A 60,948-nucleotide genomic window follows, 5' to 3' on the forward strand; every position below is an offset into this window, starting at 1 on the left:
TTAATCGGGATTTTGGGGGTTTTTATCGGGATTTTGGGGTTTTGAATTGCGATTTTGGGGGGTTTTAATCGGGATTTTGGGGGGTTTTAATGGGGATTTTGGGGGTTTTAATCGGGATTTTGGGGGTTTTAATCGGGATTTTGGGGGTTTTAATCGGGATTTTGGGGTTTTTAATTGCGATTTTGGGGGTTTTTAATCGGGATTTTGGGGGTTTTAATCGGGATTTTGGGGGTTTTAATCGGGATTTTGGGGCTTGAAATCGCGAATTTGGGGTTTTAATCGGGATTTTAGGGTTTGAAATCGCGATTTTGGGGGGTTTTAATCGGAATTTTGGGGTTTGGAATCGCGATTTTGGGGGGTTTAAAATCGGGATTTTGGGGTTTAAGATCGGGAATTAGGGGTTTTTAATCGGGATTTTGGGGGGTTTTAATCGGGATTTTGGGGGGTTTTAATCGGGATTTTGGGTTTTTTATCGGGATTTTGGGGTTTTTAATTGCGATTTTGGGGGGTTTTTAATCGGGATTTTGGGGGTTTTAACCGGGATTTTGGGGTTGGAGATCGCGATTTTGGGGTTTAAAATCGGGATTTTGGGGTTTGAAATGGGGATTTTGGGCTTTTTAATCTGGATTTTGGGGTTTAAAATCGGGATTTTGGGGTTTGAGATCGGGATTTTGGGGTTTGAATCGGGATTTTGGGGGTTTTAATCGGGATTTTGGGATTTGGAATGGGGATTTTGGGGCTTTAATTGGGATTTGGGGTTTTAATTGGGATTTTGGCGTTTGAAATCGCGATTTTGGGGTTTAAAATGGGGATTTGGGGTTTTTTTAATCGGGATTTTGGGGGTTTAAATGGGGATTTTGGGGGGTTTTAATTGGAATTTTGGGGTTTTTTAATCGAGATTTTGGGATTTAAAATCGTGATTTTGGGGGTTGAAATCGGGATTTTGGGGTTTAAAATCGGGAGTTTGGGGTTTTTAATCGGGATTTTGGGGTTTAAAATCGGGATTTTGGGGATTGAAATGGGGATTTTGGGGTTTGAAATCGGGAGTTTGGGGTTTAAATTGGGATTTTGGGGTTTGAAATCGGCATTTTGAGGTTTAAATCGGGATTTTTTTTTTTTTAATCAGGATTTTGGTTTTTTTTTAATCGGGATTTTGGGGTTTTTGTCCGGGATTTTGGGGTTTGTGCTCGCGGGGTCGCTCTGCTGCTCCCGGGGGTTTCTTTGGGTTTTTTTTGGGTTTAATTTGGGGTTTTTGTATTTTTTTTGTGCCTTGGGTTTTCTTCTTTCCCTCTCCTTTTTCTTTATTTATTTAATGTAAATTTTCCCCCCCCAGTTTTTCGTGCCTTGGGTTTTCTTCTTCTTTTTCTTCTCCCTTCCTTATTTATTTATTTTTGATTTTTTTAATGCTTTTATTTTGCCCATTGGGTTTTCTTCTCCTTCTTCCTTTCCTCCTTATATATTTTTTTTAATTTTGATTTTTCCACTTTTTTCTTCTTTTGGCTTTTCTCCTCTCTCGCTCCTTTCCTTCCTTACTTATTTTTTTTAATTATTATTATTATTTTCCTGCTTTTATTTTGTCCATTGGGGTTTCCTCTCCTTCCTCTTCTCCTTTCTTTCCTTATTATTTTATTTTATTATTTTATTTTATTTTATTTTATTTTATTTTATTTTATTTTATTTTATTTTATTTTATTTTATTTTATTTTATTTTATTTTATTTTATTTTATTTTATTTTTTATTTTTTTTAATTTTATTTTTCCGGGGTTTTGTCCACTACGTTTTCTTCTCCTTCTCCTTTCCTTCCTTATTTATTTATGTTTTAAATTGAATTTTTCCGCTTTTTTCCTCTGTTCGGTTTCCTTGTCCTTTCCGTCTTTTATTTATTTATTTTATTTTCATTTATTTTCCCACTTTTTATTTTGTCCGTTGGGTTTTCTTCTCCCTCTTCTTTCCTTCCTTATTTATTTATTAAATAATTTAATTTTAATTTAATTTTGACGCTTTTTCCTCTGTTGGGTTTTCCTCTCCTCCTTCCCTCCCTTATTTATTTATTTTTTAAATTCAAATTTTTCCGGATTTTTTGTCCTTTGCGTTTTCTTCTCCTTCTCCTTTCCTGCCTTTCTATATTTAATTTCTGCGTGTGTGATTTTTTTTTTTGGTTGCCTTCCTTTATTTCTTTTCCGGACTTTTTTGGCCTCGTTTTAATTTATTTTTATTTCTTTATTTTCTGTTTATTTAATTTTTTTCTGTTTCCTTTCCTCGTCGTGTTTTTCTCCGTTCATTTGATTATTTTCGTAGGGGCCTTTTTTGCCTTTATTTGATTTATTTGGCGTGGGTTTTTTCCATATTTGTCTTTATTTTGGTCCTTGTTTCCCTTAATCTGAATATTTGCTGTGGTTTTCTATTGTTTGATTTTTTTTCTCATTAATTTCATTTTTTGGCCTTTTTTCCCTGCTTACCTACTTTGTTTATTTTACTTTTTCACCGCGGTTTTTCCCATTATTCTGATTATTTATTAATATTTTTCCCTTTACTTTTTTTTTTGCCTATTTATTTTTCTGTTAACCTTAATTTTTTGCCTGTTTTTTTTTTCCCTGTTAACCTTAATTTTTTCCCTAAGTTTTTTTCCCTTTTAACCTCATTTTTACTGCATTTTTTCCCTGTTACTTTTTTTTTTTTGCCTGTTATTTTCACCTTATCCTCGTTCCCCCCCGTTTCTATTGTTCTGTTAACCCGAATTTTCCCGCATTTTTCTTTCCCATTATTCCGATTTTTTTCACTGTATTTGTTCTTCTATTAACCTGATTTTTGGTGGTTTTTTTTTTTTTCCCCGTATTAATTTGATTTTTGCTTTTCTACTTTTCACCCTTTTTCCTCCTTTCCCTCTCCATATTTCCCTTTATTCCCCCATATATTTTCCCTTTTTCCCCCCTTTTTTCCCCCATACACCCCACTATAATTTTTTCCCTTTTTCTCCCCTTTTTTCCCCCTTTTTTCCCCCTTTTTCCCCCTTTTCTCCCTCTTTTTTCCCCCTATAATTTCCCCCCATTTTTCCCCTTTTCCCCCTATAATTTTTCCCCTTTTCCCCCTCTTTTCTCCTATATACTCCCCTATAATTTCCCTTTTTTTCCCCATACGCCCCCCTATAATTTATTCCCTTTTGCCCCCTATTCCCCCTGTCCCAGTGAACCCCAATTTCTCCAGAGAAGGAATTTCCTCCATTTTTCCCCATTTTCCCCATTATTCCCCCTCTCTTAGTGAACCCCAATTTTTCCACAGAAGGAATTTCACTAATTTTTCCCCATTTTCCCCCATTTTTTCCCCATTTATTTTTCCCAGTGAACCCCAATTTCTCCAGTGAAGCAATTTCCCCCATTTTTTCCCCCATCCCTATGAACCCCAATTTCTCCAGACAAGCAATTTCACCCATTTCCCCCCATTTCCCCCCATTTCCCCCATTTATTTTGAACCCAAATTTCTCCGGACAAGCGATTTCCCCCAATTTCCCCCATTTATCCCCCAGTGAACCCCAATTTGTCGGGCTCGGAGCCCAAGCGCTCCCGCACGGCCTACACGCGGCAGCAGGAGAGGGAATTTCACTCATTTCCCCCCATTTTCCCCCATTTTCCCCCTAATTCCCTTATCCCATTGAACCCCAATTTCTCCAGACAAGCAACGTCACCAATTTCCCCCCATTTCCCCCATTTATTTCCCCAGTGAAGCCCAATTTCTCCAGAGAAGGAATGTCAGCAATTTTCCCCCATTTCCCCCATTTATCCCCCAGTGAACCCCAATTTCTCGGGCGCGGAGCCCAAGCGCTCCCGCACGGCCTACACGCGGCAGCAGGAGAGGGAATTTCCCCCATTTCCCCCCATTTTTCCCCCATTTGCCCCCATCTTCTCCATTTATTTCCCCCATTGAACCCCAATTTCTCCAGACAAGAATTTTCACCAATTTCCCCCATTTCCCCCCATTTATTTCCCCCAGTGAACCCCAATTTCTCTAGAGAAGGAATTTCCCTAATTTCCCCCATTTTCACCCCGTTTATTCCCCCATTGAACCCCAATTTCTCGGGCGCGGAGCCCAAGCGCTCCCGCACGGCCTACACGCGGCAGCAGGGGAGGGAATTTCCCTAATTTCCCCCATTTCCCCCATTTATTTTCCCCTCTGAACCCCAGTTTCTCCAGACAAGAATTTTCACCAATTTCCCCCATTTTCCCCCGTTTATCCCCCAGTGAACCCCAATTTCTCGGGCGCGGAGCCCAAGCGCTCGCGCACGGCCTACACGCGGCAGCAGAGGAAGGAACTTCTCCCATTTCCCCCCATTTATTTCCACAGTGAACCCCAATTTCTCCAGAGAAACAATTCCACTAATTTTCCCCGGTGTTTCCCCCCATTTTTCCCAGTGAAGCCCAATTTCTCCAGACAAGAATTTTCACCAATTTCCCCCATTTTCACCCCATTTATTCCCCCAGTGAACCCCAATTTCTCGGGCGCGGAGCCCAAGCGCTCCCGCACGGCCTACACGCGGCAGCAGGAGAGGGAATTTCCCCCATTTCCCCCATTTCCCCCATTTATTTCCCCATTGAACCCCAATTTCTCCAGAGAAGGAATTTCCCTAATTTCCCCCATTTTCCCCCGTTTATTCCCCCAGTGAACCCCAATTTCTCTAGAGAAGGAATTTCCCTAATTTCCCCCATTTTCCCCCGTTTATTCCCCCAGTGAACCCCAATTTCTCGGGCCTGGAGCCCCAGTGCTCGCGCACGGCCTACACGCGGCAGCAGGGGAGGGAATTTCCCCCATTTTCCCCCATTTATTTCCCCCATTGAACCCCAATTTCTCCAGACAAGAATTTTCACTAATTTCCCCCGTGTTTCCCCCCATATATTTCCCCCAGTGAACCCCAATTTCTCCAGAGAAGCAATGTCACTAATTTTCCCCCATTTTCCCCCATTTTCCCCCGTTTATTCCCCCAGTGAACCCCAATTTCTCTAGATAAGGAATTTCCCTAATTTCCCCCATTTCCCCCCGTTTATTCCCCCAGTGAACCCCAATTTCTCCAGACAACCAATGTCACTAATTTTCCCCCATTTTCCCCCATTTTCCCCCGTTTATTCCCCCAGTGAACCCCAATTTCTCTAGATAAGGAATTTCCCTAATTTCCCCCATTTCCCCCGTTTATCCCCCAGTGAACCCCAATTTCTCGGCGCGGAGCCCAAGCGCTCCCGCACGGCCTACACGCGGCAGCAGGAGAGGGAATTTCCCCCATTTCCCCCATTTTCCCCCGTTTATTCCCCCAGTGAACCCCAATTTCTCTAGATAAGGAATTTCCCTAATTTCCCCCATTTTCACCCCATTTATTTCCCCAGTGAACCCCAATTTCTCTAGATAAGGAATTTCCCTAATTTCCCCCATTTCCCCCCGTTTATTCCCCCAGTGAACCCCAATTTCTCCAGACAACCAATGTCACTAATTTTCCCCCATTTTCCCCCATTTTCCCCCGTTTATTCCCCCAGTGAACCCCAATTTCTCTAGATAAGGAATTTCCCTAATTTCCCCCATTTTCCCCCGTTTATTCCCCCAGTGAACCCCAATTTCTCCAGAGAAGCAATTTCACTAATTTTCCCCCATTTTCCCCCCTATCCCAGTGAACCCCAATTTCTCTAGAGAAGGATTTTCCCCCATTTTCCCCATTGAACCTCAGTTTCTCCAGACAAGAATTTTCACCAATTTCCCCCATTTTCACCCCATTTATTCCCCCAGTGAACCCCAATTTCTCGGGCGCGGAGCCCAAGCGCTCCCGCACGGCCTACACGCGGCAGCAGGAGAGGGAATTTCCCCCATTTCCCCCATTTCCCCCATTTATTTCCCCTCTGAACCCCAATATCTCTAGATAAGGAATTTCCCTAATTTCCCCCATTTTCCCCGTTTATTCCCCCAGTGAACCCCAATTTCTCCAGACAAGAATTTTCACCAATTTCCCCCATTTCCCCCCGTTTATTTCCCCAGTGAACCCCAATTTCTCTAGATAAGGAATTTCCCTAATTTCCCCCATTTCCCCCCGTTTATTCCCCCAGTGAACCCCAATTTCTCGGGCGCGGAGCCCAAGCGCTCCCGCACGGCCTACACGCGGCAGCAGGTGCTGGAGCTGGAGAAGGAGTTCCACTACAACCGCTACCTGACCCGGCGGCGCCGCATCGAGATCGCGCACGCCCTGAGCCTCAGCGAGCGCCAGATCAAGATCTGGTTCCAGAACCGGCGCATGAAGTGGAAGAAGGATCACCGGCTGCCCAACACCAAAACCCGAACGGCGGCGCCCGCCCCGGAGCCGCCGCCGCCGCCGCCGCCGCCGGAGCCGCCGGCCGACATCACCCGCCTGTAACGGGACGGGGCGGCTCCGGCTCTGCCGCGCCGCTTGCGGCGGAAAATTCCTCACGGTCGGGGTTTTCTGCGCGGGTTAGAGCAAAAAAAATCGTAAAGTTCGGGTTTTCCTGCCCCCGGTTGCAGCAGGAAATCGAAAAATTCGGATTTTTCTGCACGGGTTAGAGCAAAAAAATCGTAAAGTTCGGGTTTTCCTGCCCCCGGTTGCAGCAGGAATTCGAAAAATTCGGATTTTTGTGCCCCCGGTTGCAGCAGGAATTCGAAAAATTCGGATTTTTGTGCCCCCGGTTGCAGCAGAAATTTGGATTTTTTTCTGCCTGGGTTGTACAGAAAAGGTCGGAAAATTCGGATTTTTCTGCGCGAGTTAGAGCAAAAAAAAATCGTAAAGTTCGGGTTTTTCTGCCTTGGTTGCAGCAGAAAATCGAAAAATTCGGATTTTTCTGCCCCCCGGTTGCAGCAGAAATTTGGATTTTTTTTCTGCCCGGGTTGTAGGGAAAAGGTCGGGAAATTCGGATTTTTCTGCCCCCGGTTGCAGCAGGAATTCGTAAAGTTCGGATTTTTCTGCACGGGTTAGAGCAAAACATTCGTAAAGTTCGGGTTTTCCTGCCCCCGGTTGCAGCAGGAAATCGAAAAATTCGGATTTTTCTGCACGGGTTAGAGCAAAACATTCGTAAAGTTCGGGTTTCTCTGCCCCCGGTTGCAGCAGAAAATCGAAAAATTCGGATTTTTCTGCCCCCGGTTGCAACAGAAATTTGGATTTTTTTCTGCCCGGGTTGTAGGGAAAAGTTCGGGAAATTCGGATTTTTCTGCCCCCGGTTGCAGCAGGAATTCGTAAAGTTCGGATTTTTCTGCACAGGTTAGAGCAAAAAAATCGTAAAGTTCGGGTTTTCCTGCCCCCGGTTGCAGCAGAAAATCGAAAAATTCGGATTTTTGTGCCCCCGGTTGCAGCAGAAAATCGAAAAATTCGGATTTTTTTCTGCCCGGGTTGTACAGAAAAGGTCGGAAAATTCGGATTTTTCTGCGCGAGTTAGAGCAAAAAATTTGTAAAGTTCGGGTTTTTCTGCTCCCGGTTGCAGCAGAAAATCGAAAAATTCGGATTTTTTTCTGCCCAGTTTGTAGCGAAAAAGTCGGAAAATTCGGATTTTTCTGCCCGGGTTGTAGGGAAAAAGTCGGGAAATTCGGATTTTTCTGCCCCCGGTTGCAGTAGAAATTTGGATTTTTTTCTGCACGGGTTAGAGCAAAAAATTCGTAAAGTTCGGGTTTTTCTGCCCCCGGTTGCAGCAGAAAATCGAAAAATTGGGATTTTTTTCTGCCCGGGTTGTAGAGGAAATTCGAAAAATTCGGATTTTTCTGCCCGGGTTGTAGTGGAAATTCGGATTTTTTCTACCCAGCTTGTAAGGGAAAAGTCGGAAAATTCGGATTTTTCTGCCCTGGTTATAGCAGAAATTCAGATTTTTCTGTCCGGATTATAGGGAAAAAGTCGGAACTTTCAGATTTTTTTCTTCCCGGTTTGTAGGGTAAAAGTCAGAAAATTCGGATTTTTCTGCACGGGTTGTAAGGAAAAAGTCGGAAAATTCGGATTTTCCCGCCTGGGTTGTAGCGGAAATTCGGATTTTTGGGAAAAATTCGGATTTTCCCGCCCACATTAGAACGGAAATTCCAATTTCCCACCCAGCTTAGGGCAGGAATTCCAATTTTCCGACCAGGTTATGACGAAAATTCCGAATTTCCAGCCCAGCTTTTGAGGAAAAATCCGAATTTCCCACCCCAAAAATCCGCGCCGTGCGGGGACAGGGGCAGTGACTTGGACAGATTCTAATATAGAAATATCTATATTTGGGGTTTTCACCTTGTTTTGGGGTGCGGGGAGTTCTCCCTTTGTTGTTGGTATTTTTAAATTTATTATTATTATTATTATTATTATTATTATTATTATTATTATTATTATTATTATTATTATTATTATTATTATTATTATTATTCCCCCCTACCTGTCATAACTCAACCCCTTTTTAAGATTCTCCTTATTCTTTTTAAATTGTTAAAAATTATTATTTATTATTAATAATATTATTTTATTACTCCCCTGTGCGTGTCAAAGTTTGACCCCTCTTTAAATTCTCCCGATTATTATTATTATTAATCATTTTTAATTATCATTTTATTAATCCCCCTGCGCGTGTCAAAGTTTGACCCCTCTTTAAATCATCCCAATTATTATTGTTCATATTTAATTATTTTAATGATTATTTTATTAATCCCCTGTGTGTGCCAAAACTCGACCCCGCTTTAAATTCCCCCAATTATTTTCGTTATTAATAATTAATTATTTTTATTATTATTTAATTAAACCCTCCCCATTTTTAGCTGCATGTCGGAGGTCGCATGAGCCCAGGTGGCAGCACCTGGAGAAACTTTCCAAAAATGGGTTTTTCACCCCTTTTTCGGGGCTTTATTTATTTTTAATTTATTTTCAATATTTATTTTCTATTTATTTTGGGGTGTGGGAAACCCGGGGGGGGTTTAGGGAAAACCTTGGGGGGGTTTGGAGGGCGAAAAACACACCAAAAAAATCAAAATAAATCAAAATATTGTGATTTTTCTCCCCCCCCCCAAAGCCACAGGAACCGCCAAATTCTGGCGAGGGCGGCAAAAAAAAGCTGAAAAATCTCAATTTTGGGGGCGGGGAGGGGAGAGAAATTAAAGAAAAAACAGCCCCGAGGGAGCAAAAAAGGCGAAAACTCAAAATTCAATTTATTTGCCCCAAAAAGCCGCTCCGAGGGGGTTTTGTGGTGGTTTTTTTGTGTGTGTTTTTCAGGCGGAAAAAATGGAAAAATGGAATTATTGAATTTCCCCCCTCCTGCTCGTTGTAAAGCTGCAATAAAAAGGGAATTTTGGTGCGTTCTGTGACGGTCTCGGTGTCAATAAAAGCGCTCGGTGTGAATTTGTTTTATCCCCGTGTCCGGTGGTTTTTTTCTCTTAAAGCCCCAAATCTCCTCCAAAGCCGCCCAAAAAAAAAAGCGATGGAATCAATGAAATTCGTCATAAAATTAATGAATTATGGCAGCGGTCGGGGCGAAGGAATCAGGGCTAAAATAAATAAAGTTTGAGCCGAGTTAAAATGGGAATTTTCAGGGTTTTTTTAAAATCCGGGAATGGATCCCGGAATGGGGTCTGGGAATGGATCCCGGAATGGATCCGGGAATGGGGAACGGATCCGGGAATGGATTCGGGAATGGATCCGGAAACAGATCCCGGAATGGATCCTGGAATGGATCTGGGAATGGATCCGGGAATGGATTCGGGAATGGATCCGGGAATGGGGTCTGGGAATGGATCCGGGAACGGGAACGGATCCGGGAATGGATCCGGGAATGGATCCGGGAATGGGGAACGGGTCCGGGAATGGATCCGGGAATGGATCCGGGAAAGGGATCGGGGAATGGATCCGGGAATGGATTCGGGAATGGATTCGGGAATGGATCCAGGAATGGATCTGGGAAAGGATCCCGGAATGGATCCGGGAATGGATCCGGGAATGGATCCGGGATTGGGGTCTGGGAATGGATCCGGGAACAGATCCCGGAATGGATCCGGGATTGGGGTCTGGGAATGGATCCGGGAACAGATCCCGGAATGGATCCGGGATTGGGGTCTGGGAACGGGAATGGGGAAGGGATCCGGGATGGACTCGGGGATCCAGGCATGGATTTGGGGATCCAGGGATGGATTTGGGGTGGAATTCTGCTCCAGGGCCCCAGAGGTGGCTCAGCCCTGGCCCAGCCAGGCCCTGTCCCCATTCCCCGTCCCCATTCCCAGTATCCCCACCCCATTCCCATTCCCAGTATCCCATTCCCAGTATCCCAATCCCATTCCCATCCCCATTCCCGTCCCCGTTCCCAATGCCAATATCCCCACCCCATTCCCAGTATCCCATTCCCAGTATCCCATTCCCAGTATCCCATTCCCAGTATCCCAATCCCATTCCCATCCCCATTCCCATCCCCGTTCCCACCCCACAGCAGAGCACGTGGAGGTGACACCTCTGCACACCTGAGTGACACAGACACACCTGTGACCTTGGCACACCTGTGGGTGACACACTGTGACACCTGTGAGCCCGTCACACACCTGTGCTGGCACACCTGAGTGACACAGAGACACCTGTGACACCTGTGACACCTGAGTGACACAGAGACACCTGTGACACCTGTGACACCTCTGCACACCTGAGTGACACAGAGCTGTGACACCGTCACACCCAGGTGAGTGTGACACCTGTGACACCTGTGACACCTCTGCACACCTGTGAGTGACACAGAGACACCTGTGACCCCATCACACACAGGTGAGTGTGACACAGAGAACCGTGACACCGTCACACCCAGGTGAGTGTGACACACACACCTGTGACACCTTTGCACACCTGAGTGACACAGAGACACCTGTGACCCTGTCACACACAGGTGAGTGTGACACAGTGACACCTGTGACATCTTTGCACACCTGAGTGACACAGAGACACCTGTGACACCGTCACACACAGGTGAGTGTGACACAGTGTGACACCTGTGACACCTTTGCACACCTGAGTGACACCTCTGCACACCTGTGAGTGTGACACTGAGACACCTGGGCCACCTCTGCACACCTGGGCTGTCACTCACACCCGCCCTGCCAAAGCCAAATAACAATTAATTACGTGTGATAAAGCAATGTTTAATTAAACAAATGAATTATGCGTATTGGATAATATTTAATTAAATAATATATTAAATAAATTCTTAATTAATGTTTAATGAAGATATATCAAATTATATATATATGAAATAATATTTAATAAATAATATTTAATAAATAATGCATTCAATGATATTTTAAATAATATTTAATCAATTGTTATCATATAATATCCATTGAACACTATTTAATTAAATAATATATTAGATAATATTTATTGAGCAATATTTAATAACATATGGTGCAATAAACAATGTTTTACGAATTAATAGGCAATAAATTAATATGAAATCACTTATGGACAATGAATTATAGATAATAAATAATGTTTAATAAAAGGGTATACGAAAAAATAATAGAGAATTATATAATTAAATAATAGATCAGTAAATACTATTAATTAAAGAATATTTATTAAAATTAGGATATTTATTAAAATAAACCGATCTATTGTCAAAGAATCGATAATAAATTAATAGATAATAAAATAATAAAACCGCAATAGAACCTTCCCGACAAAACAAAACAACACCAATTAATTACTGGATAATTAGAAAATACAATTAATTAATGAAATAATGGCAACAAAAGAATAAAAATAATTAAAATTGGGAGCCTGTGCCCCATTCCCGGGATCCTGCGGGATCTCACGCTGCTCATTAGCGCCTCCTTAATTAAGGAATTCATCAATTAATGAATTAATTAACATGGAGCTTCCCGGGGCTGGTTTGGAATTTTGGGGATTTTAAAAAAATTATTATTTGAGGATTTTTTGGGGAGCTTTTATTTTTTATTTTAATTTTTGGGGTTGGGATTTGTGCACGAGAAAATTCTGGATTTGGGATATTTACATTTGTACCTATATTTATATTTAGATTTAGATCTACATTCATATTCATATTCATATTTTATAATTAATATAATTTTATTTTTAATTTTAAACATTTATTTGTTTTGTTTTCACCCATCCATTTATTTCTTGCAGTAACAATGCTGGGAAAGGTGGAAATGTCGAGCTATAAACCACAATACAAGAGACATAAAATATAATATCAAATAAATATTTAATAAAATCTAATAGAAAATATATAATTTACGATATTTAATATAAAATACCCAATTTATAACACATCATATATTATGTATAATATAAAATATATAATTTACAACATACAAGATATATAATTTTTAACATAACGTATATAATAGACTTAAATATATAATCCATAACACAAAATAAATAGAATATAAATATTTAAGATTAAAAATTTAAGGGTTTTTATATAAAACGCAGTAAAACCCACAATGAATCCTAAATAACAAAAATTTCAGCCTAATACATTGAATAATAAACTCAAGAATAAACAGGATATACAGAAATAAATTCATATTAATTGCATTTTATTTTAATTACATTAAATCAAAATACTCCCAGGGCCGGCTGCGAGTCCCACTCCCAAAATTCCCAAGAACACCCGAAAATTCAAAATTATTCTGAAAAAAAACCCCAAAAATTCAATAGTATTTTAAAATAAACCCAAAAATTCAATATTATTCCCCCCTCAAAAAAAAAACCACATTGAGAAATTTAATAAACCAAATAAAAAATCTTCGCCGAGCTTTCAATTCCATGCAAAGACCACAAACAAGCAAACACACACACACAAAAAAGCAAAATAAAACCCAAAAACCCCAAAAAAAGCAAAATACCCCCCCCCCAAAAAAGACCAAAAAAAGGGAACGGCCAAAAACCGGATCCGGCCCTGCTTTGGGGCATTTTGGGGCTTTCTGGGGGTTTTGGGGGTTTGGGGGTTTGGGGGTTTCTTGGGGTTTTGAGTGGGAGTTGAGGCTTTGGGGTTTTTGGGGGTTTTTGGGGTTTTTGGGTTTTTGGGATATTGGGGTTTTTGCGGTTTTTGGGGTTTTTGGGGTTTTTGGGGTTTTTGGGGTTTTTTGGGGTTTTTGGGGTTTTTTCCGGCCGGGGGCTGAGGGGATCGGGGCCCTGCAGGGGGCGGGGCCTGGGGCGATGGGGGCGGTTCCCTGTTCGGGGGGGGCGTGTCCCGCTCGGTGGGCGTGTCCTGTCCATGGGGGGCGTGTCCCTGCGATGGGGGCGTGTCCCTGTCCCGGTCCCTGTCCCTGCCCGTCCGGCCCTGTCCGTCCTTCGGGCCGTGTCCCTCTGTCCGTGTGTCCGTGTGTCCGTGTGTCCTTGTCCCTCCTCCTGTCACCCCCGTCCCCTGTCCCTCTGTCCCTCTGTCCGTCTGTCCCCGTGTCCGTGTCCCCCTGTCCGTGTCCCCCTGTCCGTCTGTCCGTGTCACTCTGTCCGTCTGTCCCTCTGTCCGTGTCCCTTCCCCTGTCCATGTCCCCGTGTCCGTGTCCCCCTGTCCGTCTGTCCGTGTCCCTCCCCCTGTCCCCGTGTCCCTCGGTCCCTCTGTCCGTGTCCGTCTGTCCGCGTTCCGCCCCCCGTATCCCTCTGTCCGTCCGTCTGCCCGTGTCCCTCTGTCCCTCTGTCCGTGTCCCTTCCCCCTGTCCCCGTGTCCGTCTGTCCGTGTCCCCCGGTCCGTCCGTCTGTCCGTGTCCGTCTGTCCGCGTTCCGCCCCCCGTGTCCCTCTGTCCGTATCCCCCTGTCCGTGTCCGTCTGTCCGTGTCCCCCGGTCCGTCCGTCTGTCCGTGTCCGTCTGTCCGTGTCCCTCCCCCTGTTTCTCCCCCCCCCCATTTTCCCGATCCATTCCCGGCCCTGATCAATTCCTCCCTTCCTCCCCTGCCGCATCCTCCTCCTCCTCCTCCCCCTGCTCCTCATCCTCCACCTCGCCCCCCCCTTCCCTTCCCTTCCCCTTTCCACCCCAAAAAACCCCAAACCCCCCCAAAAAAAACCCCAAACCCCCAAAAAAACCCCACCCCCCCAAAATACCCCAAACCCCCCCAAAATACCCCAAACCACCCCCAAAAAAAAACCCAAACCCCCCCAAAATACCCCAAACCCCCCCAAAAAAACCCAAACCCCCCCAAAATACCCCAAAGCGATTCATGGGGAGAAACCCCTTCATCCCACCCTAAAAATGCACCGGGATCGGCTCCCTCCTCATCCTCCCTTTTCCACCCCCCTTTTCCACCTCTAAAAAACCCCAAACCCCGCAAAAATACCCCAAACCCGTTCCTGGGGGTGAAACCTCCTCATCCCACCCTAACAATGCACCGGGATCCGCTCCTTCCTCATCCTCCTCCTCCTCTCACCCCCTTCCTTCCCTTCCCGCCCCCATAAAAAAACCCCAAACCCATCCCTGGGGCTGAACCCCCCCTAAAAATGAACCTGGACCCGCTCCCTCCTCATCCTCACACCCCCGCCCTTTTCCGCCCCCTAAAAAAAACCCCAAACCCCCCCAAAAACCCCAAACCCCCCTAAAAATGCCCCGTGAGCTGCTCCTTCCTCATCCTCTCTCCCCTTACCTGACCCCCCGCCCTTTTCCACCCCAAAAAACCCCAAACCCATCCCTGGGGCTGAGCCCCCCCTTTTTCCCCGCACCCCACAAATCCCGGGGTTTTCTCCCACCCCGGAGGGGGAGCGCGGACCAAGCGCGAATTTTCCCGATTTTTCCTGATTTTTTTTGTTGTTTTTTTTTCCCCCCGGCGCCGCTCTCCGGGCGGGCCCGAAGGGGTTAAGGCAGGAGCGCGCTGTGATTTATGGCCGCGCTTTGGGTTCACGCGGAGTTCAGGGGGATCCGCGGCTGAAGGATGGGATCGGCTCCGGGAGGGGAGGGGGCGAGGCCGCCCCCGCCCCAAAACCCCCGCGGGTCCCCCCAGGGGGGCTCGGGGATTTACGGACACGGGGGGGGGAAAAAAGGGGGAGCTGGGGGGGTCCGCACCCCAAAAATCCGCGGGGTTTGGGGCGGGGTTTGGGATTTGTAGCCCAAAAATCCGCGGGGTTTGGGATTTGTACCCTAAAAATCCGCGGGGTTGGGATATTTACCGCAAAAATCCGCGGGGTTGGGATTTGTGCCCCAAAAATCCGCGGGGTTTGGGATTTGTGCCCCAAAAATCCGAGGAGTTGGGGCGGGGTTTGGGATTTGTGCCCTAAAAATCCGCGGGGCTGGGGCGGGGTTTGGGATTTGTACCCCAAAAATCCCCGGGGTTGGGATTTGTGCCCCAAAAATCCCCGGGGTTTGGGATTTGTACCCCAAAAATTCCGAGGAGTTGGGGCGGGGTTTGGGATTTGTGCCCTAAAAATCCGCGGGATTGGTGGGGTTTTTTTGGGGGGGATTTGTACCCCAAAAATCCGCGGGGTTTGGGGGTGATTTTGGGGATTTGTTCCCCAAAAATCCGCGGGATTGGTGTTTTGTTTTTTTTTTTGGATTTGTACCCCAAAAATCCGCGTGGATTTTTTTGGGGATTTTCATCCCCAGGGAGCAGAAAAAGAGCGGAAAACGGGACAGGCTGCGAACCCCCAAAAATCCGTCGGGTTTGAAGGGAGGATTTTTGGGATTCGCACCCCGAAAATCCGCGGGGATTTTCAGCCCTGGGGAACGGAAAAGGGGGGGGGAGAAAAAGGAGCTGGGGGGGGGGGGTTCCGCACCCCAAATTCCCCTTTTGGGGTCGCACCCGGCCCCGATTTGGGGGCAAAGAGCCCCCGACCCCCCCAAATTCCCGAGGCAAACGCCTCGAACCCCCCAGATTCGCGGCGCGGCTCGGAACGGCTGGAAATGGTTCATGGAAGGCGGCGAGGGCCTCACCTCCCGCAGCAGCGGCCCCATAAATTTCCCAAACGTGACTCGGATCCCAAACGCGGCTCCCTCGCCTGCTGCTCCCGCGCCCAGAGCCACCGCGGCTCTTCATTTTATTTTATTTTTATTTTATTTTATTTTTTAAAGTGTTATTTTCATTATATATTTAATTTTATTCTATTCTATTTTAATGTTTTGTTGTATACTTATTTTACTTTTGTACTTTTTTTTTTGTATTTATTTTATATAAATATAAAATATTTCTATTTTACGCTCCTTTTTGCACTCTTATTTTCTAATTTATTTTATAATTTTAAAAAAACTTATTCCATTATATTTTATATTTTATTATGTTTTATCATATTTTACGATGTTTTATTATATTTTATACGCTTTGTTCCGTATATTTCATTTTATTATTTTATTATTTTATTTTCTTTCCGCCTCTCCCGGCTGCGGGACCCGCCCGCCCTCGAGGAGCCCTTGCGGGAATGTTAATGAGATGGGAATGTTAATGAGGTGGGAATGTTAATGAGATGCAAATTCCACCAGCCCTTAATCGCTCTCTGGGCCGGCGCGCGTGTTTGTGTGTGTGAACGTGCCTAATTAACGCTCCTAATTAACGCTCCTAATTAGCGCAGCGGTGCAGGGCGCGGCTCCGGGCACCCGGCCCCGCGTTCCCATCGGTTCCTACGGGATCCCATAAATTCCCATAAATTCTTAGGGGTTCCTATAGGTTCCCACAGATCCCTGTAAGTTCCCGTTTCCGCAATGCCACACGTGCCCAATTCCCCGCGTTTTATCCCAATTCCATCTCCCTGCGGTTCCACGGGTCCCCAGTTCCCGTAAACTGGGCTTTAATTCAAACCCCAATTAACGCCCCTCACTTCCAGACCTCTGCGGTTCCATGGGTCCCCAGTTCCTCATTTCTGCATTTCCACGGATCCCCAATTCCACAAATCCCGAACCCCACATTCCTGCATTTCCATGGATCCCCAATTCCACAAATCCCGAACCCCACATTCCTGCATTTCCATGGATCCCCAATTTCACAAATCCCGAACCCCAAATTCCTGCATTTCCATGGACGCCCAATCTACATTTCTGCAGTTCCACAGGTCCCCAATTCCATACGTCCCCAATTCCGTATTTCTGCATTTCCACAAATCCCCAATTCCACATTCCCGCAATTCCATAGGTCCCCATTTCCATAGGTCCCCAAATCCCACATTCCTGCATTTCCCTGGATCCCCAAATCGATATTCCTGCAGTTCCATAGGTCCCCATTTCCATAGGTCCCCAAATCGATATTCCTGCGATTCCATGGATCCCCAACCCCTCCGGCCGCTCCCCGCGCTGTCCCCAAATCCCCGGACGCGTCCCCTCTGTCCCCACTCCCAAACCCGACCCGCTCCCCCCTTTTTCCGACACCGCTGGAAATCCGCCCCCAGCGCCTCCCAAAACCCCGAGAATTCCCCCCAAAATCCCGGTTCCGGCGGGGGTGGGCTTGGACCCGGCTCCCGAATGTTCGGGAGAACAGGGACAGACTCGGGATTTGGGATGGGGACAGGAAGGAAAAACGGGAGGCGAGCTCAGGAGACCCCACAATTCCCCAATCCCGCTCCTTTCTGGGGGTTTCACCCCAAATCCGCGCCCTGGGTGAGAAAATCCCGATTTTCCCGATTTGTTTTCCCGATTTCTTCCGGCGTTTAAAACCCCAGAGGGCAGCGAATTCCAGCTCCGCTCCGGGGGCGCTCCCCAAATTCCTGCGGCCATTTCGGGGTCCCCGGGTGCGGAAGGAGAATTTGGCAGCGAAACCCGCGGGATTTGGGTGCTTTAAAAAAAACAAAACAAAACAAAACAAAACAAAACAAAACCAAACAAAAATCTCCAGCGGCTGCCAGGGCTCTGCCGTGACCCCGAAGGCGGCCCCGCCGCGGGTGTTTTTGTTTGCTGAGCAAACAGAGCCGGGAAGCCGCGGAAATAAATCCATGGAAATCCGTGGAAATCCGTGGAAATCCCCGCGATTCTCGGGGCCATTCACACCTCCTTATTTGGGTCAAAACCGGGCAAAATAACAGGAGGAAAAAACCCTAATAATAATAATAATAATAATAAATAAAATAAAATAACAATAAAAGAATAAATAAAGAAATCAAACCGGCCGAGAGGGCTGGGAGCAGACGGACTCTGCGGGAATAACGCGGGGTGGGGTTTTTTGGTTGGTTTTTTTTGTTTTGTTTTTTGGGGTTTTTTTGGTGGTTTTTTTGTTGTTTTTCGGGAGGATTTGGGGCGAACAGAGGCGCCTTGTTCGGCTCACCCCGCGCTCACCCCCATTCATCACCCCCGACACTCGCGGGGCCTCTCGTCCTTTTGATCCCCGGCCCCCGCGGTGACACCGCCGCTGTCCCCTCCCCGCCGGGGGCTCCCAAACACCCGAAACGTCCCCAAAACGCCGGAACCTCCCGATTTCCAGCGCTCATTCCGTGCCCGGAGCCGCTGCTCCCGGCACAGCCCGGCCCGGGGTTCCGAGGGAGGAGAACGAGCACGGAACGAGGAAAAACGAGGCGGAAAAAAGCGCTCAGTTCTCCTCCCTCTGCGGCTTTCTCGCCTTTTCCCCGAGGAGCTTCCGCACGGGCGGATGCGGGGGCTGCGGTTTTGGGGATTTTGATCCGAAATTTTCGGCACCACCGGGAGGATTTGCAGCACCCGAAACCCGCGCGGGGGCGGCGGCGGATCCCGGGAATTCTGGCACGGGCCCGCCTGGCCCTGGCACGGCGGGGGTTAAACCAGCCCGGGGGGCACCCCCGGACCGGGATTTGCACCCCCGGATCCTCCTCCGGGGCGCTCAGGTGTGCAGAGCCCCGGGAAGGTGTCCGGGCTGGAAATCCCATTTTCCTGCGTTCCTAGTTCCGTAAATCCCCATTTCCCCAAATCCCCATTTTCCTGCGTTCCTAGTTCCGTAAATCCCCATTTCCCCAAATTCCCATTTCCCTGCGTTCCTAGTTCCGTAGATCCCCATTTCCCCAAATCCCCATTTCCCTGCGTTTCCGGGTCTCCAAATCCCCAATTCCCGGTGTTCCCCCGTTTCACACAATTCCCGTTCCCGTGTCCCGCTGGGAAGGTGCCGCACGCCGGGACACGGGGACACGGCCAGGACGGGGACAGGAGGACACAGGGACAGGGGGACACGGGACCCGCGCGTCCCCGCGGCTCCGGCACCGCCGCGCCCTTGGAGCGCTCTCCAAATCGCTGCAAACCTCCCCAAAACCCGCGGGGGAGCCGCGCCGGGACCCCCGCGTCCCTTCCCAGCCCATCCCCGGAACCGGGGGGCGACCCCCGAACCCCCCCCCCGATCGATGCCACCGCCACCCTCCCGCCCCTCGGCCCCAGCGGGGTTTGGGGGTTTTTGGGGCATTTTCCGCGATCCCCGCCGGTGTTTGCCGCGGTTCCTCATTGGCATTCCGGGCCCGGCCTGACCTCTCCTTGCACCCGCAGCCGGGGCGGGGCCGGCGCGGCGGCTGCGCCCGGGAGCGCCCGGCGCGCTCTAATTCGGCGATTACTGTCACAGGGCCATTTGTCACCGTGCCACCGCCCCGGGGACGCTCGGCGGACGTCAGGGCCCCCCCTGCCCGCCGCTGCTTTCATCTCTGCGCATCCAATTCGAGAGCGCGGGGGAAGGGGCGAGCGGGGCGAGGCTCCAGCGCCACAAACCCGCAATTTAACAAACCCCCCTTTCCGCAAATCCGCAATTTCCCAAAGCCCCGTTTCCACAAATCCCCGTTTCCCGGTGTTTCCATTTACATGAATCCCCATTTCCAAAAATCCCCATTTTCCGGTATTTCCAGTGCCACAAATCCCCATTTCCCGGCGTTTTCATTTCCCAGTGTTCCCAGGTCCTCAAATCCCCGTTTTCCTGCATTTCCAGTCCCATAAATCCCCATTTCCCCGTGTTTCCAATCCCATACGTCCCCATTGCCCCGTGATTCCATTTCCATAAATCCCCATTTCCCGGTTTTTCTAGTGCCATACGCCCCCCTTTTCCTGCATTCCCTGTTCCATAAATCCCCATTTTCACAAATCCCCATTTCCCGGATTTTCTAGTGCCCCAAATCCCCATTTCCCGGTTTTTCTAGTGCCCCAAATCCCCATTTCCCTGCATTTCCAGTTGCCCTAAACCACCCCTAAAATCCCCGGGATGAGGACGGACAGACGGACAGAGGGAGGGAGCGCCCTTGGAGCAGAGGAGAGCGCTCCCCACCCCCAATTAATCCCCGAATCAATTAAACACCGGCCAGGGCTGCGCTGCCTTCATTAACGCTCCCGCTGTTAATTAGCAACAGGCGGGAGCCGCCCTCCCCCCCCCTTTCCTCATTAATTAATTGCTGTCAGTAATTAATAGATCGGGGTGGGGGAGGGGAGGCGGTGACCCCGCTGTGACCCCGGGTGGGGGAGGGGCTGTCCCCAAAAAAAGGGAGGGAGGTTTTGGGGCGAAAACCTGGGAGAATCGGGTGTGGGGAAATTTATGGGGTGTGGGAAAATCTGGGATATTGAGACGGGAAAATGTGGGATGCTGATACGGGAAAATCTGGAATTGTCTGGGATGCGGATGTAGGAAAATTTGGAATTCCAATGTCGGAAAATCTGGGATGTTCTGGGATGCAGATGCAGGAAAATCTGGGATGCTGATATGGGAAAATCTGGGTTTCTCCGGGATGCAGATACAGGAAAATCTCCGGGATGCCGATGAAGGAACAGCCGGGCTTGCCGGGGCTGCTCCGCTCCCTTCCCGAGGCTTTCCCGGCTGGGAAATCTCGGCCGCTCCTCATCCTCCCTTGTCCGGGCTCCCTCTGGAGTCGGCCGAGAGAATCGGCACAAACCCGGCAATTCCGGGAAAAACCCCAAAATGACAAATCCTAAACGGGCCCGGCTGCCCCAAAGCCAGGCAGGGAATGAGGGGCGATCCGGGGACCCCCGGGAGGGGAATCCCGGGTTAAAATAAAAGGGGATAATTGGGGAGGGGTCCCGGCGGGGCGGGGGCAGAGGCACCGCATCCATCCCGCGCCAGGGATGCTCCGGGCGGGCACGGCCATCGCTGTCAGATCATGGCATCAATCAATGTCAGATCATGGCATCAATCAATGTCAGGTTATGGCATCAATCGCTGTCAGATCATGGCATCAATCAATGTCAGATCATGGCATCAATCACTGTCAGATCATGGTAAAATCACTGTCAGGTTATGGCATTAATCACTGTCAGATCATGGCATCAATCACTGTCAGATCATGGCAAAATCACTGTCAGGTTATGGCATCAATCAATGTCAGATCATGGCATCAATCAATGTCAGATCATGGCAAAATCACTGTCAGATCATGGCAAAATCACTGTCAGGTTATGGCATTAATCACTGTCAGATCATGGCATCAATCAATGTCAGATCATGGTAAAATCACTGTCAGGTTATGGCAAAATCACTGTCAGATCATGGCATCAATCAATGTCAGATCATGGCAAAATCACTGTCAGATCATGGCATCAATCAATGTCAGATCATGGCAAAATCACTGTCAGGTTATGGCATCAATCAATGTCAGATGATGGCATCAATCAATGTCAGATCATGGCAAAATCACTGTCAGATCATGGCATCAATCACTGTCAGATCATGGCAAAATCACTGTCAGGTTATGGCAAAATCACTGTCAGGTTATGGCATCAATCACTGTCAGATCATGGCAAAATCACTGTCAGATCATGGCATCAATCAATGTCAGATCATGGCATCAATCAATGTCAGGTTATGGCATCAATCACTGTCAGATCATGGCATCAATCAGTGTCAGGTTATGGCATCAATCAGTGTCAGATTATGGCAAAATCACTGTCAGATTATGGCACTGATCGCTGTCAGATCATGGCACTGATCGCTGTCAGATCATGGCATCAATCAATGTCAGATCATAGCAAAATCACTGTCAGGTTATGGCATCAATCAATGTCAGATGATGGCATCAATCAATGTCAGATCATGGCATCAATCAATGTCAGATCATAGCAAAATCACTGTCAGGTTATGGCATCAATCAATGTCAGATGATGGCATCAATCAATGTCAGATCATGGCATCAATCACTGTCAGATCATGGCAAAATCACTGTCAGGTTATGGCATCAATCAATGTCAGATCATGGCAAAATCACTGTCAGATCATGGCATCAATCAATGTCAGATCATGGCAAAATCACTGTCAGGTTATGGCATCAATCAATGTCAGATCATGGCAAAATCACTGTCAGGTTATGGCATCAATCAATGTCAGATGATGGCATCAATCAATGTCAGATGATGGCATCAATCAATGTCAGATCATGGCATCAATCAGTGTCAGATTATGGCAAAATCACTGTCAGATTATGGCACTGATCGCTGTCAGATTATGGCACCATCGATCGATGGGGATTTTAACGCGCCCCAGTCCTTGGCAATTGGTGACAATAAAATCTGTGACAAATCTGCGGAGCCCGCGCCCGGAAAGACAGGGGGGAAAAAACGGGGGAAAAGGGGAAAATCTGGGCTTTTAGAAAAATAAAATAGAGGGGGGAGGGAGGGAGGAAGGAAGGTCGGTTCCTTGGCTCCCGCCTGCCCCCAATGACCCTTTCCTTGCTTTTTTACCAATTCTCGCCTTTATTAATTCCAGAATTGCACAGAAAACGCCGCGAGGCAGCGACCCACGAACCCTCCCCCCCTTTTTCCTAAAGGGAAACTGAGGCAGGGACCCATCATCCTCCTTCCTCCCAGTCCCAAACTGGGGACGGGACCCCCTAATCCCCTTTTTCCCAGTTTCCAACTGGTCAAACTGGGGCAGGGACCTCCCCATCCTTCTTCCCCCCAGTCCCCAACGGGTCCAGCCCCCCTCCATCCTCCTTTCCCCCAGCTCCCTCCTGGTCCCTTTCCCGATGCCCCCCGGTCCGAGCCACCCCGAGTTTCCCGGGTTCATGCCCGGGGTTTTTGGCTGTGGGAGATATCGCGATGTTTCGCTCAAGGTATCGCGATGTTTCACGCAAGATATCGCGATGTTTCGCTCAAGATATCGCGATGTTTCGCTCAGGCGGAACCCCTGCCCTTTTACCGTTTCCCCCCGTTATAAATGACCCCTTTCGCCCCTTAATTATCGCCATTTCACCGTGCCCCGCATCGGTGACTGCGTGTGCTTGGCCCGTGTGGCACGGGCGCTGCTACCGAGCCGTGCTCGACCCGGGACGCCGCGGACCAAGCGGCGGCACAAGCGGTGCCGAAACCCGGGAACGAACCGGGGACGTTTCCGCTCCCGCCCCGAGGCGCCGTCACCGCCAGGGGCCGCCGGGCCGGGACCGGGAGCGGCGTGAGGGAACGGCGCCGCCTGAGCGGAGATGCCTCTGTCCAAGCGGGAGCTGGACGAGCTGAAGCCGTGGATGGAGAAGATGGGGAAACGCGTGCTCGGCTTCTCGGAGCCCACCGCGGTCACTGCGGCCCTCAGCTGCGTGGGCATGGAGCAGGAAAAAGGAGCTGAGCACCTCAAACCCTTCCTGGATGATCCCACCCTGAGATTTGTGGACAAGCTCTTGGAGGCAGTGGAGGAAGGACGGAGCTCCCGGCGCGCCAAATCCAACAGTGACCGTAACCGCAAACAGGAGCTAAAGGATGTGTTGGGTGATGGCTCTGAGGTGTCCAGGGAACCTCTGGTGCCAAGAAACGGCGCATCCCACGGTTCGAGGAGGTTGAGGATGAGCCTAAAGTCATTCCAGGCCCACCATCGGAGAGCCTAGGGATGCTGACCGAGCTCCAGATCAAACAGATGATGGAGGCAGCCACACGACAGATTGAGGAGAGGAAAAAACAGCTGAGTTTCATCAGTCCTCCAACACCACAGCCCAAAATTTCTTCTTCATCCCAGTCCGAGCGGCTCCCCATCGGCAGCACCATCCAGGCCTCTCAGGCAGCCACGTTCATGAACGGTGCCATTGAGAAGGCCAGGAAGGCTGCAGAGCTGCAGGCCAGGATCCAGGCTCAGCTGAAGCCAGGGCTCATTGGCAGTGCCAGCACGGTGGGACCGGCCAACCTGCACGCCCTGGGCATCGTGGCCCCGAAAGCGGAGCTGAAGGATCGGACCAAGCCAGCACCGCTGATCCTGGATGAGCAGGGCCGGACCGTGGATGCCGGCGGGAAGGAGATCGAGCTCACCCACCGCATGCCCACCCTGAAGGCCAACATCAGGGCAGTGAAGAGGGAACAGTTCAAGCAGCAGCTGAAGGAAAAGCCCTCAGAAGATGTGGAATCAAACACGTACTTTGACCCCCGGGTCTCCATAACCCCGGCCCAGCAGCAGAAACACAGCTTTAATTTCCATGAAAAAGGCAAATTTGAGAGAATTGCCCAAAGGCTGAGAACAAAGGCTCAGCTAGAAAAGCTGCAGGCAGAGATCTCCCAGGCTGCCAGGAAAACTGGGATTCACACTTCCACCAAGTTGGCTCTGATCACCCCAAAGAAGGAGCTGAAGGACGGGGAGATCCCAGAGACCGAGTGGTGGGACTCCTACATCGTCCCCAATGGCCTGGGTTTAAAAGGTGGCACGGCCTCAAAGAAAGACGAATATTTGGGGTCACCAGCCTGGTGGAGCACCCAGCCCAGCTCAGCCCCCCGGTGGACAGCAACACGCCCGTGACCCTGGGCGTGTATTTAAAAAAGAAAGAGCAGAAGAAATTACGGCGCCAGACACGGCGAGAAGCCCAGAAGGAGCTGCAGGAGAAGGTCAGGCTGGGCCTGGTGCCACCACCAGAGCCCAGAGCGAGGATTTCCAACCTGGCGCGGGTGCTGGGTGCAGAAGCTGTGCAGGAGCCAACAAAGGTGGAAGCTCGCGTCCGAGCACAGGTGGCCAAGAGGCAGAAGGCTCACGAGGAGGCAAACGCAGCGCGGAAGCTCACGGCAGAGCAGCGGAAAGCCAAGAAGGTGAAAAAGCTGAAGGAAGACGTTTCCCAGGGAGTTCACATAGCTGTGTACAGGGTTCGAAACTTGAGCAGTCCAGCAAAAAGATTCAAAATCGAGGCAAATGCTGGGCAGCTGCACCTCACAGGAGCGGTGGTCCTGCACAAAGACCTCAATGTGGTGGTGCTAGAAGGAGGCCCGAAAGCGCAGAAGAAATTCAAACGCCTTATGCTGCATCAAATAAAGTGGGACGAGCGGACGTCAAGCACAAAGGGAGAGGACGACGACGGGTCTGGTCAGTCCGTTAAGAAAACAAAGAAATGCTCTCTGGTTTGGGAGGGCACGGCGAAGGATCGCAGCTTCGGCCAGGTGAAGTTGAAGCAGTGCCCCACGGAGAAGGTGGCGCGGGAGCACCTGAGGCAGCGCAGAGCCGAGCCCTACGGGGACCTGGCGCTCGGCGAGGCCGCGCTGGAGCCCACCCAGGGGCTGAGCCGGCCGTGGCTGCCCCTGTCCCACAGCCCCTGAGCCACGCTGCTCCCATCGCCCTCCTCAGCACCCCTATTAAAGACATAGCTTGTAAAACAAAACAAAAAACTCCCAACAAAACAAAAAAACCCACCCAAAAACAAAACAAAAAAACCCCCAGAGATAGTTAACTTTTCATTTGTTAAACACCTACACTTACAAGTTTGTTACGGTTGTGTTACATTGTTCACGTTCAGTACATTTTGCCAGTTACACGCGTTTCCCACTCGCCAGTTTCGACCTCAGCATTTTCCAAGTTTTTAGCGGGTCATAAAATGCGGGGGGAATGTGGGAAGATATCGCGAGGTTTGGCTCAAGATATCGCGATGTTACGCTCAAGGTATCGCGAGGTTTGGCTCAAGATATCGCGATGTTTCGCTCAAGATATCGCGAGGTTTCGCTCAGGTGGAACCCCTGCCCTTTTACCGTTTCCCCCCGTTATAAATGACCCCGTTCGCGCGTTAATTATCGCCATTTCACCGTGCCCCGCATCGGCGAGTGCGTGTGCTTGCTCCGTGTGGCACGGGCGCTGCCACCGAACAGTCCCCGTGCAGCGCCCGCGGTCACCAGCAGGGGGCACCGGCGGGACAGTGGGCAGGGGACACTGGGCTGGTGACACCGGGTCAGACTGGGGACACCGCGCCATATGGGTGACACCAGGCCATGCTGGGGTCCCCAGGCCATGTTGGTGACACTGGAGGACACTGAGGGGACACTTGGCCATGCTGGTGACACTGGGCCATGTTGGGGACACCAGGCCACGCTGGTGACACTGTGGTGGTGACACCAGGCCATGCTGGTGACACTGTACTGGTGACACCAGGCCGTGTTGGGGCCAGCGGTGTCCCCAGCCCCACAGGTGGCAGCTCTGAAAAGTGACCGTTGTTTATTGGAAGCAAATCCGGGGGGTTGGGGACAACACGGGGGTGGGGATCAGAGGGGACAGGGGGGACACGGGGACACCCCGGGGGGGCCCCGGCTAAAAACACCGACTTTAAAAAACACCAAAATCGGGGCCACCCCCCAACCCTGCCCCGGGGGTGGGGACAGGCTGGGGACACCCCCAGGGCAGGGAAGGGTCACCCTGTCCCCAGGGGGACCCGGGAGGGGACAGGGGACAGTCCGGGGTGTCTGTACAGATTGGGGAGGGGGCTTAGCTGCGGGGGGGGTCCCGCTCCTTGGGCTCGCTGTCCTCGGGGTACGCGTGCCACGTCAGCCGCTCCTCGTAGAACGCGATGACAATCTGGGGACACTTGAGGTTGGCCTCCTTGGCCAGCACCCCGATCCATTAATTACTGACAGCAATTAATTAATGAGGAAAGGGGGGGGAGGGCGGCTCCCGCCTGTTGCTAATTAACAGCGGGAGCGTTAATGAAGGCAGCGCAGCCCTGGCCGGTGTTTAATTGATTCGGGGATTAATTGGGGGTGGGGAGCGCTCTCCTCTGCTCCAAGGGCGCTCCCTCCCTCTGTCCGTCTGTCCGTCCTCATCCCGGGGATTTTTGGGGTGGTTTAGGGCAACTGGAAATGCAGCGAAATGGGGATTTGGGGCACTAGAAAAACTGGGAAATGGGGATTTGGGGAAATGGGGATTTATGGAAATGGAAACGCGGGGCAATGGGGACGTATGGAACTGGAAACACTGGGAAAATGGGGATTTATGGGACTGGAAATGCAGGAAAATGGGAATTAGTGGAATTGGGAACACTGGGAAATTTGGATTTGGGGAGATGAAGTCGCAGGAAAATGGGGATTTGTGGAACTGGAAATACCAGGAAATGGGGATTTGTGGAAATGGGGAAATAGGAATATGGGGATTTGTGGAAATGGGGATCTGAGGAACTGGAACCACCGGGAAATGAGGATTTGGGAAAATGGGGATTTGTGGAACTGGAAACACCGGGAAACGGGGATTTGGGAAAATGGGGATTTGCGGAAACGGGGATTTTTGGAAATGGGGATTCGAGGAACTGGAAACACCGGGAAACGGGGATTTGTGGAAACGGGGCTTTGGGAAATTGCGGATTTGCGGAAAGGGGGGTTTGTTAAATTGCGGGTTTGTGGCGCTGGAGCCTCGCCCCGCTCGCCCCTTCCCCCGCGCTCTCGAATTGGATGCGCAGAGATGAAAGCAGCGGCGGGCAGGGGGGGCCCTGACGTCCGCCGAGCGTCCCCGGGGCGGTGGCACGGTGACAAATGGCCCTGTGACAGTAATCGCCGAATTAGAGCGCGCCGGGCGCTCCCGGGCGCAGCCGCCGCGCCGGCCCCGCCCCGGCTGCGGGTGCAAGGAGAGGTCAGGCCGGGCCCGGAATGCCAATGAGGAACCGCGGCGAACACCGGCGGGGATCGCGGAAAATGCCCCAAAAACCCCCAAACCCCGCTGGGGCCGAGGGGCGGGAGGGTGGCGGTGGCATCGATCGGGGGGGGGGGTTCGGGGGTCGCCCCCCGGTTCCGGGGATGGGCTGGGAAGGGACGCGGGGGTGGGGGAGGGGCGGCGGTGACCCCGCTGTGACCCCGGGTGGGGGAGGGGGAGTCCCAAAAAAAAGGGGGGGGGAGGTTTTGGGGTGAAAACATGGGAGAATCGGGTGTGGGGAAATTTACGGGGTGTGGGAAAATGTGGGATGCTGATACGGGAAAATCTGGAATTGTCTGGGATGCGGATGTAGGAAAATTTGGAATTCCAATGTCGGAAAATCTGGGATGTTCTGGGATGCAGATGCAGGAAAATCTGGGATGCTGATATGGGAAAATCTGGGTTTCTCCGGGATGCAGATACAGGAAAATCTCCGGGATGCCGATGAAGGAACAGCCGGGCTTGCCGGGGCTGCTCCGCTCCCTTCCCGAGGCTTTCCCGGCTGGGAAATCTCGGCCGCTCCTCATCCTCCCTTGTCCGGGCTCCCTCTGGAGTCGGCCGAGAGAATCGGCACAAACCCGGCAATTCCGGGAAAAAAACCCCGATCGATGGGGATTTAAACGCGCCCCGGTTCTGGGCAATTGGTGACAATAAAATCTGTGACAAATCCGCGGAGCCCGCGCCCGGAGAGACGGGGGGGAAAAAGCGGGGGAAAAGGGGAAAATCTGGGTTTTTACAAAAACAAAATAGAGGGGGGAGGGAGGGAGGAAGGAAGGTCGGTTCCTTGGCTCCCGCCTGCCCCCAATGACCCTTTCCCTGCTTTTTTACCAATTCTCGCCTTTATTAATTCCAGAATTGCACAGAAAACGCCGCGAGGCAGCGACCCACGAACCCTCCCCCCCTTTTTCCTAAAGGGAAACTGAGGCAGGGCCCATCCCCCGCCCCTAAAGGCTCCCTAAGCACCGCCCCCGAGTGGGGAAACTGAGGCAGGGCCCGTGCCCCGCCCCTAAAGGAGCCCCAAACCCCCTCCCGAGCGGGGAAACTGAGGCAGGGGTTCACCCTCTGCCCTGGAGTGTTGCCCTAAATCCTGTTCTGAGCGGGGAAACTGAGGCAGGGCCCCATCAATCCCCTTCTCCCCAGTCCCAAACTGGTCAAACTGGGGCAGGGACCACCCATCCTCCTTCCTCCCAATCCCCAACTTGTCCAAGTGGTCCAGGGACCCCCCAGCTCCATCTCCCCCAGCTCCCAGCTGGTCAAACTGGTCCAGGGACCCCACAGCCCCGTTTTCCCCAGTCCCAAACTGGTCCAGGGACCCCCCAGCCCCGTCTTCCCCAGTCCCAAACTGGAGCACGGACCCCCCGGCCCCGTTTTCCCCAGTCCCAAACTGGTCACACCGGAGCAGGGACCCCCCGGCCCCGTTTTCCCCAGTCCCAAATTGGTCACACTGGTCCAGGGACCCCCCGGCCCCGTTTTCCCCAGTCCCAAACTGGTCACACTGGGTCAGGGACCCCCCGGCCCCGTTTTCCCCAGTCCCAAACTGGTCACACTGGAGCAGGGACCCCCCAGCCCCGTTTTCCCCAGTCCCAAACTGGTCACACTGGAGCACGGACCCCCCGGCCCCGTTTTCCCCCGCTCCCCCCTGCTCCCGCACGCCCATGAGCCGCAGCACCCCCAGCTCCCGCAGCCGCTCCCGGGCCTCGCCCTCCCAGCCGCGGTTGGCGCGGGGGTTGCGGGGGGACGGGTGCGGGATCCAGGCCACGGGCACGGCCATGCCCGCGTCCCGCAGCGCCCGGCGCGCCCGCAGCTCGGCCACGCGGCCCAGCGCCACCACGAGCCGCACGCCCAGCGCCCGCACGGCGGCGGCCAGCGCGGCCCCGCACGGGCCCAGCAGCCGCTCCCGCTCCGCCGCCCGCAGCTCCGGCGGGGCCACGTTGCGGCCCGAGGCGGCCAGGAAGAGCAGCGGGCAGAGGTTGTGCACGAAGCAGTGGCGGAAGAAGGCGCGGGGGTCGGGGCAGAGGCTGCGGATGAGCCCCCAGAAGCGGGCGCCGCTGACCTCGGCCCGCGGGCAGCGCAGCCCCAGCACCGGGCGCTTGGGGTGCTCGCAGGGCGGGCGCCGCACCGCGCCCGACACCCGCAGCCACTCCCGCACGTGCCACGCCTCGCCGAACGGCACCTGAGGGGCGGGGAGGGGGCGTCAGGGGCGGGACACGGCGGGGACACGGCGGGGACACGGCGGGGACAGCCCCGGCCCGCACAGAGTCAGCCCCGCGCCGCGCGGTCGGTGCTGGGATGGAGCGGGAGCGCCCCGTGCCTCAGTTTCCCTTCCATTGAATGGATTGGGACCCCCCCGTGCCTCAGTTTCCCTTCCATGGGATGGATTGGGACCCCCCCGTGCCTCAGTTTCCTTCCATGGGATGCACTGGGACCCCCCCCCCGTGCCTCAGTTTCCCTCCCCTTGGACCCCATGCGATGGAGTGGGACCTTCTGGGGACCCCCCCCCCCCCCCGCCTCAGTTTCCCTGCTCTGCTGCCCCGTGAGATGGACTGAACCCCCTGGGGACCCCCCCCAAACCCTCCTGTGCCTCAGTTTCCCTCCTCTAGAGACCCCCTGATCCCCCCGAGCCTCATTTCCTCCCCTTTGGGCCCTCGCCGGTTGCACCGAGCCCCCCCCAGCCCCTCTCCCAGTGCCCCCATTCCCCCCCCTGCCCCTCCCGGGTTTGGGTTATTGGATTTAGGGTTTTTGGGGCACCCAGGCAGTTTTGGGGTGCTCACCCCGGTCTGCGCCATGCCGAAGGGCCCGGGGTTCATGCCCAGGAACAGCACGGCTTTGGGGGAGCGCAGGAAGCGGCGCACGAAGCTCCGGTGCGGCTCCCACGCGTACTCGAGCGGCGCGTACACCACGGACACGGGCGGGCCCGGCGGCGGCAGCGCCCGGAGCCGCTCGGACAGAGCGCGCTGCAGCGCCAGGAACCGGCCCGCCACGCCCTCGGCCTCAGCATCCTCATCCTCAGCATCCTCAGCATCTTCATCGGCTTCAGCATCATCACTATTGGCTTCCTCAGCCTTCGCTCCTTCCTCAGCCGCACCCCCGGCTCCCTCCTCCTCCTCCTCCTCCTCCTCCTCCCGCTCCATCCCCCATCGCCTGCGGGGACACGGGAGGTGACAGAGGGGACCTGGGGGGGACAGAGCGGACAGGGGAGCCTTGGGGGGGACACAGGGGGCGAGAGAGGGGACCGGGGAGCCCTGGAGGGGACAAGGGACCCCCGGGGGTGGGACAGAGGTGACCCAGACCCCTGGGCGGGGTGACAGAGTGGACAGAGAAGCCCCGGGAGGTGACAGCGGAGCCCTGGGGGGGTGACACAGGTGACAGCGGAGCCCCCCCGGGGGGGGCGGGGCACGCTGGCGGTGTCCCCGTGCCCGACCCTGCCCCCCCCCCCCCCGCCCGAGGGTCCCTCACAGCCCCGCTCCCCCCGTGACGTCACACGCTCTCCCCGGTGACGTCGCTGCCGCCGCCGCGAGCCCACCTTGAGCACGCGCCGCGTCCGCCGCACGCCGGGCCCCGCCCCTTGCCCCGATAGGCCCCGCCCCTTGCCCTTCCCGGCGTGCCCCGCGCGCGGAGGGAGGGGGCGTGGCCCGGTCCTTTGTCTACGCGCGGAGTTTTCCATCGTGCCTTGCGGCGGGAAAACATCCCCCAAATCGCCCCCAAAATCCCACCCGAACCTCCCCCAAAACCCCCTAAATCCCCCCAGGGCCCCCAAAATCCCCCTCAGACCCCCCCGGCGTCCCGAACGCGCGTGGGAGAAGCGGGGGCGCTCACAGCAGGGGGCGGAGTCTGCACAGGCCACGCCCCTTCCCACGGTGAGGGGGCGGGGCACGCGGAGCTGCGGCGGCTCGAGCGCGCCCCCTAGCGGGAACGGGAGGGAGCGCCCCCAACCTCCCCCGGTGTCACCGGAGCGCCCCCAACCTCCCCCGGTGTCACCAGAGTGTCCCCAAACCCTCCTCGGTGTCACCGGAGTGTCCCCAAACACCCCTTGGTGTCACCGGAGTGTCCCCAACCTCCCCTCTATTGTCACCCAAGTGTCCCCAAACCCTCCCTGTGTCACTGCGGTGTCCCCAAACAGCCCCTGCCCCATCCCCAGGGGTCCCCTTTGTCCCCTCCGGACCCCCCAGTGCCACCCCCGCTGTCCCCGGGTCCCCTTTGTCCCCGCGCTGTCCCCGTGCAGCGCCCGCTGTCACCAGCAGGGGGCAGCGCTTGGGGGGGGGGGGGAGGGACACTGGGCCATACTGGGGACACTGGTGGGGGGACACCAGGCCATGCTGGTGACACTGGAGGACACTGAGGGGACACCGGGCCATGCTGGTGACACTGTGCTGGTGACACCGGGCCGTGCTGGGGCCAGCGGTGTCCCCAGCCCCACAGGTGGCAGCTCTGAAAAGTGACCGTTGTTTATTGGAAGCAAATCCGGGGGTTTGGGGACAACACGGGGGTGGGGATCAGAGGGGACAGGGGGGACACGGGGACACCCCGGGGGGGCCCCGGCTAAAAACACCGACTTTAAAAAACACCAAAATCGGGGCCACCCCCCAACCCTGCCCCGGGGGTGGGGACAGGCTGGGGACACCCCCAGGGCAGGGAAGGGTCACCCTGTCCCCAGGGGGACCCGGGAGGGGACAGGGGACAGTCCGGGGTGTCTGTACAGATTGGGGAGGGGGCTTAGCTGCGGGGGGGGTCCCGCTCCTTGGGCTCGCTGTCCTCGGGGTACGCGTGCCACGTCAGCCGCTCCTCGTAGAACGCGATGACAATCTGGGGACACTTGAGGTTGGCCTCCTTGGCCAGCACCAGGTCAGCCTCGTCCGTGTCCTTCCTGCGGGGACACAGGGTCAGGGGACGGGCTGGGGACACGGGGACAAACTGGGGACACAAACTGGGGACATGGGGATAAACTGGGGTCACAAACCGGGGACACACTGGGGACAAGGGGATAAATTGGGGACACAAACTGGGGACACAAACTGGGGACAAAGAGACAAACTGGGGACACAGACAGGAACTGGGGACACAGGCAGGAACTGGGGGGTCGCAGGGGACAGCGAGGAGGTGGCCTCACCACTTCATGAGGAACATGAGGTCCCCGCAGGAGTCGGTGGCCCCAATGATCTTCTCGGGCTCCAGCCCCCGCTCGAAGCCGCGGGCGATGTCGTTGCTCTGGGGTTAAAGGGACGGTTTTGGGGGGAAAGGGAGGGTTTTGGGGAAAATGAGATTGGTTTGGGAAAAATGGGATTTTGGGGAGAGGAGAGGTCAGGGAAGGGTCCCAGCGTGGTGGCACTGGGGGCGTGACCCTGTGCCTGGCACTGTCCCCATCCCTGAATTCCCACGCCCATCCCCACGTCTCTGTCCCCTCCCCATGTCCCTGTCCCTATCCCCGTGTTCCTGTCCCCTCCCAGTGTCCCCCTGTCCCCGTGTCCCCTCTCACCTCCCTCTTCTTCTTGGCCCTGCCGTCCTCCCCGGGCAGTCCCTTGCGCTTGGCGCCCTCGGGGCGCTCGCGGGGCCGTGTCCCCTCGCTGTCCCTCATGTCCCTCATCCTGCGGTCCTTGCGCAGGAACTGCGAGATCAGCTCGGGGCAGTCCAGGTTCTTCTCGGGCTCCCACGTGTTGTGCTCCCTGGGGGACACACGGGGACACGGTCAGGGGACATCCAGGGACACCCGCACGTGTTGTGCTCCCTGGGGGACACGGTCAGGGGACACCTGGGGATACCCAGGGGACATCCAGGGAGACCCAGAGGCACCCAGGGGACATCCGGGGGCAGCTAGGGACATGGTCAGGAGACACCCAGGGACACGGACAGGAGACAGGGGACATCTGGGGACACTCAGGGGACACCCATGGACACGGTCAGGGGACACCCAGGGTGCTGTGTCCCCCCCCTGGGCCTGTCCCTGCTGTCACTCACAGGGTCAGGGGACACTCGGGTGACACCCAGGGTGCTGTGTCCCCCCCTGGGGCTGTCCCCACTGTCACTCACTCGGAGAAGCCCTTCCACTTGAGCAGGTACTCGGCCTGGCCCCTCACCACGCGCCGGTCCAGAACCTTCTCCACCACATACTCCTCCTCCTCCCCCGAGGACGAGCTGTCGGCTGCCCGCCGGCTCCTCCTGCCCATAGCGCAGCCACCGCTCTGGGGACAGGGACAGGGAATGGCACAGAATGTCACCATGGCACAGACAATGTCACCATGGCACAGGGAATGTCACCATACAGGGGCTGCTCCTGCCCACAGCACAGCAATGGGCACACGGTGCTGTCACCCAGGGGGGACAGGGGACAGCTCAGGGGGGGATTTGGGCTCATCTCAGGACCCCCAAAGGGAGATTTGAGGCTCCTGGAGCCCTTTAAAGGCGACATTGGAGCAACCTGGGGATCCCAGAGGGATTTGGGGACACCTGGGGACCCCCAAGGAGGGATTTGGGGTCATTTTGGGATCCCCAAAAGGGATTTGGGGTAATTTTAGGATCCCCAAAGGGAGATCCCAAGGAGGGAGCACAGGAGGGGCCGATTCCTAAAAACCAGCGGGGATTTAGGCACAAAGAAACAAGATTTGGGCTAAAAGCCCCTGAAAATCCCCAGAGAATTTAGGCAAAGCGAAACGGAATTTGGAATAAATCCCCTAAAACTGAGGAGGAATTTGAGAGCGAAGAAATGGAATTTGGGCTAAATCCCTTAAAAATGAGGACGATTAAAAAAAAGACGTTTTAAGAAAACCCCAGCTGGGGATTTTTCCCTCCCTCTAGGCAGGATTTTAGCGGATTTCTTTCTTCCAAACGGAGCCCCGGGAGGGACGCGGGGAATTCCTCGCTCCCGGCTGGAATTTCCTGCCGGATTGCCGGCGGGGTTTCGGGCGGGAACCAGGAGGTTCTGGGTGGATTCCTGAGGGAAAAGGGGCCGGTTTGGGTGGGAAAAGGCGATTTAGGGAAAGGAAAATGCACGGCGGAGCCCCCGGGGCGCCGGTCCCGGATCCCGCGCCCGGGAATCCTGAGGGAACAAAGGGAAGGCGCCGCGCTGAGGCCAAAAGCGCCTCTCCAGGGCTAAAAACCGCAGCTCTGAGGGAAAAGCCGACGGTGTGAGGCGGGAAAGTGCCGGTTTGAGGGGCACGCGGCGGTTTGAGGGCAGAAACCGCAATTTTGAGGTAAAAAGCCGCAGATTTGGGTTCAAAGCGCCGCTGAGGGGCCCGGTGCACGGGCCTGGGGGCAGGGCTAGAAGCGCGCCGCAGTACCCGATTGGTCAGAGCAGCCGCGCGCCCGCGCGGTGATTGGCTGAGCGCCCCGCAGGTCGCCACATCCCCGCCGAGCCACTATTGGGCGGTGAAACCGTCACTCCAAGCACGGCCCCGCCTTCACTGCGCCGCTATTGGTCCGCGCTCCTGTCAATCCATATTCCGCCCCGCCTCCCGCTCACTGATATTAACTACCGCCCCCGTCACTCCGCGCGTGGCTCCGCCTCCCGCCAGCATCCATTGGCCACCGCGCCTGCCCGTCACAGCGGCGGACCCGCCCCCGCGCTGCCGCCCATTCATCCGCCGCCCGCCGCCGGCGCTACCTGCGCGGGGAGCGGCTCCGGCGCGGGCCCGTCCGCCGCGGTTTGGCCGCCGCTCCGAGCTGCCGCCGCTCCGCGCTCCGCCCGCCAAAACCGCCCGCAGCGCGCAGGCGCCGCCGGCCGCGTTCCGCGCATGCGTCCGCCCGCCTTTCCCCCCTCCCCAGAGCCCGCCGCGATTGGCGCATGCGTTGCTCCGGGCGCACCTTGGGGCCGGCGGGCGTGCGGCCCCTTCTCGCCGCCGCCGGGAGTCGCCGCCGCCGCCGCCCCGCTCTGCGCCCGCCGCGCCGCGCTCGCCGAGCTGCGCTGGGCCCGCCGGCGGCCCAGCGGCTGAGCGACGGCCGCGCCCGCCAATGGGGACCGTCCCCCCGCGCGCCCGGCCAATGAGCGCCTAGCTGGGGGAGGGCCCTCCGCCTCTCCAACCAATCCGCGGCACGCCGGGGAGTCTCCGGGCCGGAGCGGGAAAAGCCGCGCGGGGCGTGGCGACAGCAATTCCCCCCAATCACCGCGCCGCGAGGGCGGGACATTCCTTGGATCAGCCAATCAGCGGCGGGACTGTGGGCGGAGCTAGTCCAGCCACCCAATGAGGCGGCGGCGCCGCGAGGCGTCAGCCAATGGGAGGCGGCGCGGGGGCCGTGAGGGCGGCGGGGGCGGCGGGGTGAGGCGGCGGCGCTCGCGTCGCTCGGCCCCTTTCCGTGTCGGCCCTCGCAGAGGGAGCATCGCGCGCTGCCGCCACCGCCCGGCCCGCCCCGCCCCGCGCCGCCGCCATGGCCAAGGCCGAGGTCAGCGCCCGCACCGCGGTCCCGCTCGCCCATCCGCGCGCGGTGGTTTTTTATCAATCCCGTGCGCCCGTCTGCCCCCCCTCAGCGCGCCGCCCCCGCCGCCGCCGCCTGGCGGGCCGCGGGAGCTCAGTGCGCCTGCGCGCCGCGCGCCCCCCCCTCCCCTCACCCGCGCAGGCGCCATTGGGGGGGTGGGGGGGGTCACACATAGGGCTCCCCCTCCCCCTCCCCTCCTTCATGATCCATTTTGGGGGGGGGTCCCACAGAGCCCCCCCCCATCCCCTCCCCCTCCCTCAGGCTCTATTTTGGGGGGGGTCCCACAGAGCTCCTCCCCCCCCCTCAGCATTTTGAGGGGGGGTCCCACAGAGCCTCCCCCTCTCTCAGGCTCCTTTTGGGAGGGGGTCCCACAGAGCCCCCCCCCCCCCCCCCATCCTCTTTCCCCCCCCTCCGTCCCCTTTCAGGCGCATGCGCGACCCCCCCTCACCCACCGCCCCCCCCTCCGGCCCGCGCTCGCTCCCGCGGCCACGTGCGCGTCCTTTGTGTCACCCGGGGTGGGGGGGGACACACGAATATGGGGAGGGGGACACGCGGGGGTCTGGGAAATAACGGGTGGGGAGGGGGGATTTTTGGGTTGGGGGGGATAAAATTTGGGGCGGGGGGGGGCTTGGGAGGGTTTAAAGTTAAAGTTGGGGGGCGAGGGAGTTCAAATTTAGGGTTGGAGGGTCAAAGGTAGGGGATGGGGGGGTTCAAATTAGGGGCTGGGGGCGCTGAGGGGACTGGAAGGCCCCAAAAATGGGGGTTGGAGGAGAGATTTGGGGGCCTGGGGTGTGGAAAAGTTGGGTTGGGGGGGGTTAAAATGTGGGTTATGGGAGTTTGGGAGGGTTCAGAATAAGGGTTGGGGGCTTTGTGGGGGTTAGGGAGTTGAAATTTAGGGTTATTTAGGGTTGGGGGGCTCAAAATTAGGGGATGGAGGAGTTGAGGGGACTGGTAGGCCCCAAAAATGGGGGTTGGAGGAGAGATTTGGGGGCCTGGGAGGTGCAGGAATTTGGGCTGGGGGCTGCTGGGGATCTGCTGGTGCCCCCAGATGGGAACTGGGGGTGCTCAAGGTTCAGGTGGCCCCAAACATTTGGGATGGGGGAGCTCGGGGTGGGTCCAGGAATGGGGTCCAGGGGGGGCTCAGGGGCCTGGTGGGGGAGATTTGTTGGGGGTGGGTTTGGGAGGTCTGGAGCTGGGGGACGGAGGCTCCCAGGAGGGATTTTTGGGTCCCAGGGATGATTTGGGGACGTCAGGACCTTCCTGGAGCTTTTGGGGGGCATTTTGGGGTGTGAGGAGCTACGAGGGGGGCTTCAGTGGGGATTTCTTTGGGTCCCAGGAGGGATTTTGGGGTGTCAGGTCCCCCAGAGCTGGCTGAGGCCCTTTTGGGGTTCCCCAGCCCCAACATGAGCAGTGTGAGGGGGTTTTGGGGGGGGATTTTGGTATTTCCCAGCCCCTCACCCTGTTTCAGGGGGTTTTGGTTTCCCCTGACCCCCACGATCTGTGTGAGGGGTTTTTGGGGTTCCCCTGACCCCCACGATCTGTGTGAGGGGTTTTGGGGTTCCCCTGACCCCCGTGATCTGTGTGAGGGGTTTTTGGGGTCCCCCTGACCCCCACGATCTGTGTGAGGGGTTTTTGGGGTTCCCCTGACCCCGTGCCTGTCCCGCAGTCCCCGAAGGAGCCGGAGCAGCTCCGCAAGCTCTTCATCGGGGGCCTGAGCTTCGAGACCACGGACGAGAGCCTGCGCAGCCACTTCGAGCAGTGGGGCACGCTCACCGACTGCGTGGTGAGGGCACCCCCGGAACGGGGCTGGGACACCGGAAACGGGGCTGGGACACCGGAAACGGGGCTGGGGTCACTGAAAATGGGGCTGGGATCCGTGAAACCAGCCCTGGGACCCAGATACAGGGCTGGGATCCCCGAAAATGGGGCCTGGGTCCCTGAAAGTGGGGCTGGGGTCACTGAAAGTGGGGCTGGGGTCACCGAAAATGGGGCTGGGATCACTGAAAATGGGGCTGGGACACCCGAAAACGGGGCTGGGACACCTGAAACGGGGCTGGGGTCACTGAAAATGGGGCTGGGGTCCCCTTCGAGCAGCGGGGCACGCTCACCAACTGCGTGGTGAGGGCGCCCCCAAAATGGTCTTGGGGTCCCTGAAAATGGGGCTGGGGTCTGTGAAACCAGGCCTGGCACCCAGAAACGGGGCTGGGACCCCCGAAAACGGGGCTGGGACCCCGAAAATGGGTCTGTCCCCATGTCCCCTGTGTCCCTGTGTCTGTCCCCAGGTGATGTGGGACCCCAACACGAAGCGCTCGCGGGGCTTTGGGATTGTCACATCCCTGTGTGTGTTCCTGTGTGTGTCCCCATGTCATTGTGTCCCTGTGTCTGTCCCCATGTCCCTGTGTCCCTGTGTCTGTCCCTGTGTCCCTGTGTCTGTCCCCGTGTCCCCGCTGTGTCCCTGCCCTGTCCCTGAGGTGTCCCTGTCCCCAGGTGATGCGGGACCCCAACACGAAGCGCTCGCGGGGCTTTGGGTTCGTCACCTACTCCTCGGTGGAGGAGGTCGATGCTGCCATGAACGCGCGGCCACACAAGGTGGATGGCAGAGTGGTGGAGCCCAAACGGGCCGTGTCCAGAGAGGTGAGGGGACACTGGGGACACTGAGGGGACAGGGCAGGGTGGTGGAGCCCAAACGGGCCGTGTCCAGAGAGGTGAGGGGACACTGGGGACATTGGGGACACTGAGGGGACAGGGCAGGGTGGTGGAGCCCACACGGGCCGTGTCCAGAGAGGTGAGGGGACACTGGGGACATGGGGTCGTGGTGGCCGTGCTGGGTGCTCCTGGCAGTGACACTGGGGACATGGACAGTGGCGGTGGCTGTGCCTGTTGGTGTCCCTAGGGACAGGGACAGGGACAGGGACAGTGGCCATGCCTGCTGCTTTGGGTGGTGTCCCTGGGGATAGGGATGGTGGCAGTGGCCGTTCTTGCTGGGTGGTGGCCTTGGGGACAGGGACAGTGGCCATGCCTGCTGCCTGTTGGTGTCCCCAGGGTCGGGGACAGGGACAGTGGCCATGCCTGCTGCTCATGGCAGTGGCCCTAGGGACAGGGACATTATCCATGCCTGTTCCAGGTGGTGGCCCTGGGGACGGGGACAGGGGTGGTGGCAGTGGCTGTGCCTGCAGGGTGGTGTTCTTGGGGACAGGGGTGGTGGCAGTGGCTGTGCCTGCAGGGTGGTGTGGCCCTGGGGCCAGGGGTGGTGGCAATGGCCATTCTTGCTGGGTGGTGGCCCTGGGGACAGGGGTGGTGGCAGTGGCTGTGCCTGCAGGGTGGTGGCCCTGGGGACGGGGCCAGGGGTGGTGGCAGTGGCTGTGCCTGCAGGGTGGTGTGGCCCTGGGGACGGGGCCAGGGGTGGTGGCAGTGGCTGTGCCTGCAGGGTGGTGTGGCCCTGGGGACGGGGCCAGGGGTGGTGGCAGTGGCTGTGCCTGCAGGGTGGTGGCCCTGGGGACAGGGCCAGGGGGGGTGGCAGTGGCTGTGCCTGCAGGGTGGTGGCCCTGGGGACAGGGCCAGGGGGGGTGGCAGTGCCAGGCCGGTGCCCGTGTCCCGCTGCCACCCTGTCCCCCGCAGGACTCGCAGCGGCCCGGGGCGCACCTGACGGTGAAGAAGATCTTCGTGGGCGGCATCAAGGAGGACACGGAGGAGCATCACCTGCGGGATTACTTCGGGCAGTACGGCAAGATCGAGGTCATCGAGATCATGACCGACCGCGGCAGCGGCAAAAAGCGCGGCTTCGCCTTCGTCACCTTCGACGACCACGACTCCGTGGACAAAATCGTCAGTGAGTGACACCGGGGACACTGGGGACACCTCGGGAGACAGGCTGGGGACACTGTGGGGACATTGGGGACACCTCGGGAGACAGGCTGGGGACACTGTGGGGACATTGGGGACACCTCGGGAGACAGGCTGGGGACACTGCGGACCCCTCAGGGGGACAGTGTGGGGATACCTGGGGGGGACAGCCCAGCTGGGGACAGCCTGGGGACACTGGGGAGGGGAGACAGCCCAACTGGGGACAGTGTGGGGACAGGAAAGCCCGGCTGGGGACAGCCTGGGGACACCAGGGGGAAGTGAGAACCTAGGGACACTGGGCAGGGTGACAAGCTGGAGAAATTGCAGAGAGATGGCAGCCTGGCTGAGGACAGCCTGGGGACACGGTGAGGGACATTCTGGGGACACTGAGGGACAGCGTGGGGACACGGTGAGGGACAGCGTGGGGACACCGTGAGGGACAGCCGGGGAACGGTGTGGTGACACTGGGGGGGTGACAGCCCAGCTGGGGACAGCGTGGGGCTCCCCTGGGTCGGTGCCAGCTCAGTGCCACCCCGCGGTGTCCCCGCAGTCCAGAAGTACCACACGGTGAACGGGCACAACTGCGAGGTGCGCAAGGCGCTGTCCAAGCAGGAGATGGCCAGCGCCTCGGCCGGCCAGCGAGGTGAGCGCCCGGCCCCGCCGCGCCCGGCCCGGCCCCGCCGCGGCCCCGTGCCACCCACCCGTGCCTAAGGCCGTGCCCCCCTCCCGCCCCCCCTCCTAGGCCGCAGCGGCTCCGGGAACTTCGGCGGCGGCGGCCGCGGCGGCTTCGGCGGCGGTGACAACTTCAGCCGCGGCGGCAACTTCGGCGGCCGTGGTGAGTGACGGCGTGGGGCGCACGGGGACACGGGGACAGGGCGCACGGGGGCACGGGCACCCCGCCGGGCTCCCCCCGGGCTCCGGGGCCCCAGCCCGGTTTGTTCTTTCCAGGTGGATTTGGCGGCGGCCGCGCCGGCGGGGATGGATTTAATGGATTTGGTGCTGACGGTAAGGCCAGGCTGGGTCTGAGCCTCGGGGCAATGCCAGGCCAGGCCCGAGTCCTGTGCTAGGCCAGGCCCCATCCTCGGGGGCAGCGCCAGGATGGGCTCCAGCCCTGGGCACAGCACCAGGCTGGGCCTGGGCCCTGCCACAGGCTGCAGGGACAGCACCGGCCCTGGGGCAGTGCCAGGCTGGGCCCCAGCCCTGGGGCAGTGCCGGCTGGGCCTGAGCCCTGTGCCAGGACACCCAGCCCCAGGGCAGCGCCAGGCCAGGCCCCAGCCCCAGGGCAGCACCAGGCTGGGCTCAGGCCCCAGGGGCAGCGCCAGGCCGGGCCTGAGCCCTGTGCCAGCACACCCAGCCCCAGGGCAGTGCCAAGCTGGGCCCCAGGGCAGCGCCAGGCTGGGCTCAGGCCCCGCTCCGGGACACCCAGCCCCAGGGCAGCGCCAGGCCGGGCTCAGGCCCCAGGGCAGCGCCAGGCTGGGCTCAGGCCCCGCTCCAGGACACCCAGCCCCAGGGCAGCGCCAGGCCGGGCTCAGGCCCCAGGGCAGCGCCAGGCCGGGCTCAGGCCCCAGGGCAGCGCCAGGCCGGGCTCAGGCCCCAGGGCAGCGCCAGGCCAGCTCTGAGCCCCGGGGCCACGCCAGGACAGCCGGCCCCAGCAGCCACGCAGCCCGTGCCCTCCCGTGCCCTCCGTGCCCTCCGTGCCCACCGCAGCCCTGCGCCGCTGCCGTGCCCTCCCCTCTCCAACCCCTTTCCCTGCCCTTTCCCCCAGGTTACGGCGGCGGCGGCGGCCCCGGGTACTCGGGGGGCAGCCGCGGCTACGGCGGCAGCGGCTCCTACGATGGCTACAACAACGGCGGCGGCGGCTTCGGCGGCGGCAGCGGCGGGCGGCGGCCGGCACGGGGCCCCGCGCTGGCCGTGCGCAACGGGCTGGCCGAGGCGGGCACAGGTGGGACCGGGGACGCCCGGCACGGCCGCTGGCACCGCCCCGCACCCGGGGCTACGGGGAGGCATCGCCGAGGGGTTTGGGGGCTCGGGGAAAGGGTCCTGGAGGATTTGGGAGCTCATGGATGGGATCCTGGAGATCACAGGGCTTTGGGATTTCAGGGAACCCATCCTGGATATCACCAGGGGGTTTGGGAACTCAAGGAAAGGATCATAGGGGTTTGGGATTTCAGGGAAGGGATCCTGGAGATCACAGGGGGGTTTGGGATCCCTGGGAACCCATCCTGGAGATCACGGGCTGGGGAGCTCAGGGAAAGGATCACAGGGGTTTGAGATTTTAGGGAACCCACCCCAGAGCACAGGGGGGTTTGGGATCCCTGGGAACCCGTCCTGGAGATCACAGGGGTTTGGGACCTTAGAGAAGGGATCACAGGGGTTTGGGATCCCTGGGAACCCGTCCTGGAGATCACAGGGGTTTGGGATCTTAGAGAAGGGATCACAGGGGTTTGGGATCCCTGGGAACCCGTCCTGGAGATCACAGGGGTTTGGGACCTTAGAGAAGGGATCACAGGGGTTTGGGATCCCTGGGAACCCGTCCTGGAGATCACAGGGGTTGGGGAGCTCAGGGAAAGGGTCACAGGGGTTTGAGATTTTAGGGAACCCACCCCAGAGCACAGGGGGCTTTGGGATCTCAAGGAATTCATCCTGGGGATCACGCAGGGCTTGGGATCCCAGTTAAAGCCCCCGGGGCTCCGGTTAAACCATCCCAGAGCGGTGGGGATCCCAATTCCCCGCCCCGGATCTCCTAAATCCCCCAATCACGGGGCACCCCCGGGTGCTGGGTGTCCCCCTGACCCCTGGTGTCCCCTGGTGTCCCCCTGACCCCGCTGTCCCCCCCCAGGCAGCAATTTCGGGGGCGGGGGCAGCTACAACGACTTCGGCAGCTACAACAACCAGGCCTCGAGCTTCGGGCCCATGAAGGGCGGCAGCTTCGGGGGGCGCAGCTCGGGGCCCTACGGCGGCGGTGAGTGCCCAAAATCCCACCAGGGAACCCAAAAATCACCTGGGGAACCCCAAAAATCACCTGGGGGACCCCAAAATATCCTAAATGTACTGGGGCAGCTTCGGGGGGCGCAGCTCGGGGCCCTACGGCGGCGGTGAGTGCCCAAAATCCCACCAGGGAACCCAAAAATCACCTGGGGGACCCCAAAATATCCTAAATGTCCTGGGGCAGCTTCGGGGGGCACAGCTCGGGGCCCTATGGCAGCGGTGAGTGCCCCAAAAATCCCACCTGGGAACCCCGAAAATCTCCTGGGGAACCCCAAAAACCACCTGGGGACCCCAAAAACCACCTGGGGAACCCCAAAATTCACCCAAGGAATCCCAGAAATCACCTGGGCGACTCCAAAAATCACCTGGGGAATCCCAGAAATCACCTGGGGGAACCCCAAAAATCACCTGGGGGAGCTTAAAATGTATTGGGGTGGCCTTAAAATAACCTGGGGGGGCCTCGAGATGTGCTGGGAAGGCCCCAAAATAAACTGGGGAGATCCCAAAGTGTCCTGGTGGGGGTCCTGTGTCACTGGGGGGTCCCCAAGTGTGTCCCCCCCCCATTTTTGGGTGTCCCTAAATCCCCTGTGGCTCCACAGGCGGCTACGGCAGCTCCAGCGGCGGCGGCAGCTACGGAGGAGGGAGGAGGTTTTAACGGCCAGGTGAGGAAAAATGGGGGGAAAAACGGGGAAAATGGGTGGGGAGAATACGGGAAAAGGGTGGGAAAAATCGGGGAAAATACGGGAAGAGAATTGAGGGAAAAAACAAGGGAAAGGTGAAGGAAAAGAGAAAATTGGGGAGGAAGGTTCGGGGAGAAAAGTGGGAAAAGGGGAGGGAAAATATGAAGTGGGAAAAGTAGGAAAAAGGATGGGAATCGGGGAAAAGGGTGGGAAGGGGTGGAGGTGGGAATTGCAGTGGGATCGGGGCAGGGATGGGGCTGGAATTGGGGCCAGGATCAGAATCGGGGTTGGGGCAGGGAACAGGGAAGGGATCAAGGCAGGGATGGAGCGGGGTCGGGACAGGGATCAGAGCAGGGTCAGGGCTGGGATCTGGGCAGGATCAGAGCAGGGTCAGGGCTGGGATCAGAGCAGGATCAGAGCAGGGTCAGGGCTGGGATCTGGGCAGGATCAGAGCAGGGTCAGGGCTGGGATCTGGGCAGGATCAGAGCAGGGTCAGGGCTGGGATCTGGGCAGGAGCAGGGCAGGGTCAGGGCTGGGATTGGGGCAGGATCAGAGCAGGGTCAGAGCTGGGATCAAGGCAGGGATGGAGCGGGGTCGGGACAGGGATCAGAGCAGGATCAGAGCGGGGTCAGTGCAGGGTCAGGGTTGGGATCAGGGCAGGGATCAGAGCAGGATCAGAGCAGGATCAGAGCTGGGATTGGGGCAGGATCAGAGCAGGGTCAGGGCTGGGATCAGAGCAGGGTCAGGGCAGGATTGGGGTGGGGATCGGGGCTGGGCCTGGGGCTCTGCCCCTCCCGGAGGCCCCAGCACTGGAGCCACTCCTGATCCCAATCCCAGCCCTGACCCAGACCCTGAGCCTGCCCCAATCCTGATCCTGACCCAGACCCTGAGCCTGCCCCAATCCTGATCCTGACCCAGACCCTGAGCCTGCCCCAATCCCAGCCCTGATCCAGACCCTGAGCCTGCCCCAATCCCGATCCTGACCCAGACCCTGAGCCTGCCCCAATCCCAGCCCTGATCCAGACCCTGAGCCTGCCCCAATCCCGATCCTGACCCTGCCCCACTCCCAGTCTCAATCCTGATCCCGATCCTCACCTTGCCCCAGCCCCAAGTCCCAGCCTTGACCCTGCCCCAGTCCTGATCCCAGTCCTGATCCTTATCCTGAGCCTGATCTTGCCCCAGTCCTGATCCCAATCCTGATCCTGATCCCGATTCCAACCCTAGTCCCAGTCCTGACCCTGCCCCACTCACAGTCCCAACCCTGATCCCAATCCCAACCCTGATCTGATCCTGCCCTGATCTGATCCTGCCCTGATCCTGATCCCAGTCCCAGCCCTGATCTGATCCTGCCCTGATCTGATCCTGCCCCAACCCTGATCCCAGTCCCAGCCCTGATCTGATCCTGCCCCGATCCTGATCCCAATCCCAGCCCTGATCTGGTCCTGCCCTGATCCCAACCCCAATCCTGCCCCAGTCCCGATCCCGACCCTGACCGTGTCCGTCTGTCCCGCAGGAGCCGGAGCTGGGCGGGAGCTGGGGCTGCCCCTGGAGCCAGCGCGGGGCCGGGCCGAGCCCCCGGGACCCCCGGGACCCCTGGGACCCCTGGGACCCCCCCAGGACCCCCGGGCTGGCCGTGCCCAGGTCCCCCCGCAGTTCCCGAGGAGCGGCCGCAGTTCCCCGCTGTGTCCTGTACCCCCCCCCCCCCTCAATAAATGTCTCTTGGGTTTTTTTTTTAATTATTTTTTAATTATTATTGTTCATTTTAGAGGCAGGGCGGCTGCTCTCCTCCTGATTGGTCGCTGCAGCTGTCAGTCACAGCCTGGCTCCGCCCTCTCACCCTTCCTCTGTTGTCACCCTGGGTGTCCCCAGAGGGTCCCTGGGTGTCCCCAAGTGTCCCCAGGGTGTCCCTGGGTGTCCCCACCCCCCTGTCACTAATTGCCACCGTTCCCTTTTGTAGGAGCCGCCGGGTGTCCCCGGGAGAGGAGCCCGCAGAGGTGAGCGTGGGGACACCTGGGGACATTTGGGGACAGCCCCGGCCGGGCCACCCCCCCCAGCCCCGTCCCCACGCCCACGGGACGCCTGCGGTGTCCCCAGTAAAAGGGACATGACAGGGACCCCCCCCCCCGGTGCCCCCAATAAAAGGGTATTTTTGTACCTGTGTCCCGTGTGTGGGGACAGGGAGGGACATGGGGACACCGTGGGGACAGGATGGCCATGGAGGGGACAGGGACATGACAGGGACATGGACACCGTGGGGACAGAGACACCCACCGTGGGGACAGGGACGCCGTGGGGACAAAGCAGCCATGGAGGGAACAGAGATGGGGACAGGAATTGAGGGGATGGAGGGGACAGGGACAGGAGGGTGGGGGACATCATTTTGGGGTGGGGGACACCGATTTTGAGATCCCAGAGGGAGCAAAGGCCACGTGTGACCCGGAGGGGACAGGGCCAGCAGGTGACGGCGGGAATGTGGCACCCGGGGGTGGCAGGAGCTAGGATGTGTCACCAGGATTTGTCACCCCTGGGGTGTGTCACCATCCCTGAGCACCTCCCAGCCCTGAGGGGACAGCAGCAGGAGGTGACAGGAATGTGTCCCCGCGGGGCACTGAGATCACAGCAGGCAGGGCTGGCAGGGTGGGAGGTGACGCTGCTCATGTCCCCACCCGTGTCCCCAATGTCCCCTCCATGTCCCCAACAGCTGGGAGGGGACGCTGCCCGTGTCCCTGTCCCCGATGTCCCCTCCATGTTCCAAACCCCCCGATGCCCCCAACGTTCCCAATCCCTCAATGTCCCCAATTGTCCCAAATCGCCCCCAATTGTCCCCAATGTCCCCCCATGACCCCGAGTGACCAAAGGGCAGGCGAGGCCCCGCCCACAGAAGGCGTAGCCATGAGAGGGGCGTGACTAACAGCGAAATTATGCTCTTCCGGTCACGTGCTCACCAAACAAGCCAATCATAGCCCGGGCCAGGCAAGGGGGTGACGTCAGCGCTTCCTCGGTCACTATGGCAACTGCACCGCCCCCTCCGCTTCCGGGAGCGCCGTGCCGGGGTGATTGACAGCTGGCTCCTCCAATCACCGCCAGTCTGCGGAAGCGCGGGAAAGATTGGCCCGCCCACCGCGCGGGAGCGCGCGGCGATTGGCGGGATTGAGGCGGAGTTGGGCCAATCAACCCGGAGGGGTCGGGGCTACGGGAATGATTGGCAGGCGAGCAGCCAATCAGCGGCCGTCGCTCTTCCGGCTCCACGTCGGCAGCGGCGGAGGCAAAATGGAGGCGCTGGTGCTGGTGAGGGCCGGGGGGAACTGGGGGGGACTGGGAGGAACTGGAGGGAACTGGGATGGACTGGGGGAAACTGGGATGGACTGGGATGGACTGGGGGGAACTGGGAGGGGATGGGATGGACTGGGGGGAACTGGGATGGACTGAGGGGAACTGGGATGAACTGGGGGGAATTGGGAGGGACTGGGAGGTGACACATTTCTGGGTGCCCAGGTCGGGGTTCTGTCCTACACTGGGATGTGGCTCTGGGCAGTCAGGGACACTGGGGACAGTTTGGTGACAGTTTAGTGGCAGTTTTGGTGGCACTGGTGACATTTCTGGGTGCCCAGGTCGGGGTTCTGTCCTACACTGGGCTGTGGCTCTGGGCAGTCAGTGCATCACAGAACTTGGTCCTGGGGACCCCCAGCGACACCGGGGGGGACACGGGGGACGGGCCATGGTGACGGGGACAGGGGGACACAGGGACCCCCAGCAGTGCCGTGACCCCGGCACAGCCTCCCCGGTGTCCCTGGTGCTGGGGCCACGGCCGGCCCTGTCCCAGGGGTTGTGTCCCTGTCACCGTCCCCGTCCCCAGGAGCCGTCCCTGTACACGGTCAAGGCCATCATCATCCTGGACAACGACGGCGAGCGGCTCTTCGCCAAGGTGGGGACACCTGGGGACACCTGGGGACACTGCCCTGAGGGGGCTGTGGCTCTGGGAGGGCACAGGGCGGGTGGCCCAGGTGCCAGGGCTTGGCGATGTCCCTGTCCCGTGTCCCTGATGTCCCTGCTGCTGATGTCCCCAATGTCCTTGATGATGTCCCCAACTCTGTCCCCGATGTCCCAGTACTACGATGACACGTACCCCAGCGTGAAGGAGCAGCGCGCCTTCGAGAAAAACATCTTCAGCAAGACACACCGCAGTGACAGTGAGTGACACTGGGGACACTGAGGGGACACGGGGACACTGAGGGGACACGGACACACAGAACATCTTCAGCAAGACACACCGCAGTGACAGTGAGTGACACTGGGGACACTGAGGGGACACGGGGACACTGCTGAGGGGACACAGGGACACAGAACATCTTCAGCAAGACACACCGCAGTGACAGTGAGTGACAGTGGGGACAATGAGGGGACACGGGGACACTGCTGAGGGGACACGGGGACACAGAACATCTTCAGCAAGACACACCGCAGTGACAGTGAGTGATAGTGGGGACACTGAGGGGACATGGGGACACTGAGGGGACACGGACACACAGAACATCTTCAGCAAGACACACCGCAGTGACAGTGAGTGACAGTGGGGACAATGAAGGACACACAGGTGACACAGGTGTCCCCATCCCCGGGTGAGATCGCGCTGCTGGACGGGCTGACCGTGGTGTACAGGGGACACAGGGGTGGCACAGGGGTGGCATACAGGTGACACAGGTGGCATACAGGTGACACAGGTGGCATACAGGTGACATACAGGTGACACAGGTGACACAGGTGACACAGGTGACGCTGTCCCCAGGTGAGATCGCGCTGCTGGACGGGCTGACCGTGGTGTACAAGAGCAGCATCGACCTGTACTGCTGTGTCATCGGGAGCGCCACCCAGAACGAGGTGGGGACACGGGGGTGGTGACCCTGGGGACATGGGGACAGGGTGGGGGCACAAGGACACCCAGGGCTGCTGGGGGACCCTGGGGTGGCAGAGGGGACACTGCCCGTGACCCCGTGTGACCCTGCTGCCCCTCTGTCTGTCCCTCTGTCTGTCCCTCTGTCTGTCCCTCTGTCTGTCCGTGTGTCCCCAGCTGATGCTCACGGCCGTGCTCAACTGCCTGTTCGACTCGCTGAGCCAAATGCTGAGGTAGGGACACCTGGGGACACCTGGGGACACACCTGGGGGTGTTGGTGTCCCCAAAGGGCTCTGGGGGGGTTTGGGGGAGCCTGGAGGGGGGGATCCCTTGTCTGGGGTGTCCCCTGGGTGTCCTCTGGTGCCAACCCTGTCCCCTGGGTGTCCCCTGGGTGTCCCCAGGAAGAACGTGGAGCGCCGGGCGCTGCTGGACAACATGGAGGGGCTGTTCCTGGCCGTGGACGAGATCGTGGACGGAGGGTGGGGCTGTCACCCCCTGTCACCCCCGTGACCTCTGTCACCTCCCCTGTCACCCCCCTGTCACCCCTGTCACCCCCCTGTCACCCCCCTGTCACTTCCTTGTCACCCTCCCAGTCACCTCCCTGTCACCCCCCTGTCACCCCCCTGTCACCCCCGTGACCTCTGTCACCTCCCCTGTCACCCCTGTCACCCCCCTGTCACCTCCCTGTCACCCCACTGTCACCTCTCCTTGGGGTCTGTCACCCCCCAGTGCTGAGGTGTCCCCATGTCCCCATGTCCGTCTGTCCCCATGTCCCCCTGTCCCTCTCTCTCCCCTGTCCCTCTGTCCCCCTGTTCCCATGTCCCCATGTGCCCCTGTCCCTCTCTCGTGTCCCCGTGTCCGTCTGTCCCCATGTCCCCCTGTCCCTCTCTCTCCCCTGTCCCTCTGTCCCTGTGTCCCCCTGTCCCCATGTCCGTGTGTCCGTCTGTCCCCTCAGGGTGATCCTGGAGAGCGACCCCCAGCAAGTCGTGCACCGCGTGGCCGTGCGGGTACGGGGCTGGGCCGGGGGGGTTTGGGGTTGTTCTGGGGGTGTTTGGGGTTGTTTTGGGTTTTTGGGGGTCTCAGGGGTTTTTGGGGTGTTTTGGGACATTTGGGGTTTTTGGGAGGATTTGGGGTTTTTGGGGGGTTTTGGGGGCTTTTGGGGTGATTTGGGGTTTTTGGGAGGTTTTGGGTTTTTTCTGGGGGGTTTTTGGGGGTCTCAGGGGTCTGGGGGGCACCTCAGGGGGGTCCTGGGTGCCCCCCCTGCCCCAGGCACCCACTGTCCCCCCTGTCCCCCCCTGTCCCCCCCTGTCCCCGCTGCCACAGGGCGAGGACGTGCCCCTGACGGAGCAGACGGTGTCACAGGTACGGCCCCAAAAAACCCCTGGGACCCCCCTGAAAACCCCCTGAGACTCCCCAAAATCCCTGGGAACCCCCCAAAAATCCCTGAGCCTCCTCAAAATCCCCTGGGACCCCCTCCAAAAACCCTTGAGACCCCCCCCCAAAAAAAAAAAACCCTGGGTCCCCCCAAAACCCCTGGGTCCCCCAAACACCTCCTGGGACCCCCCCAAAACCCCTGGGTTCCCCCCCCAAAAAATCTCCTGAGCAATCCCTGGGACCCCCCCCCCAAACCCTTCCTAGGACCCCTTTGGGCCCCCCAAAACCCCCCTGGGCCTCCTCCAGGACCCTCCCCAAAAAACCTCCTGGGCCCCCCCAAACCTCCCAGGGGTGTCCCCAAGGGTGTCCCCAGGTGTCCCCAAGGGTGTCCCCAGGTGTGCCCAGGTGTCCCCAGGTGTGTGTCCAGGTGTGTCCCCAGGGGTGTCCCCAGGTGTGTCCCCAGGGGTGTCCCCAAGGGTGTCCCCAGGGGTGTCCCCAAGGGTGTCCCCAGGTGTGCCCAGGTGTCCCCCCCACCCGTGTGTCCCCCCCAGGTGCTGCAGTCGGCGAAGGAGCAGATCAAGTGGTCCCTGCTGCGTTAGGGGGACCCCCCGAACCCTCCTGGAACCCCCCAAAACCTCCTGGGACCCCCCCCGGGCCCCCCCAAACCTCCTGGGCCCCCCCCGTGCCCCCCAACACGCCGGTGCCCCCCCCACGCCGTGTGCTGCTGCTCTGTGCCCGCGCCGCCCCGGGGATTTTGGGGGGGATTTTGGGGGGGATTTTGGGGGGGATTTTGGGGGGTTTAGGGGCCTTTAGGGTTCCCCCCCCCAACAAGGGGGTGTCCCTGGGGTGTCCCCAACCTGCCTGGGGGGACACAAGGGACACAAAAGGGGGGGGCAGAGCTGGGCATGGGACCCCCCTGGGGACCCCAAGATCCACCTGGGGACCCCAAAACTCAGCCAGGACCCACGTGGGGACCCCAAGATCCACCTGGGGATCCCCAAACGCCCCTGGGGACCCCACAATCCGTTTCTGAGCGCCCCCCAACAGCCGAGGGCCGGAGTCAAACCCGGTCGTTTATTGGGGTGAAGCGGGGGGGGGGGACACGGGGGGGACAGGCTGGGGGGGGCAGGGGGCCCCCCCAAACCCCCCCCGCCCGCTATTGCTTTGCTGAGTCACAGTTTCACTGGGGGGGGCCCCAAAATTGGGGAGGGGTCAGTGCTGGGGGGGGGGCCCAAAATTGGGGTTCAGTGCCGGGGGGGACCCAAAAATGGGGGGGCGGGGTCAGTGCCAGTCGGGGGGGGGTCAGTGCAAGGTTTGGGGGGGCTCTGGTGATAACGGGGGGGGCACAGTGATAGTGGGGGGACTGTGAGGGGGGGGTGCAGGATTTTGGGGGGGTCACAGTGATGGGGGGGTCCGGGATTTTTTTTTGGGGGGGGGTCACAGTGATGGGGGGGTCCGGCAATTTTGGGGTGGGGGGGGTCACAGTGATGGGGGGGTGCAGGAATTTGGGGTGGGGGGGTCACAGTGCTGGGGGGGTTGCAGGATTTTTTTGGGGGGTGCAGGATTTTTTGGGGGGGGGGTCACAGTGCTGGGAGGGGTTTCAGGATTTTGGGGGGGGGGGGATGCAGGATTTTGGGGAGGGGGGGGCACAGTGCTTGTGGGGCTGTACCATGTATGGGGGGGGGGGGTTGTTATTTACAGGGGGGGTGCCCCGGCCCCCCCCGCGTTATTGCAATGGGCTGGGCCCGGAGGGGGGGGGGGGCCTTGGGGGGGGCGATTTTTGGGGCTCCCCCCGGGGCTGTGCGGGGCTCGGTGCCCTCAGTGCAAGAGGTCATGGCTTGGGGGGGCCCGGGGGGGTCCCGGGTGCATTTGGGGGGCCCGGGGGGGTCCCGGGTGGATTTGGGGGGGTCCCGGGTGCATTTGGGGGGGTCCCGGGTGGATTTGGGGGGCCCGGGGGGGTCCCGGGTGCATTTGGGGGGGTCCCGGGTGGATTTGGGGGGGTCCCGGGTGGATTTGGGGGGGTCGGGGGGGTCCCGGGTGCATTTGGGGGGGTCCTGGGTGGATTTGGGGGGCCCGGGGGGGTCCCGGGTGGATTTGGGGGGGTCGGGGGGGGTCCATCCCTCGAGCCATCGCTGATTGCTGAGCAGATCCCTGAGGTGCCGGGGTGGGGGGGGTGGGGAAGGGGGGGCTCTGGGGACCCCCCCCCCCCCCAGGACCCCGCCCCCAGCCCGGGGGGGTCCCGGTCCCCGGGGTTTGTGCGGTGGGGCCGGGGGGGTCCCGGGGGGGGGGGGGCGGGGCTCGGTGTTTTCCTGCCAAATCTCCAAATTCCAGTTAAAAAAACCAAAACGCTGAGCCCTGGGGGGGGGGGAGAGAACGGCTGGGGGGGCGTTGCCAGGAGATGATGGTTGCTAGGAGACGATGGTTGCTAGGAGATGATGGTTGCTAGGAGATGCCGGTTGCTAGGAGACGTTTCCACGTGCAGCTCTGGTTGCAGGCGGTTGCCAGGGGCAGCTCTGGTTGCCAGGTAACCGTTGCCAGGGAGCCGTTGTCAGGGAACGGTTGCCACGGGCAGCCCCGGTTGCCGGGTAACCATTGCCAGGAGGTTCCCGGTTGCCAGGCAACGGTTGCCAGGCGCCGGCCGTTGTCCGGTTGTCCCCAGGGCGGTTCCAGGATTGTCCCAAGGAATGTTCCAGGCTTTGGGGGGGGGGGGGGGGGTGTTCCAGGCTGTTCCCAGGGGCTGTTCTGGGGTGGGGGGGGCGGTTCCTGTCCCTGTCCCTGTGTCTGTCTGTCTGTCCCGTGTCTGTCTGTCCGTCAGTACGGTGTGAACAGCAGCGGGGGCTGTGTCTGTCAGCCTGTCCCCTGTCCGTCTGTCCGTCTGTCCGTCAATAGGGTGTGAAGAGCAGCGGGGCGTGTCCCTGTGTCTGTCTGTCCGTCCATCCCATGTCCATCAATAGGGTGTGAAGAGCAGGGGGGCGTGTCCCTGTGTCTGTCTGTCTGTCCCATGTCCGTCTGTCCGTCAGTACGGTGTGAAGAGCAGGGGGGCGTGTCCCAGCCGCAGCGGGGGCTGTGTCTGTCAGTCTGTCCCATGTCCGTCTGTCCGTCAGTACGGTGTGAACAGCAGCGGGGCGTGTCCCTGTGTCTGTCAGTCTGTCCCATGTCCGTCTGTCCGTCAGTACGGTGTGAACAGCAGCGGGGCGTGTCCCTGTGTCTGTCAGTCTGTCTGTCAGTCTGTCCCATGTCCGTCTGTCCGTCAGTACGGTGTGAACAGCAGGGGGGGCGTGTCCCTGTGTCTGTCAGTCTGTCTGTCCGTCTGTCCCATGTCCGTCTGTCCGTCAGTACGGTGTGAACAGCAGGGGGGCGTGTCCCTGTGTCTGTCAGTCTGTCTGTCCGTCTGTCCCATGTCCGTCTGTCCGTCAGTACGGTGTGAACAGCAGCGGGGCGTGTCCCTGTGTCTGTCAGTCTGTCTGTCCGTCTGTCCCATGTCCGTCTGTCCATCAGTATGGTGTGAACAGCAGCGGGGCTGTGTCTGTCAGTCTGTCCCATGTCCGTCTGTCTGTCAGTACGGTGTGAACAGCAGGGGGGCGTGTCCCGGCCGCAGCGGCCCCGGCGCCGGGCGGAGCAGGGCGGGGGCCAGGGGGGGCCCGGGCAGGAGGGGGGGCCCGGGGGGGCGCAGGGCCAGGGGGGGGGCGGCGATGGCGGCGGCGGCGGCCGCGAGCGCCAGGGGGGGCGGGAGGAGCCCCCCCCCCGCCAGGGCCTTGGGCAGCTCCTTCGGGAACGGCAGCGGCGCCTGGGGGGGGCACGGCGGGGCTGGGGTCGGGGGAGCCCCCACTGAGACCCCAGAGCCCCCCAGGGCATCCCCAAATCCCCCCAGAGCCCCCCCCAGACACCCCAGGACCCTCCCCAAACCCCCCTGTGGAGCTCCCAAACCCCACAGATCCCCCCAGACCCCATAAAAATCCCCCCAAACCCCCAATAGGGCCCCCCATAGCCACCCCAGGACCCCCCCAACCCCATAGACACATCCCAGGACCCCCCAAACCCCCCTATAGACCCCCCCACCCCACAGACCTCCCCCAAACCCCCCCTTACAGACCCCCAAGGACCCCCCAAACCCCACACACACCCCCCAGACCCCCCCAAACCCTCCTATAGACACCCCCCAGAGCCCCCCAAAACCCCTTACAGACACCCCAGGACCCCCCCCAGACCCCCCCAAACCCCCCAGAGCCCCTCACTGACCCCCCAATCGCCCCCCCATAGACACCCCCAGACCCCCCCAGACCCCTTACAGACCCTCCCCACCCCCCAAACCCCCCTAGAGACCACCTGAGACACCCCAAAACCCCCCAATCGCCCCCCAAACCCCCCAATCGCCCCCCAAAGCCCCCAATCACGCCCCCAGCCCCCCAATCGCCCCCCAAACCCCCCAATCGCCCCTCACCATCTCGGGGGGGCTCCGGGGTTTCTTGTGGCGCCCCAGGAGGGGGTTGGGCTTCCCGGCCACCCCGTCCCGGTGCCGGCGGCTGGAGATGTGCTGGGGGGGGAGGGGCACGGGGGGGTCAGCGCGCCCCAAAACACGGGGGGACCCCAGGTGTGGGCATGGGCGGGGTCTGGGGGGGTTTGGGGGTCCCTGGGCGGGGTCTGGGGGCAGTTTGGGGGTCCCTGGGCGGGGTCTGGGGGCAGTTTCGGGGTCCCTGGGCGGGGTTTGGGGGCAGTTTGGGCATTTGGGGCTCAGTTTAGGATCCCAGCAGGGATTTGGGGTCAGTTTGGTATCCCAGATGGGAATTGGGGTCAGTTTGGGCTCCCAGTGGGGATTTGGGGTCAGTTTGGGGATTTGGGTTCCCTGGCGATCCCAGGGTCAGTGTGGGGTCAGTGTGGGGCCAGTTTGGGGATTTGGGTCAGGTTGGGATCTGAGGTCAGTTTGGGGGCTCCCCCCAGGATTTGGGGTCGCTGTGGGGTCCCAGTGGGGTCAGTATGGGATTTGGGGGGGGTCAGTTTGGGATTTGGGGGGGGTCAGTTTGGGATTGGGGCTGCCAGTGGGGTCAGTTTGGATATTTAGGGTCCCAGTGGGGTCAGTTTGGGATTTGGGGGGATCAGTTTGGATATTTAGGGTGCCAGTGGGGATCAGTTTGGATATTTAGGGTCCCAGTGGGGTCAGTTTGGATATTTAGGGTGCCAGTGGGGTCAGTTTGGATATTTAGGGTGCCAGTGGGGTCAGTTTGGGATTTGGGGGGGTCAGTTTGGATATTTAGGGTGCCAGTGGGGTCAGTTTGGGATTTGGGGGGGTCAGTTTGGATATTTAAGGTGCCAGTGGGGTCAGTTCAGGCCCGGCTCTCACCTGCTTGAGCTGCAGCTCGGAGTTGAGGCGCACGTTGCAGATCTGGCAGTGGAACGAGCGCTCGGGACCCTCGGCCGGGGGGGCGCCCCCGGAGCCCCCCCCCCGCGGGAAGGCGCGGATGGGACCCAGCCCCGAGCGGGCCTCGACCAAGGTCTTGTGCTTTGTGCCTGGGGGGACACGGGGCTGAACCCCCCCCGGGACCCCAAAACTGCCCTGGGACCCCAAAACACCCCCCGAGACCCCAAAACACCCCCGGGACCCCAAACCCCACCCAGGACCCAGCCCTGAATGGGCCTCGACCAAGGTCTTGTGCTTTGTGCCTGGGGGGACACAGGGCTGAACCCCCCCCGGGACCCCAAAACACCGCCGGGACCCCAAAACACCCCTGGGACCCCAAAACTGCCCCGGGACCCAGCCCCGAGCGGGCCTCGACCAAGGTCTTGTGCTTTGTGCCTGGGGGGACACAGGGCTGAACCCCCTGGGACCCCAAAACTGCCCTGGGACCCCCAAACACCCCCCAAGACCCCCAGGGACAGCCCTGAGCCCCAAAACCCCACCTTGGAGCCCCCAAACCCACAGGGATCCCCCTGAGAGACCCGAATGTCCCCCCCCCGTCACCAATGTCCCCCCGTCCTCGTGGTGTCCCCGATGTCCCCACAGTGTCCCCAGTGTCCCCCTGTCCCAGCAATGGCCCCACAGGGTCCCCACCTTGCAGATCCTGCAGCGCAGGGGTGGCTGTGTCCCCACAGTGTCCCCAATGTCCCCAATCCCCCCAATGTCCCCAATGTCCCCCCAATGTCCCCAATGTCCCCCCAATGTCCCCAGTGTCCTCAATGTCTCCAATGTCCCCGATGTCCCCAGTGTCCCCATGATGTCCCCAGTGTCCCCCTGTCCCAAATCCCCCTGTTGTCCCCGATGTCCCCAATGTCCCAAATCACCCCAATGTCCCCATGATGTCCCCAGTGTCCCCAATGCCCCCAATGTCCCAAATCCCCCCGATGTCCCAAATCTCCCCGATGTCCCCAATCCCCCCAATGTCCCCAGTGTCCCCAATCCCCCCGATGTCCCCAACGTCCCCAATGTCCCCAATGTCCCAAATCCCCCCAATGTCCCCGATCCCCCCAATGTCCCCGATGTCCCCAGTGTCCCCACGGTGTCCCCCCGATGTCCCCACCTTTGTTGTGAGCCTCCAGCTGGCTCAGGGAGTTCACGGCCACCTTGCAGAGCCCGCAGTACAGGAGCCGCTTGGCCTTCGCCCTCTCCTCCTCCTCCTCCTCCTCCCGCCCCCCCCCCGGCTCTGCCCCCCCCGCGGGGGGAGGGGCGGGGGGCGAGGGGGGCCCGGGGGCTCCGGGGGCGGCGGGGGCGGGGGGCTGCTCCCCTGGGGGGGGAAATGGGGGTTATGGGGGGGATTTGGGGGATTTGGGGAGGATTTGGGGGGGTTAAACAGGGGAGGGGTTATGGGGGGCTGCTCCCCTGGGGGGGGAGGGGGGGTTATGGGGGTTTGGGGGGGATTTGTGGGGGATTTGGGAGACTTGGGGGGTTATGGGGGTCTGGGGGGTGGGTTGGGGGATTTGGGGGGGATTTGGGGAGGATTTGGGGGGGTTAAACAGGAATTTGGGGGGGTTATGGGGGGCTGCTCCCCTGGAGGGGGGGGAAATGGGGGTTATGGGGTGTTATAGGGAATTAGGGGGATTTGGGGGGGGGTTATAGAGGAATTTGGGGGGCAAATTTGGGATCTGGGCTCCCATCACCCACCTGAGCGCTCGGGGGGGTCCCCGCCCGGGGGGGCCGCAGGCCCGGGCGGTTCCGGGGGGTCCCCGGGGTCCCCCCCCCGGCGGGCGCGGGCGGCCTCGAGGCCCTTGAGGCGCCGGGCGTGGCGATTGCCCTGGTAGTGAGCGGCAGCCTGGCTCTGGGGACACAGGGGACAGTGTGACACAGGGACAGGGACAGTGTGACACAGCCAGGGACAGTCACACACAGCCCAGGGACAGTGTGACACAGCCCCATTGCCCTGGTAGTGAGCGGCAGCCTGGCTCTGGGGACACAGGGGACAGCATGGGGACAGTGTGACACAGGGACAGGGACAGTCACACACAGCTCAGGGACAGTGTGACACAGCCTGGGGACATGGGGACAGTGACAGAGCATGGGGACAGTGCGGGGACAGAGTGACACCCCTGGGACATGGGGACAGCGTGGGGACGCTGTGACACCCCTGGGACACCGCCACCACCCCGGTCACTGTGTCACCCCTTGGGGACACCCTGGGGACACCCAAGTGCAAGCGCTCAGGACTGGGCTCCTGGGCCGTGTCCCAGTTTGTCCCGGGGGTCTGTCCCTGGGTTTGGGGGGGGGTCCCGGGGGTCTGTCCTGGTTTTGGGGTCTGTCCCGGTTTTGGGGGGGGTCCCGGGGGTCTGTCCCGGTTTTGGGGCAGGTCCCGGGGGTCTGTCCCGGTTTTGGGGGGGGGGTCCCGGGGTCTGTCCCGGTTTTGGGGGGTCCCGGGGGTCGCACCTCGGAGTTGAAGCGGATCTGGCAGACGCTGCAGGCGATCACCGGGCGCCGGGGCTTGGCCAGAGCCCCCAGCCCCCCCTTGGGCAGGGCCTCCATCTGGGGAGGGGGCACGGAGTGGGGGTCAGCACCCCAAAATAACCCCAAACATCCCAAAATAACCCCCAAAAACCAAAAATTCCCACCCACAACAGCCCATATCCCAGAAAGTCTCACAAATCCCAAAACACCCCAAAAACTGCCCCCAACCCCCCTTGGGCAGGGGCTCCATCTGGGGGGGGGTCAGCGCCCCAAAATAACCCAAAAAACCCCAAAACATCCCCAAAAATCCCCCCCGTCCCCCGCCCTCCCGGCCCGTTCGGCAGCGCCTCAGGAATCGCGCCCTGCCCAAGCCCGGGGGACCGGGAGGGACCGGGAGGGACCGGGAGGGACCGGGAGCGCCCCCACCCCCGGCGCGGCGATTTGGGGCTCCCGGGGTCCCCCCCGGGTGATTTTGGGAGTCCCATGGGCGGTTCGGGGGGTCCCGGGGGTGCCCCCGACCCCTCCCGTTATTGGGGGGTATCCCGAGGTGTGCGGGGGTCGCGCATTCCCTGTCCCGGGTGATTTTGGGGTCCCGGTGGGTCTGGGGGGTCCCGGGCGATTTTGGGGGTCCCGGGAGGGTTTTGGGGGTCCCGGGAGGGTTTTGGGCTCCCGGGTGATTTTGGGGTCCCGGGTGATTTTGGGGGTTCCGGGTTATTTTGGGGGTTCCGGGTTATTTTGGGGGTCCCGGGGGGGTTCCCCAGCGGCGGTCCCGGTTCGGGGGGGGTGGAGCCGGGGGGGGGTCCCGGTACGGCGGCCGGGAGGGGGCGGGGCCGCTCCGCCCCCCCCCCGCCCCGGGACCCCGCGCGCCCCTCGCGGCCACCGGAGCGAAACCCCCGAACCCCCCCCGGGCCGGGACCCCCGAACACCCCCGGGACATCCCCGGGACCCGCCAAAAACACCCCCGGGACCCCCCGGAACCTCCCTGGGACTTTCCCCCTATCCCGAGCACCGGGACCCCCGAACCCTCCGGTACCGGGACCCCCGAAACACCCCCAGGACCCCTAAAACACCTCCGGGACCCCCTCGGAACCTCCCTGGGACCCCTCCCCACGCCGAGCACCGGCAGCCCCGAACGCTCCGGTACCGGGACGCCCCTCACCCCGGCCGGGCTCAGCCCCGCAGCTCCCGCGGCCCCGCCGGTACCGGGACCCCGCGGCCCTGCCCGGCTCCCCGCGGCTCCCGGGCCCGCTCCGCTGCCCGCAGCCCCCCCGGTTCCCCCGGTTCCCCCCGTTCCCCCCGGCCCCGCTCACCGCGGGCAGCGGCGGCAGCAGCCGGAGCGCGGCGGCGGCGGCGGCGGCGGCGTCGGGCAGGAGGAGGCGGCCGGGGGGCGGCCCCAGCGGCGGCCCCGGGGCCCGCAGCATCGCCCTGCGCCGGGGGGGGGTCACGGGGGGCGCGGGACCCCCCCGGGACCCCCCCGGGACCCTCGGGGCACCCCCGGCCGCCCCCCAGAGCCGGTCCCGGTTCTGCCGCGGGGTTCCCGGCCCGCGCCGGGGGATGCGGGGGGGGCGCTGAGAGAGCTGCGGGACACCGGGACCCCCGGGACCCCCCCGGAACCCCCCCGGACCCCCCTCCCGCCGCCGGCCGCCCCCGCGCGTTCCCGGGTCCCTCCCGGGGGTCCCCGCTCCGCACCGCGCCGGGGGGAAGGGGGGGGGGGGGGTTGAGCTCCTTGGGACCCCCCCCCGCGGGCCTGGACCCCCGAACCCCGAAGATCCCAAACCCAAAACCCCAAAAATCCCAAACACCCCAAATCCCCGAAACCCCGAAAATCCCAAATCCCCCGAAAGCCGAAAATCCGAAACCCCGAACCGCAAACCCCAAATCGCGGACGCCGAAAATCCCAAACCCCAAATCCCCCAAATCCCCCAAATCCCCCAATCCCAAACCCCCCCGCAGTTCCCCCCCCTCTCTGTGGGATTTTGGGGGGGGGGTCTCCGTTACCTGCGGGCCCCCCCGGCCGTTGGCGCGCGCGGCCCTGCGGGGCTGTCCCTGCGTGTCCCCCCCCCTGCCCGTGTGTCCCCCCCCCTCCGTGTCCCCCCCCCCTCGGTGTCCCCCCCACCCCCCCCCCCGTGTCCCCTCCCCCCTCGGGGGCTCAGCCAATGGCGGCGCTCGGAACTGGGGCACGGGGGGGGGAGGGGAGGGGGCGGGGCCGCCCCGCGCGTGTCGCGCCCCACGCGTGTTCCCTCCCCCCCCTCCCCCCCCCCGCGCTGTCCCCTCCCCTCCCCCCTCCCCCCCTCTCCCGGCCCCCCGCCCCCCCCCCCCCAATCCCGGTTCTGTCCCCCCTCCCTTCCCTCCCCCCGCGCTCGCTCACGTCCACGCGCGCGCGTCCCCGCGTCCGTCTGTCCGTCCCGCGCGCCCCCCCCTCCCCTCTCCTCCCCCCGCCCCCCCCCGTGCGCGTGCGCGCGGCGGGCGGGGTCGCGCACGTGTCGGGACACGCGCGTGCGGGGGCGGGGGGAGGGGCGGGGGGACGGGGACACACCCTGGGAGCGTGGGAATGGAGGGGGCGGGGGGGACAACACCGGGGCAGGGACCCCAAAAATCCAGGGACCCCAAAATTCACAGACCCCAAAAATTCCGGGAACCCAAAATTCAGAGAACCTGAAATTCACAGATTCCAAAATTCAGGGAACCCAAAATTCAGAGAACCCAAAATCCAGAGACCCCAAAATTCAGGGAACCCAAAATCCAGAGACCCCAAAATTCAGGGAACCCAAAATTCAGAGACCCCAAAATTCACAGACTCCAAAATTCAGGGAACTCAAAGTTCAGAGGACCCGAAATTCAGAGACCCCAAAATCAGAGAACACAAAATTCAGAAACCCCAAACTTTAGAGAACCCAAAATTCGGAGAACCCAAATTCAGAGGCCCCAAAATTCAGGGACCCCAAAATGAGAGACCCCGAAATCAGAGCCCCAAAATCCAGAAATCCCCAAATCCGAGAACACAAAATTCCGAGACCCCAAAAATCCAGGGACCCCAAAATCCAGAAATCCCAAAATCCAGAGATACCGCCTTGAGAGAACCCAAAATCCAGGGACCCTAAAATTCCGGGACCCCAAAATTTAGAGATCCTAAATTCCAGAGAACCCAAAATTTAGAGACCCCAAATTCAGAGAACGCAGAATCCCGGGAACCCAAAATCCAGAAACCCCAAAATCCAGGGAACACAAA

General features: G+C 58.9%; 6 protein-coding genes, 1 long non-coding RNA gene and 1 pseudogene across 12 annotated transcripts in view; 5 read left to right on the forward strand and 3 right to left on the reverse strand.

Annotated features, from left to right (window-relative positions):
- HOXC4 (homeobox C4) overlaps positions 1-6,383 on the forward strand; it is a 10,822-nt gene extending 4,439 nt beyond the window's left edge. Inside the window, exon 3 of the mRNA XM_066567737.1 lies at positions 6,079-6,383. Coding sequence (XP_066423834.1) covers positions 6,079-6,383 — 305 coding nt within the window. The remainder of the gene's footprint in view (positions 1-6,078) is intronic.
- Positions 6,384-23,216: 16,833 nt separating this feature from the next.
- On the forward strand, positions 23,217-25,709 carry LOC136568033 (U4/U6 small nuclear ribonucleoprotein Prp3 pseudogene; annotated as a pseudogene).
- A 1,684-nt stretch (positions 25,710-27,393) lies between these two features.
- LOC136568034 (uncharacterized) lies at positions 27,394-28,343 on the forward strand. Its single transcript, XR_010785174.1, has 2 exons — positions 27,394-27,613; positions 28,093-28,343. It is a non-coding gene; the product is annotated as an uncharacterized lncRNA (long non-coding RNA).
- A 161-nt stretch (positions 28,344-28,504) lies between these two features.
- On the reverse strand, positions 28,505-31,499 carry SMUG1 (single-strand-selective monofunctional uracil-DNA glycosylase 1). 4 transcript variants are annotated; one of them, XM_066567696.1, is made up of 3 exons: positions 31,490-31,499; positions 30,445-30,814; positions 28,505-29,846 (listed from the first exon to the last, which is right to left on the reverse strand). In XM_066567696.1, exons 2-3 carry the CDS (start codon positions 30,802-30,804, stop codon positions 28,680-28,682), a joined length of 1,527 nt encoding a protein of 508 aa, XP_066423793.1. In that variant the 5' UTR covers positions 30,805-30,814; positions 31,490-31,499; the 3' UTR covers positions 28,505-28,679. The 4 variants fall into 4 exon arrangements, with proteins under 4 accessions (XP_066423793.1, XP_066423792.1, XP_066423791.1 ...); XM_066567695.1 differs by lacking the exon at positions 31,490-31,499 and adding an exon at positions 31,197-31,230; XM_066567694.1 differs by lacking the exon at positions 31,490-31,499 and adding an exon at positions 31,197-31,230 and having other exon boundaries at positions 30,445-30,845.
- Positions 31,500-32,102: 603 nt separating this feature from the next.
- Positions 32,103-35,597, reverse strand: CBX5 (chromobox 5). Of its 2 annotated transcripts, none has more exons than XM_066567627.1 (5): positions 35,468-35,597; positions 33,698-33,849; positions 33,147-33,333; positions 32,781-32,878; positions 32,103-32,537 (listed from the first exon to the last, which is right to left on the reverse strand). In XM_066567627.1, the coding sequence occupies exons 2-5, from the start codon at positions 33,832-33,834 to the stop codon at positions 32,387-32,389; spliced, it is 573 nt and encodes a 190-aa protein (XP_066423724.1). In that variant the 5' UTR covers positions 33,835-33,849; positions 35,468-35,597; the 3' UTR covers positions 32,103-32,386. The 2 variants fall into 2 exon arrangements, with proteins under 2 accessions (XP_066423724.1, XP_066423725.1); XM_066567628.1 differs by lacking the exon at positions 35,468-35,597 and adding an exon at positions 35,268-35,374.
- A 335-nt stretch (positions 35,598-35,932) lies between these two features.
- On the forward strand, positions 35,933-45,214 carry HNRNPA1 (heterogeneous nuclear ribonucleoprotein A1). 2 transcript variants are annotated; one of them, XM_066567610.1, is made up of 11 exons: positions 35,933-36,043; positions 37,743-37,859; positions 38,564-38,710; positions 39,695-39,905; positions 40,470-40,562; positions 40,662-40,754; positions 40,868-40,924; positions 41,685-41,861; positions 42,759-42,881; positions 43,507-43,569; positions 45,101-45,214. In XM_066567610.1, exons 1-10 carry the CDS (start codon positions 36,029-36,031, stop codon positions 43,560-43,562), a joined length of 1,089 nt encoding a protein of 362 aa, XP_066423707.1. In that variant the 5' UTR covers positions 35,933-36,028; the 3' UTR covers positions 43,563-43,569; positions 45,101-45,214. The 2 variants fall into 2 exon arrangements, with proteins under 2 accessions (XP_066423707.1, XP_066423708.1); XM_066567611.1 differs by lacking the exon at positions 40,868-40,924.
- Positions 45,215-46,795: 1,581 nt separating this feature from the next.
- COPZ1 (COPI coat complex subunit zeta 1) lies at positions 46,796-50,526 on the forward strand. Its single transcript, XM_066567612.1, has 9 exons — positions 46,796-46,875; positions 47,444-47,512; positions 47,696-47,777; positions 48,374-48,465; positions 48,656-48,711; positions 48,880-48,957; positions 49,434-49,485; positions 49,802-49,840; positions 50,404-50,526. Exons 1-9 carry the CDS (start codon positions 46,858-46,860, stop codon positions 50,449-50,451), a joined length of 534 nt encoding a protein of 177 aa, XP_066423709.1. The 5' UTR covers positions 46,796-46,857; the 3' UTR covers positions 50,452-50,526.
- Positions 50,527-52,145: 1,619 nt separating this feature from the next.
- Positions 52,146-59,768, reverse strand: ZNF385A (zinc finger protein 385A). Its single transcript, XM_066567554.1, has 8 exons — positions 59,718-59,768; positions 59,030-59,144; positions 57,702-57,797; positions 56,946-57,099; positions 56,365-56,568; positions 55,191-55,357; positions 54,294-54,386; positions 52,146-53,639 (listed from the first exon to the last, which is right to left on the reverse strand). The coding sequence occupies exons 2-8, from the start codon at positions 59,138-59,140 to the stop codon at positions 53,409-53,411; spliced, it is 1,056 nt and encodes a 351-aa protein (XP_066423651.1). The 5' UTR covers positions 59,141-59,144; positions 59,718-59,768; the 3' UTR covers positions 52,146-53,408.
- Positions 59,769-60,948: the final 1,180 nt, after the last annotated feature.

Source organism: Molothrus aeneus, chromosome 30 (genome assembly GCF_037042795.1).
Source record: "Molothrus aeneus isolate 106 chromosome 30, BPBGC_Maene_1.0, whole genome shotgun sequence".
Taxonomy (NCBI): domain Eukaryota; kingdom Metazoa; phylum Chordata; class Aves; order Passeriformes; family Icteridae; genus Molothrus; species Molothrus aeneus.

What these genes read in the sequence shown, in the direction of transcription:
- SMUG1 (XM_066567696.1), bottom strand. Translation starts at nt 30,804, where the DNA reads ATGGAGCGGGAGGAGGAGGAGGAGGAGGAGGAGGAGGGAGCCGGGGGT. An exon ending in TCGGCATGGCGCAGACCGGG is followed by an intron (nt 29,847 to 30,444) that starts GTGAGCACCCCA and finishes CCCGCCCCTCAG; the next exon opens with GTGCCGTTCGGCGAGGCGTG.
- CBX5 (XM_066567627.1), bottom strand. Translation starts at nt 33,834, where the DNA reads ATGGGCAGGAGGAGCCGGCGGGCAGCCGACAGCTCGTCCTCGGGGGAG. An exon ending in GGGCCAAGAAGAAGAGGGAG is followed by an intron (nt 32,879 to 33,146) that starts GTGAGAGGGGAC and finishes CTTTAACCCCAG; the next exon opens with AGCAACGACATCGCCCGCGG. An exon ending in CTCATGTTCCTCATGAAGTG is followed by an intron (nt 32,538 to 32,780) that starts GTGAGGCCACCT and finishes GTGTCCCCGCAG; the next exon opens with GAAGGACACGGACGAGGCTG.
- HNRNPA1 (XM_066567610.1), top strand. An exon ending in GCACGCTCACCGACTGCGTG is followed by an intron (nt 37,860 to 38,563) that starts GTGAGGGCACCC and finishes CCCTGTCCCCAG; the next exon opens with GTGATGCGGGACCCCAACAC. An exon ending in CTCCGTGGACAAAATCGTCA is followed by an intron (nt 39,906 to 40,469) that starts GTGAGTGACACC and finishes GTGTCCCCGCAG; the next exon opens with TCCAGAAGTACCACACGGTG.
- COPZ1 (XM_066567612.1), top strand. An exon ending in CAAGACACACCGCAGTGACA is followed by an intron (nt 47,778 to 48,373) that starts GTGAGTGACACT and finishes CGCTGTCCCCAG; the next exon opens with GTGAGATCGCGCTGCTGGAC. An exon ending in GACGAGATCGTGGACGGAGG is followed by an intron (nt 48,958 to 49,433) that starts GTGGGGCTGTCA and finishes CTGTCCCCTCAG; the next exon opens with GGTGATCCTGGAGAGCGACC.
- ZNF385A (XM_066567554.1), bottom strand. Translation starts at nt 59,140, where the DNA reads ATGCTGCGGGCCCCGGGGCCGCCGCTGGGGCCGCCCCCCGGCCGCCTC. An exon ending in TGCTGCCGCCGCTGCCCGCG is followed by an intron (nt 57,798 to 59,029) that starts GTGAGCGGGGCC and finishes CCCCCTCCCCAG; the next exon opens with ATGGAGGCCCTGCCCAAGGG. An exon ending in CCGAGCTGCAGCTCAAGCAG is followed by an intron (nt 54,387 to 55,190) that starts GTGAGAGCCGGG and finishes CTCCCCCCCCAG; the next exon opens with CACATCTCCAGCCGCCGGCA.